This window comes from Phoenix dactylifera, chromosome 1 (assembly GCF_009389715.1).
Source record: "Phoenix dactylifera cultivar Barhee BC4 chromosome 1, palm_55x_up_171113_PBpolish2nd_filt_p, whole genome shotgun sequence".
Taxonomy (NCBI): domain Eukaryota; kingdom Viridiplantae; phylum Streptophyta; class Magnoliopsida; order Arecales; family Arecaceae; genus Phoenix; species Phoenix dactylifera.
Window position 1 is genome coordinate 28544877 of NC_052392.1, and position 70746 is coordinate 28615622.

The 70746-nt window shown below is 40.7% G+C and overlaps 6 protein-coding genes across 12 annotated transcripts in view; 4 read left to right on the plus strand and 2 right to left on the minus strand.

Moving 5' to 3' along the window:
* The first annotated feature begins 2096 nt into the window (after positions 1-2096).
* On the plus strand, positions 2097-13259 carry LOC103722126. Its single transcript, XM_008812572.4, has 3 exons — positions 2097-2391; positions 2486-2889; positions 12194-13259. The coding sequence occupies exons 1-3, from the start codon at positions 2271-2273 to the stop codon at positions 12812-12814; spliced, it is 1146 nt and encodes a 381-aa protein (XP_008810794.2). The 5' UTR covers positions 2097-2270; the 3' UTR covers positions 12815-13259.
* A 6331-nt stretch (positions 13260-19590) lies between these two features.
* LOC103722135 (chaperone protein dnaJ 8, chloroplastic) lies at positions 19591-21084 on the plus strand. The gene is made up of 3 exons (XM_008812583.3): positions 19591-19957; positions 20298-20366; positions 20680-21084. Exons 1-3 carry the CDS (start codon positions 19721-19723, stop codon positions 20872-20874), a joined length of 501 nt encoding a protein of 166 aa, XP_008810805.3. The 5' UTR covers positions 19591-19720; the 3' UTR covers positions 20875-21084.
* A 2410-nt stretch (positions 21085-23494) lies between these two features.
* LOC103722143 lies at positions 23495-26088 on the minus strand. Of its 6 annotated transcripts, XR_005513784.1 has the most exons (6): positions 25481-26052; positions 24991-25081; positions 24777-24826; positions 24606-24676; positions 24169-24397; positions 23501-24090 (listed from the first exon to the last, which is right to left on the minus strand). XR_005513784.1 is itself a non-coding variant. In XM_026810621.2 (4 exons), exons 1-4 carry the CDS (start codon positions 25610-25612, stop codon positions 23896-23898), a joined length of 615 nt encoding a protein of 204 aa, XP_026666422.2. In that variant the 5' UTR covers positions 25613-26047; the 3' UTR covers positions 23495-23895. The 6 variants fall into 6 exon arrangements, 3 of the variants coding, with proteins under 3 accessions (XP_026666422.2, XP_008810820.3, XP_038987120.1); XR_005513783.1 differs by lacking the exon at positions 24991-25081 and having other exon boundaries at positions 25481-26070; XR_005513785.1 differs by lacking the exon at positions 24777-24826 and having other exon boundaries at positions 25481-26048.
* Positions 26089-28880: 2792 nt separating this feature from the next.
* Positions 28881-37841, minus strand: LOC103722158 (nuclear nucleic acid-binding protein C1D). Of its 2 annotated transcripts, XR_606427.4 has the most exons (7): positions 37510-37841; positions 37360-37415; positions 37180-37234; positions 36937-37017; positions 36592-36848; positions 29445-29493; positions 28881-29206 (listed from the first exon to the last, which is right to left on the minus strand). XR_606427.4 is itself a non-coding variant. In XM_008812610.3 (6 exons), the coding sequence occupies exons 1-5, from the start codon at positions 37724-37726 to the stop codon at positions 36622-36624; spliced, it is 636 nt and encodes a 211-aa protein (XP_008810832.1). In that variant the 5' UTR covers positions 37727-37841; the 3' UTR covers positions 28881-29206; positions 36592-36621. The 2 variants fall into 2 exon arrangements, 1 of the variants encoding a protein (XP_008810832.1); XM_008812610.3 differs by lacking the exon at positions 29445-29493.
* Positions 37842-44537: 6696 nt separating this feature from the next.
* Positions 44538-68072, plus strand: LOC103722168 (nucleoid-associated protein At2g24020, chloroplastic-like). Its single transcript, XM_008812623.2, has 7 exons — positions 44538-44711; positions 46089-46231; positions 64470-64570; positions 64667-64706; positions 66360-66431; positions 67612-67668; positions 67757-68072. The coding sequence occupies exons 1-7, from the start codon at positions 44630-44632 to the stop codon at positions 67829-67831; spliced, it is 570 nt and encodes a 189-aa protein (XP_008810845.1). The 5' UTR covers positions 44538-44629; the 3' UTR covers positions 67832-68072.
* A 2259-nt stretch (positions 68073-70331) lies between these two features.
* LOC103722176 (magnesium transporter MRS2-1) overlaps positions 70332-70746 on the plus strand; it is an 8527-nt gene continuing 8112 nt past the window's right edge. The window contains exon 1 of the mRNA XM_008812635.4: positions 70332-70746. This exon is cut by the window's right edge and continues 206 nt beyond it. Within this exon, the coding sequence (XP_008810857.1) occupies positions 70365-70746 (382 nt within the window). The 5' untranslated portion in view covers positions 70332-70364.

The window sequence follows — 70746 nt, forward strand, 5'->3', positions numbered from 1 at the left end:
TATATATATATAATACTTGAAACTTCTTTCCTTTTTGCACTTTTCTTAAAAATCAGCACTCTTTATAAACAAATAAAGATATACAATTTTCAGATTCATCTCACATAAGCTAAGTTTTCATCAAATAGCTTCAATTAAAAAGAAAATAGGCAGTGGCAATTTTAGTGAATAGAAACATGGCCTCACAATATCATGAATTCAGAATCAAGTTTATTAGATCAATCATGTTCTTCAAAGATATAGAAACCCATGTAATTCTTTTTCATATTGATATCCTTGATGAATTAATGAAGTTTAGCAAGAGTTTCCTAAATATGTTTGTGAGAATTTATTAAAATATCTAATATTCTAAAAGTAATATAGAAATTCAGAAAGAACTATATCAAAATGGATTGATTAAAACACCTAAAAAATTATCACAAATGAAAACCTTAGGGGCTCGTTTGGTTCGTGGGAAGTATTTTTCTTCCTAAAAATATGATTCTTGCGAATAAAATTCATAGAAAGAGAATGCCTGGAAATATACTTTTGGCATGTTTGGTTAAACATGGAAAAGTGACATATTTCCGGAGTGCTTATGTTTGGTTGACCATCCACTTTTCTAGAAAAGTTATATGTAATTTCTATTATACCCTTAATAAAAAATAAGTTTTTAATGCCTCTTTAATGTTGAAGGACCTCATGGGAAAGTAACTTTCCTATGTTTCTCATGAAAAAGGCTTTCCCATAAAATGTGGGAATCATATTCCCATGGAAATACAACATTCTTATCTCTCTCCTTTGAAAACTCCAACCAAACAAGAGGCATCTCATTATTTTCCCGTTAACCACACTTTCTCTTCTTTTCCTGCGAACCAAACGAGCCCTAAAAGAAAACATAAGAGGCAGGCAACTTTTCCTATCATACTTTTTTTTTTTTTTTTCAATTTAAGGATCTCATTCTCAGCAACAAGGTAATGCTAGCCAATATATAGAAAATGAAGTAGATGTTACCCTCGCATCTATCGAGATCAATACCTTGATTGTTTTTTCAATCTCTAGGTTTCACATAAAGGTGCATCTGATTGCTGCAACAAAAATTTGAAAATATATCTATATATATTCTTTAGTGGATGCATCATTAACTACCTTATTCATTTAATGATGGAGATATTGTAATTTGCATGGTGCAACTCACACAATGCCATGCCATTGGATAGCAATAATGACAGGAAATGTGCATTTGCTCAAACATAGTAATACTGCTATAATTGGGACCTTGAATTAAACACAATATCAAAGGGAGAAAGAAATGAATTGAACAAGCATGGGGCATTTCATCCTTCGCTATTTGTGGTGAATCACTCCCAACTGCACTATCTTCAAAATTTTTCCTTTTTGAACTCCTTCACTAGCCACCAAGGTGGTAGCCTAGTGGTACTGGACAGCAATTCTAACCACAAGGTCCTAAGTTCGAATCGCTGCGGCGACGATTAAATTGTGGACCGGCGACTGCTTGGACTTGTGATGTAGGACCGCTAGTAGCTGGGGTGGTGCCGGGTGTGACGTACTCACACGTGGGACTCGAACCAGAGCTCAGAGGATTAGCTGAGTCGGGCCCACGGGTGGGGAGGGTATGAGTAAAACCGGTCGGGGTGCCTAACACACGGCCATTTCTGCCCGCATCGAACATTCTTCTGGTGGGGCGGGGCCCAGTGGGGGCTGCTACGTGGGGATGGGCTTGTCCCTTCCTCCCTCTACCCCTTTTCATTAGGAAAAAAAAAAAAAACTCCTTCACTGAACAATTCAAAAATTCTTTTTTTTTTAAAAAAAAAAAGGAAGTACACTAAGCTCGGTCCCTTCGGTCCAACAGTTGGCTCAAAACGAAGAAAATTTTAAAAAAGAAAAAGACATGGGAACGGCTAGGTGCAATCAAATTACTGTTTTGGTTGCCCACAAACCGTACCAACAATGGACACGGTTCACGTCCAATCCAGACCGGCCGCAGCCGGTGTTCCAAAGTTTAAAAACTTCCAACTTCCACTGTGAAATGACTAAGATACCCTCAGGCTCATTAATCTTCCGCGCTTTTCTGTGTCTCCAGTCTCGGCACCAACACTTGCTCTTTTAAGCGCTGGACGCTTTTTCCTTAAATTTACGCCCATCTATTTCTATTCTCCGATTCCCAATTCCTCCTTCAAAATCGCAAACCCCAATCTCCTCCCTCTCTTTAAAACCCTAATCCCAGCCCTAAATCTTACCATCCATCGCTCTTTTAGCTCTTGGCTTCCATGGAGTTCCGGTTCCGAGCCGGGGAGGAGAGGCATCCCTCGTTCCTCCCCCCGACCCCCTGTTCCTTCTCCTCCTCCTCCTCCGCTGCCGCCGGTTACTTCGCGGAACAAGCATGGCGAGGTAAGAAAATATCGCTTTTTTCCAGCTTTTGTTGAACTTGTTTCTCTATTGCGAGTCATTGGCACGATTCGTGATCTTTGTGTTGGGTTCGCAGCGGATTTTGGTGGAATCAGAAGAGACGTGGTGCAGCCGATGACGGCCGTGGAGTCGCTGCAGCGGTTGATCCAGAAGGAGCGGATCCGGGAGGAGATCATGAGGGAGATGGCCCAAAGGAGGGTTCTTGAGGAGGAGGTGAGAAGGGAGATGGAGATCGAGCGGCTGATGGTGATGAGACGGGTGCATCCAGAGAGGTTTTGTGACCCAATGGTCGGGAGGTTCGTGCCGGAAGTGAGGCTTGGGGATGAGATTGAGCGGGGTCTCGGGGCGCGGGTTCCGGTAGTTGAGTTTGATAAGAGGTTTCTGCTTGATGTTCGCCCCAAGATCAGGGGGGAAAAGAAGCTTCCTTTGTCACCTCAGCAGCTTGAACTTAGAAGCATTGAGTCGTCAACCCATGTGGAGGTGCTCGCCTTAATTTTACTCTCTCTTGTTTCTTCTTTTATAGTGTTCTATTTGCTAGGTCTTTCTTTGATATGAGTTATGAGAATAGATGCTTGTATGCGATTATCGTTTGTGCACCTCTTGCAGATTGCACTTTAGATGTAAATATGGTAATAACTTGTCAAACTAGGTTTTTTGTGTTTGATATTTGCCTCAATTGCAATTTATCTGGTAGATATGTTTGTGGCATTGAATTGATGTCCTTCTGGCAATATTGCTAGGCTTATACCATTGATTTGGTTACTGTATTTTGTTCGTAGGTTAGTTCCCTCGCCCCCTGCCACCCTTTACAGATTAAGTATGATGTAATGCTATGTTGTCTTCTTAATGCACAAGATGTACGGCATTTAAATTTAACATTGCACATTTGCTTATAATTGCTTTGTTGCCTGCCATTTTACATATTGAACCCCATTTTATGGTTGTCTTTAGGCTTTATATTAAACAACTTGCATGTTTAAACATAATAACAGATTTGTCGTCTGAATTCATAATGATTGTGTATGTTTTTGCTGACTAACGTGGATCATTATGTGGAGAAATCTAATCCTTATAAAATCTATCTACTATTATTATTGGAAATCTACTTCCACTGATATAGATGGAAAAGGTTTGAAGCCAGCATCATGCTGCCAGCCTCACCTCAATAGAAAACTTTGAAAGTCTCCCACCTCTTTTTAGTTCCACCATGTTAATTTTTCCAGGCCCCACCATGTGATACAGGAGAGAGAAAAGGAGTAACCCTTGCCCCCTTCCTCTCCTTGCACTGCCCCACCAGCTTAAAAAAGGGAAAAATGCATGTACAGGACTCTACTGAGTTGTAGTTGGACTCCCTAACAAGGAAAAAAGGTCATGAGTGTGTGTTGTAGTTTGTAATCTGGGATTTGCTTTCCTCTATGTTTTCTAAGAAATCTTAATGCTTTTCTTGTCTCAATCTATCTACTATTATAATGCGAAATAAATTAGAGCTTGATGCCCTTTCTTGATGTAGGTTGTGTGGCTACGGATTATAATTCGTTATTTGTGGATTGTCTTTCTATTTTAATCTTTCAAGGAATCCTGATGCCTTTCATAAAGAGACCTCATAGTTAAAGGAGAGAAGAATGCGGAATCTTTCAATCTCCTTCCTGTCTTGCAAGAACATCCCCCAAAAAATAGGAAACTCATGCAAACATGATATTTTTTTCTTTTGTTTGCAGTGGCATCTGGCAGCCAAGTGGTAGCATAGTATTTTTTTTCCTTTTCCCTTCTTTTAAAATCTCATCCTAATCTAGTTCCATTCTTGTATTGGATAATAGTTGCTCATCAAATTACTAGAAAATCAATAATATTGCTAGTATGTAAAATTTTCATTCCAAAGTGGATTTTAGTTATGCATAATTCTAGTGTACGATGAATGTTGGAAATAAGGATTTATGTTTTTTATTAGACCCATATGATAAAACACAAAAGACGTAGTTTCTTATATTGTGGCATTACTAGTTTTTATAAGTAGCTATTCAATCAATTTAAGGGTTAATCAGTGATGTTAATGGATTTAAGTTAAAATATTTATTGTTTGGTTATTATAATGTTGATACTACAAACAACATGTCGAGCATGTTTAGATTCTTATTGCATATGATTACTTGTACTCTCTTATTTACTCATTCATTTATAATCCATAATGTGAAATAAGACCATGAGGTTTGATATCTTGAATCTTTCTGATGTGTAATCCTTTGAAAAAATCTAAGGTCAAAATTGGGCTATTTTTATTTATTAATTTGATGGAATTTGCATTTTCTTTGACTTCCTTTTTCCTTTACCACTTATATGCTGGAATTAAGGTCCGTAATTAGTACTAGGTATCATATTGGTATGTTATTGGTTCTGGTACGTTCAGTATGGTAAGGTATGCTATACATACACTCATACTGAGATAACTCCTAATCTCTTTTTCACACTTTTTATCATGGTACCAGCAGAAACCAGGCGCTATAGGTCGGTAGAGTACGATACACATGATGATACCGGGCAGTACAAGGCGGTTCCACTCAGTTCGAATTGGTTTAGATCAGTTCGACATATACATAACCGAACCTTGGTACTCTACCTATACGGTATGGTAACTAGTCGGTATGAGTCGGTACTGCAAACCATGGATGGAATATTTGTAGATATAAGCTGTGCTTTTAATTTAACTTATTCCATCATGGGAGTGCCTTTAGGTTGTTTTGTTCTAACAATAATTTTTCATGTCACACTTACGACATTTTTCTAAATGATCTTTCATCATAATCTTGAAGCCCCCTTGCCTTGCTTCTATAATTATGGGTCTCAGTTTGTTTGCTTCAGCTTAGGCTAAGGTTATCCTGACTAAATCTTGAGGTTGAAACCACCAAGACCAGGCCTAGCCCAAGCCTAAACTGAAACTAGGCTCATCATATCATGTTTAGACATGGCTTTTTTTTTCTTCCTCTAGTTGATCCGAGTTTATGACAAGGACACTTGCAATCTTGATGAATACCAAGCTTTTAGGTAATTTGTTCTTTAATAGGGTCTATTTTAACTTTTAGTTTTGTTGTGGCCTTAAGCACAACTCACTTAGGGCACACCAACTACATAGCATATTAATCTTAATCTCTAACACTCAAATCAAACATTGTTTAGGTATCTTATCGAATATGTTTATATGCATTTATATGTAATATGATTTATCTTGATATTGTACATGACAGGTGTCAAACTTGATAAGATTTGAAAGGGGTAATTTAAGCTTTAGCTTTTGATCCTGGATTAGAAATTTTTAATTTATTTAGTTTGAATTATCCAGGTCCAATGACTTCTTTGTAGGAGTAATGGACTTAAAATTGTTTTATCGGTATCTTAGGTATTTTGGATTGATAGAAAAATAAGGCATGCAGTAGAGTTTTTGGAAGTAGTGCTTTTAATAAAAAAATTGTTTACTATTTGCCAATTATATTTTTAAAGTGTTGTGGGACTTTAACATATGTTTGGTAACCCAACTAAGGAAGTGTTTTTAGTATGAGTAAATGACAATAAAGGATATTGCATAGTGCTTTAAATTTTTTAACTCTTTGTACTATCAAGAACTATTATTATAAAAAAGTATTCTTAATTTATAAATTATTTATTTGGAATACTATAATATTGTGATATAATAGTATAATATTGTAATATAATATTATAATATTATAATTTTATAGGAATATAATAATGTTATGAGTTTTTTTGCGTACATGCCCTCCTAAATATTGGAATTTGCGTGAATACTTTTCTAAAATTGATATTTGCATATATATACTCATCAAACACTTGTTTTGTATATATACCCTTTTTTTTGCGTATCTATCCATGCCATCTAACGCCATTAAGAAGTTAGCGGTTTAAAATTGAAATGACAAAAATATCCTTAGCAGGTAAATATGAAAAAAAAGTTTATAAGGGTATACATGCAAATAGCAATTTTGGAGGGTATTTATGCCCTCCAAATTGATATTTATGTGTATGTCCTCACAAAATACTATTTTTGTATGAATATCTTTGACATAGCGATTTAGTTAACGTGATTAGCCAAAATCATATTTATTTGAATTAAAATTAATTAAAATTATAAAAAATATCTTTTTATTTCTGAATTGGGTAATAGGTTAATAGGTCTCACTAGAAACTAATATCTTTATCTTCTTTGAGAAAATTTTCAATCTCTCTCAATCATCTCTTTCACTTCTCCATCCAGAATCAAAACCATTCTTTTGACTCGCTTCTCCACCCTATACAACCATTCATTATATCCTTTTTTATATGAAGATGGTCAGGTCCTGCTTTTAGCTTTATGAATTATTTAAAGAAAAGTATTGTGAGAGATTTGCAATATTTATCTTTTAGTGTATAAGATTTGCAATGTTTATCTTTTAGAATTAGAAAATTTCTCATGTATAGGCTGATGGCTGATTTAAAATTACCGTGACAAGATGGGCCCCATACACTATATTTTTTCTTCTTTTAGAAAATTGAAGCTCCAAAAAAAGTGGCTTAAGGTACACAATATAAAGGATGGTCTTCTACCACATGGCTATGGAGGTTGTTGATAAGTCTAAAGGGTTCGAAGTCCTTCAATAATTTTGCTTGGGGATGATTGACGTTATTCTTTCACTCATGAACATAGCAGAGCAAGAAAGCTTGACCATTGCAATTTAGCGTTAAGAGATTCTAATTCTTGTCTATATTCTAATACATGCCTTCAGATAAGCATCTATAACAATAAATATTATAAGCTATGTTTCGATGAAATACGATATAGAGGTTGTTATAAATGAAGAAAAAATTAGTAGAATAATCTCATAATTAGTGAAAGAACTTTCATAACTCTTTTTGTTATCTAATTATCGAATCAATTTTTTTCTTAAGCAATATTTTATGAAAAATATTGAGGAGCATGCACTAGACAAATACAGATTTTTTTGCATGTAAACCCTCCTAAATATGTAAAATTGCTTGAATACCCTCGCAAAGTATTATTTGCATATATATTCTTATAAATATTTCTTTTTGCGTATCTACCCATTAAGGATATTTCAGCCATTTTTAATTTTAAATCGCTAATTTTTTTATGGTGCTAAATGGTATGGGCACATATGCAAGAAAAAAAATAAAGAAACAAATATTTTATAAGAATATACATGCAAATATCAATTTTAAGAGGGCTTTCATACAAATTTACCCAAATGCAGTGCTTTCCAAATAATAAAGGTAGAAAGAATAAAGCAAAACAATTAGAAAACTATTGATTTCTTGTTGAGAGAAACTCTTAAATTTCTTTTGTTATAACCAAGATTCCATCCAAAAAGGCTAGCCGGAAGGTATTATTTGGGTTTCTTGGCCTTGTATAATTATCCAAAATCTTTTTAGTGCATAGTCGATGTGGGACTAAACACATGCCTACATGAGTTCGCACATATACTTTTCTTTTTAAGTTATTGCGTCTTCATCTGACTAAGGGTCCAAATGCATTCAAATCCAATCACAAGTATCACAAATTCAATCACAAACATCACGATCAACTCATGATCAATCTAACTGGACTTATATTGTTGTATCTCTTAGTCCATATGGTTATGAGTTGGGTCTGCTCTGATACTATTTGCAACAACCCATGACCTTACTTTAAAAGGCTAACCGAAAGGAGGTGAGAGAAGGCTTCTTCACTAGATCAATTCCTTTGTCTCAACTAACCCTTAATGGCCAATGAAGGATGTTTTCTCTTTGATGAGGAAGAAGTAGGAGGGAGGGGAAGTGGTGGAGTTGGAGGATCGGGACAGAGGAAAAATTGGGAGAGGAGAGTGCAAAGGATGAGAGCGAATGGATAGCGGGGTGGTGCATGAGAACCTTGTTTAGGGCTTCTGAAGCCCCTTTTATAGATCAGTAAATCTAGATATTGGATCATTAACCAATGACTAAAGGCTATTCATCCATTAGATTAAGATACAAAAACTGGTTATTGAATTAGTAATATACAATTAATAATTTATAAAACATTATTCATTTTAAAAATATGTTATATATGTCAATAAATATCATATAAAATAAATTTTGAGCTTTTTGAGTTGAATTTAAATGAGTAGGATTTAGCTTAAACTTAGGTCATCTAGTAATTGAACTAGCTGGGCTTGAGCTAAATTTCGACCCAAACACTAATTAGCATATGGACAGCTTGTTTTTTTTTGATACCCCTAGTTAGAGATGATATTTTGAAATTTTGGATTATATGTTGTGCCAAAAAAACTTTAGATTTAGATTGGGTTGGATTAAAACATGCAAAATTGAAAAACTTGGTTGACTCAGTGCTACAAATGCTTCAACTATCTGAACCAATTGGTTTGACCCCTTTGAATCAATTGTCAAGCAACAAAAAAATTGTCGCTAGTTGAACCAATTGGTTCAACTATCTTGTTGATACCTGTCCAAAGTAGTGAAATTGTTGACATTCTATTCATTATTCTGGGTGGAAACTCCTTTTTTGAGAGTAGGCCTATAAATTTGTTTCCTTCAAGAAGAGTCAACTTAATGAAGGTAAGTGCCCTGTTCATATCCTTTAGGTTTTTAATACCCAAACCGACTGCCTTCTTTTCCTTGCGCACCATTATTCAACTAACTAAGAAAGAAAAATTTTCTGCTTCCCATCCTTTCCACATAAAGGATCTATGAACTTTGTCGATCTTATCGACAACCCAGGTTGGTGGTTGAAAGATAGACATACAGTAGGGTTGATTGGTCGTAAGGAATGAATTCATAAGAGTGGTTTTTCCACCTAAAGACAGGAGTATTTTTTTTTTTGATCCCATGAGTTACATATCTACCTTTTGCATATGGATTTTCTGCATATCAAAAATATATATATATATGGGTTTTCTGATCCAATCTTTAGAGAGATCTGTCACTTAATGGGAGATCAAGATAGGTCAATAGCAATGACTCCAACTTGCAATTCCTGATCTTTGCAGGTAGGATTCCTCTCCAAGATTTCACCCAAGTAAATGATCAAACTATTAGAAAAATTGATGCAAATATCAGAGGAAATTTGAAATCCAGTGTATGAACTTCAGAAAAATTAAGTGATCCACCTATGCTTTGTAAGTAAGGAGTGTGTCAGCAAAATGTAGGTTCCTAATCCCTCTAACAACCATCCTATCATCTAAGCCGGAAGTAGGTTCTCTTGCCTAGCTAAATTCAGCTTTCTACTAAGTGAATCAGCTGCAGTCAAAAGCAGTAAAGGCGAGATAGGTTCCTTTGAGTTATCTTTCTTTTAAACTTAGTCCACCATCCCTGAAAACCATTAATTAGTGCTATAGATTTTTCTAGGATATAGTCTGACTAGTCAACCCATGATTGTCCTAGGCACTTGATTGAGTTCCCTGCAATATTCTCTATGAAGCAAGGTTAGCCAAACTGGTACCAAGACCCATATTGGCTGACTACTGGTTCGGCATGGGGGGAACCAGGTAGTTTACCCCAGTTTGGCAGACCATAAATTCAAGCCTTTTAGAAAAAAGAAGGGCGAAGTGGTTCTGCTCCGGTTCACTCCGGTTTAGCAGACCATAAATTCAAGTCTTTTGTATAGAGGAGGGGTGAACCGGTTCTGAGCGGGCGGTTCATGAAATTTTTTGAAAATACCAACCGAACCGTGCCAATTCCGCATTGGCTCGGGTGGGTATGGGTTGAACCGGGCAGTTTGACCTAGTTTGGCTAATCATGCTATGAAGCCTATTGTTCTTATAGCACATCAGGTATCTCATGCTACAGTGATAGGAGATATCATAACCAATTGCCTTATGTAATATTTCTAATGAATTGATAGCTTATTTAGGGCACTACCATGAGTAAGTTTGTGCATCTCATATAATTTTTAACAGTTTGACACATGTTGATGGATGGTATTAGTTATGTTACTATATGCTTGTGTTTATTGAGTGTGTTATGAAAAAAAAAGCCACTAAGGTGGTAGCACGGTTGGAGCGGGGCTTAGATTCCACCGGAGTGACCCAGGTTCAAAATGCACGGGCGTCGATTAAATGTGGGGACCGGATGCCCCCCGTCTGGTTTGCCTGGTGGAGTCGCCATCTGATTTTCCGGTATCGAGGTGGCGCTAGGGTGATGTACTCATATATGGGTAATGAACCAGTGGGAGAACCCACGGGTCGGGAAGGGTATGCGGAAACTTGCGGCCTGCATCGAACATTTCCTGGTGGAAGGGGGGCTGCTACGCGGTTGAGGTTTCCTCTCCCCCCCCCCACTCCTATTGGTACACCGAAAAAAAAAATGTTGGGGAGTCTCTTTAGTCACAACTCATTACCAGAGAAACCACGTTCTTACACATAATGTTCTTGCGAGTCCTTTCTGCAAGCATTAGTCCTTGTGATGTGCATGATTTTGTTTCTTTTGAAATACTTGTATGTAGTGTTTCAAGCTGATGGGCCATATGAACAGAACTTCATAACCATTTTCCATGAAACTTAGGTCATTCCTCAAATTTTATCCCTTTTAATTGAGGCCTCAAATCTTTGTTGCACTTTGCCAACCATCTTTCTAGCTTTCTATGCTACTTAGATTATTAAGAGCTGCATCATTTTGCAAATGCCTGTTTATTCAAGTTTTTCATGATTTTCATCATTATGCTCTTGTATCTTTCTCTTTGCCTAATTCTGATGACAAATATAACCCCCCATAAATTTACTACCACAGGAATCTTCATTATGCATTTTAATATCAACTCACTTGGTTCTTCACCACTTCTCCTCAAATGCTATTTTTCCAGTATATTCTCATTTTAAAGCTTTCCTTCATGGATTTTCCAGTATATTCTTTTTTTATTATTTTCAATTCGAATTAATAAAATTTATTCTCACTAAAATGCACATGACATATGTTCAACAAAAGCACCATTAAATAGTTCTATATAACCTTGTTTATAAAAATATATTTTTTTCAACAAGAATATTGTAGAAGCTATAACAACAAAAATCAAGATTGGAGCTTTCATTGATTAGGTATAATTGCACAATATTTCACACCTGAACACATTTATCTCCAACTAGTCAAGTAGGTGTAGGCAGTCATTATTTGTTGGATGACAATATACAAGGTGTAAATGTTGATATTGTTGTAGGTTTGGTTTAATTAACAAAACCCACAAAAAAAACTAGGAGAGCAGTCAGCAAGTTGGAAGAAGAGTCGAATTGATAAAAATTCTAGTTCTCACATATTTGTTGTCACATAAACTGCTAAATGGTTCCTTTGCAACTTTGGTTTACAAACTTCTCTCCAGTGCTTCTCTTATTTTAAAACAAAAAAAGGTTTGAGCAAGAAGAGAAGTATGTATAGTATTAGCATATTGTTGATCAGAACAATCATTAGATATAATTAGTTAAAATATCTAAATAAAAATACATTCTAAATTAGTGAATAAAGACAAGTCTATCATTGCTATGTTCAACCTTGTAATTCTGTTTTGTTAGAATCCCATTCGAAGGCAATTTATTGCCAGCTGAATGTATATCAGTCAAGCTAGTGCTGAAATCCAAACAAGTCATGGCCGTCCAAGTTTGAAACAATAAAAGAGTAGTTGTTATTTAGTTTTATATGTGAAGACCACAAGATTTAACTAACATAAATTTGTTTCTTTTGATTTACTTTTTTTTTTAAAGAAATCTGCATTTGATATTTCATCTGCGAAGTAGAAATTTGTCTTGTATTCCTGTTGCAGGTTAAGCCATCAGAGCAGAAGCTTTCTGGAACCAAGAGGAAAGCAGTGGCAAATGCAGGAGCAGGCAAACTCCCAAAGCCCCAGAAGGACTGGAGCTGTGCTCTGTGTCAAGTGACTGCGACCAGCGAGGAGCGTTTGAACGACCACCTCGAAGGCAAGAAGCACAAGGCCAATTTACTAAAGCTCGAGGTCAGCAAAACAGGGCTCAAGAACAATGGCGCAACTGCTTTTAAGCCAAAGACAGCAGTTGCTACCAAAGAAGATGCATCTACTGATGGTCCGAAGACTTTGAAAATGCAAGTAGATGGTAAAATGCATGAGGTACTGCAGAATAAGAAATTTCTGTTGTGCAAATGCTGCAAAGTGAGGTGCAACAGCACCCTCGCAATGGCTTCTCACCTCAGCGGTAAGAGACATAATTCTTGGATGGGGGTGTCAAAGAACAATCACAAAGAGAAAGATTTGACAACCGAGGCTGCTAAGAAAGATGATGTGGAGAAGGAAGGGAAAGATGCTGTGGAGGGAGCTGTGGAGAACGATGTTGAGAAGGAAGAGAAAGTTGCTGCAATGGAAGGAGCCATGGAAACGGTGATGTGGAGAACAAAGAGATGCTGTGAATGAGGGAGAAAAACAGTCAATCTAGCTGCTGGAGAAGTAACAGGACTGGGTTAATATTTGAGTACTTGAAGAGATGGGGTAGAGTAAGAAAAAGTGGGTGCACGGTTTGAAGTGCTGCGCCAACTGCTGGGTAGGGGGGTAATCATAGAGTTCTTATATTTCTACTATGTCCAAGTTATGTATCATAAACTCTGGTGAATGACTTGTTTGCCATTTGCTGATGTTCTCGATTAATGGGACTTCTTCCTAGCTCCGGAACTTGTTATTAGTTGATGTTAGGTTGATGGTCATGAAAATTATGCTAAATAATTTCTTGGGTCCCTTTTCTGTCGAAGTTATGTATCATAGAGTTTTTATATTTTACCATGTCCAAGTTATGTATCATAAACTCTGGTGAATGACTTGTTTGCCAGTTGCTGATGTTCTCGATTAATGGGACTTCTTCCTAGCTCCGGAACTTGTTATTAGTTGATGTTAGGTTGATGGTCATGAAAATTATGCTTAATTATTCCTTGAGTCCCTTTTCTGTCTAGAGTTCGTGCGCTTTTGTTTTTAATGATAAAAGCAGTACAAGTCATCTTACAATTTATTGATAAATAAATGGGACAAAAGCGACATGAAAGAAAAGAAATACAATTTTTTTTTAAAAAAAAGAAAAGCCATGACCAAAGAGTGCCGGCATCTTTCCACAATTTGGATTTACTTTTAACCCAACCCATGAATATTTACACGTACATACATGTTTGTATGCATGCATGCATGCATGTAAACATGGTCAACCTCCATCTAAAATTCAGAACTCAAAGTTGATAGAGAAAAATGCTTCGATATATCAATGTTGTTGATGGGATTTGATAATAGTCCTTCCACCTCTAGCTATCTGCAGTCTCTTCATGGAGCCGGACAGGCATGGCGGCAGAAGCTTAAACAAGCATGGTTTAATTGGTGTATTGGCCTGCGCAATCTCTGAAGAGCTGATTTTTTTTTCGCTACAAAAGGAGGCAAAGCCTGGAAGCTAATATTTTACAAAACTGGATTTGCCTCTAGGATCAAAACGTATAAGATGTAAATGGGTATTTGGAAGAAAATATGATACAGATGGATCTATACAAATCTTCAATGCTAGATTAATAGCTAAGAAATATACATAAAAGGAAGGCATAGATTATTTTGATACATATGCACTAGTGGCAGAATAAAATCTATTATAGTTCTCATAGCATTAGTTTCAATTTATAATTTGCATATTCATCAAATGGATGGTAACACAACTTTCTTAAATAGTGACCTCAATGAAGAGGTCCATATGGAACAACAAGAAGGTTTTATTCTTCCTGAAAATTAAAAAAAAATAAATAAGTCAAATCATTATATGGTTTAAAGCAAGCTCCAAGGCAATGGAATAAAAATTTTGATTAAATAATTTTGTCAAATGGATTCACATATAACAGTGTTGATAAATGCATTAATTCTAAGTTCACTGATAGTTACAGTGTTATCATTTGTCTTTATGTGGATGGTGTACTGATTTTTAGGACCAATTTGGAAGGTGTATCTCAGATTAAGAACTATCTAACTTCTAAATTTAAGATGAAAGATCTTAATGTAGTAGATACTATCTTAGGCATAAAAGTTAAGAAATAAGGTGAGGGTTATGTTTTGAACCAAGAAATTATTGTTAAAGTTTAAACATCTTGGAATAAAGAAAGCAAGTGTCCCATATGATCCCAATGTTAAGTTAACTGAAAATCATGATGGAGCAATGGGACAGCTTGAATATGCTAGTGCTATTAGAAGCTTAATGTATGTAATGTATTGTACTAAGCCAAATATTGCATTCGCAGTATGCAAGCTCTCAAGATATACCGATAAACTTAGTACAGATCATCGGAAAGTAATAAACAGAGTCCTTGGACATCTCAAGAAAACTATTGATTTAGAACTATTCTATTTTGGTTATCCAGTTGTACTAGAAGGATTCACTGATGCAAATTAGATTACAAGTGTAGGAGATAATAAATCAACATCTTGATGGACCTTTACACTTAGAGGTGGAGCGATAAGTTGGGCCTCTAAGAAACAAACATGCATATCATACTCAACCATAGAATCTAAATTTATAGCATTAGCCGTTGCTAGTAAGGAAGATGAATAGTTGAGAAATCTGTTGCTAGGTATTAAGTTATAGCTACAACCTATGCCTGTCTCCTTACACTATGATAGTGAAGCAACTATGTCTAGAGCATATAGAAAGATCAATAACAGAAAATCTAGACATATAAGCTTAAGACATGAATATGTCAAATAATTAATAATGGATGGAGTTGTTGCCATTATTTGTGTGTGACCTAGCAATAATCTAGCAGATGCTTTAACCAAAGGATTATCAAGAGAATTTGTAAAAACTACTACTGCTAGAATGGGACTGAAACACTTTCTAATTAGTCATCAGTAATGGGAACCCAACCTTGTTCAAGCAAAAACTAGTTCTAAGATTTAAAGGGTAACAACAAGTTGTTGTTATGTGTTTAGATGGCACTGAAACTTCCCAAGTAGGATAATCAGTGCTGATTGTTACGATAAATAGATGATGAGTTTTTACTCTTAATGAAATTTTAATTATTTTCAAGTGTCTATAATAACAGGGACACAAATAGGGTAGAGATTCCACCTATATAGATATAGAAGTGGTGCCGCTTTTAGAAAAAGTTTAAGGGTTTACTCTTGTAAATATTCATGAAGCCGAAATTAGCACATAGCCATAATAGTCTCAAAGTGTGTTTATGAACTTCTCACTAAACTGTATATAATCATGTGTGTAATGTTTTTGGTTCTTATGCAAAGAAGTGTTGGTTTAAGCTTTGACCACCAATAACTTCATTAGAGCTTTAAAATATTTACACTAATTAAAGGTTTGAATCAAAAGATACCTTCATGTATGCATCATTGTATTATTAGAAGCTAAAGGAAATTTAATATTACAATCTAGTGGACGAATGTTAGGTAGACTATAATATTTAAATAAAAAATAAGAAGGAAGAAAAGGAGAGGAAGGGCCAACGGATGCGTACAGTCTCTTCTCAAAAATAAATAAATAAGGGGAAGAGAGAGAAAGGGGCCAACATATATTTACAATTATTTTTTCGAAAGAGACTTCCTTTTACAATATCTCTACAGGATAGACTGCAATTTAAAATTGAAGTCCCATGATGGTGCTTTTGCATTGGTTCACCATTGTGGGACAATCGTTGGTATTAGGCTTCAATTTAAACTGAAGAGTCAGTGTCACATATGGATGAAAGAAGAGCCATGTATCTATGCATTGAAAAGTCTCGTATCTACGGGATAGATGCCTTTGCATAGATTCAGACTCTCTAAATATAGAGCTTTGTGATGAAAAATAGCAACATTCTCCCTTCCTTTCCATCTTAAAATCTTTATTCTTCCTTCTAGCTTCAAAACAGTTTCTTAGAGAGCTTTTAAAAATTTCTTCAAAATTGCTATTCTATAAAGCTTTCTTGTATCCTAAGAGTGATTTGCCATGAACTCGTTAACAAACTTATTATAGTTGAAGCAAATATCACCTTAAAGATAGCGGTTATCCAGATCGAAATCTTGAATTGTTTTATTATTTTCTCATGTCAAATCACTCTTCCCAACACTCTGGCTCTCGTGGTGGGGTTCTTGGAGGGGTCTGCTTGGGTAGGCGAGTCACGTACCCATCAAACACAACGGGACGCGGCGTTCATTGTTCAGGCGTCCATGCATCAAACTAGCGAGACACCCCTGCAAGAAAGATAAGGGTCAGTAGAAGAGAGAAACTTGGAAGTTTCCGTCACCTTACAAGATGTTTGTTGGCTCCTCGTCACAATTATTAGTTTGGTGGCCCTTCACATATTATCCTCCTGTGGATTGATCTAATTATATATTCTAATATATAACTAGATATGCGGCCGGAATGTCTTTTCCTATTTAACTATTTGTTTGCCTTGGCTGCCACACCATTTGAACAATCAAATAATTGCATGTCTGAAACTTATGATCCCTCTGCCTTCGGATTACGCTGCATCTCCTTCTGTCCTCACCTTTCTCTTTCCTTAATCAAACAGACTTCCTATCAACTTTTCTATTTAAAAAACAATAGTGAGGCACGATTCATCATTTCGAAGCAATGCCATGTCTTTAAAAAAAAAAAAAACTTGAAGTTTGGATCTCAAACCATCCCAAAATGAATGAGGAATGAAAGGACCAAGCTATTGCTACCTAAGTCACGTTCAAGATGCTAGCTTTATGAGTGCACTTTTTAACCTTTGATGCTAGCTACCATCATGTGTGTTCTTTTGGATGGGAGAGGTGGAAAAGTTAAAAAGGTCATGGGAACATGGATAATTAATATATTTCGTTTTCTCTTTGTAATCAGTAGTTTATTTTTTTATATTTTGTGATTTAATACAGAGTGGCAACTCAATGCCAACGCTCGGCAATGACAGCCTCCGTGGGGGAGAAAGTATGGTAAATGAAGTGGAGGAGGTGGCAATGCAAGGATGGGGAGAAATTTTTAGCGAGAGATGTTCGAAGGAGGGAAGGGAATAGAAAAGTTAGAGAGATCTCTTCTCCAAAGTAGTAGAGATGTTATGCCCAGTTATTGATGGCAGTTAGTTATACATTGGGAGGAGAAGGATAATATCGGATCATTTCATTAATCTAAAGAATTTGATTAAAAGAATATTGGACTCAAATGAGATTTGCATGAAACGCTAGTTGGCGAGCTGAAGGAGGAGAAAGGATAAAATCTCTGCAGAATATCTTTGTTTATTATTTTGAGTCTAATATCTCTTGCAAAATATTTTGTCTTTTATGTATATATATATATAGAATACTACATCAATTTTAGACATTGCGGACATTTTTTAATGTATATATCGATGCTTATAAGCGACGGCAATTTTATTTCTCATGATTTCTAAAACGTTGCAAAAGCATTGGTTACGTAGACATTGACAATCAAATTGCTAACGCTTACAAGTGTCGCTAATTCTTTAAAGTATCGTAAAAGTTAATTTTTTATCAAATTGCTAACGCTTATAAGTGTCGCTAATTCTTTAAAGTATCGTAAAAGTTAATTTTTTAAAAAAATTATTTACAATAAATTTAAAATTCTATTTATATTTTTTAAATACAAAAACGGCAAAAGCCATAATTGTCACAATCAAACAAAGTTTCAAACTATTCATGCTATCAAATATAATCGAATGATGCGTCTCTTGCGTGGAAGAAAAGCAGATGGATTCAAGTATGCATGATTTGTTCCCTAACAGCTACGTCTCAACGAATAATATTTTCAAATATTTAATTTTAATAAGGGTCAGATTCTTGGTTGCTATCAGATCTCAGAGGAAGATGACAACAACAGGGGAAAAAGTTCGAATGGTAACGGATGAGAACTTGGAGACACCTAATGCTTAATGCGAGGACGATATTATCCAAGATTTTTCCATACATAATTATGAAACTATTAAAAGTAGTCTAAAAACGTGAGGCGAGGCGAGAAACACGTGCTGGTAAAAGTATCCAGAGTTTAAGGCCGGAACGCTATCCAAAGAGAAATAGAAACAGAATAAATGAGAAAAAATAAAATAGAGGACAAATGGAGACCATACACGTGCGAAGACTCAATTTTCAGATGGCCTCCACGTGGCCATCGTTTCTATATAATGGATCGAGAAAAGTGGAAAAAAAGTTGAGGATTACGGTCTCCGAAAATGTACGTGGAATAACTCTCAAGGACAGAGAATCTAAAACAGCAAAAACAAAATCACGCGTCTTTTTTTTTTTGATAGGACTCCTTCGCAAGGAAAAAAAAAATTATATATATCTATATCTATATATATATATATAGTCAACAAAAAAATAAAAAATATATTAGTAATTTAATTAATTTTAGAAAATTAAAATAGTATTTTAATAAGAATAATATTTTTATTTTTTATAAAAAGATTATGAGAGATATGACAAATATATTTTTCTATCGAGTCAAAACTATATTTTTTTATAAATATATTCTTATTTTTTATATTATAAATATAATAAGTACTTGATACAATTTTCTCGTGGATGCACAATTAAATATAAGTTATTTTTTATTATTAACTCAATTTTATTATTAAACCTAAAAAATCATAAGTCTTGCTTTAAAGGACTCAAGAAAATATATATATATATATAGTCAATAAAAAAATAAAAAATATTATTAATTTAATTAATTTTTTAAATAAATGGAGAAGTAGTATTTCAATGAGAATAAAATTTTTATTTTTTATTAAAAAAATATGAGAGATATGAAAAAATTATTTTTCCACCAATTGAAAACTATATTTTTTTAAAAAATACTCTTATTTTTTATTATAAATACAAAAACTACGTCATACAATTAGATGCTTAATTAAACATAAAATATTTTTTTATTATCAATTAAATATATCAAAATTATTTTTTTATGCATTATATTTTTAAAAAATAATATTTTGATAAAAAATCGTGAATAAAAGGAGGCTTTGGTATTTGTACCCAAAACCAGACCCATCAGTAAAACGTGGGACCCTGCCCAATGTTTTGCGGAGACTGTGGGAGTTTGATGGATTCTTAAAAATGCGTGAATTAAGTTAATCTCGTTAATTATTAAAAGGCCGCGGAGAGGAGAAGGGGATAAGGACGAGGGTTTCGTCCGCACACGTGCCACGTAAGCGGGGTCTGGGTCCAGTCTTTTTATATAAGCGAGGCCGGAGGCTCGGATAGGGGGCCTCATCTTTCCGGCGAGCGCTTTTCGGCTGCAACTCCACTTGCGGTGTATCTCGGCTTCCTTCTTCAGTTTTTTTTTTCTCTCTTTCTCTGTATCGGTCTTTGGATATTATGGCGATCTCGATGGGGACGACGGGATCGATCGGGGCTTCGTCGTCGGCGAGTTGGGTGGGGAGGAGGACTTGGGGGGCTTTGAAGGGGAGGAGGAAGGGGGCGGGGAGGGGGGTGCGGTGCTCCGCCACCTCCGCCGCCTCCGGGAGCTTGAGTGAGCAGTACCGGATGCTGCGGATTGAGCCGGGTGCCTCCGAGGAGGAGGTCAGGAAGGCTTACCGCCAGCTCGCTCTTCGGGTTTGTGTTCTTTTTTCTTTGGGTTTTATCTGAATCTTTGGTGATTTTTTAAGATGACGAAAATATTAAGATAATAAAGGCTATGGATCGTGGGTGATTCTTAAAAATTTAATTTTTAGGAGGGAGAAAAAAAAAATCGAATGATTTCTTCATCTAATTGGTCTTTGTTTTGATCTTTGGTATCTTTTTAAGGTGAGCTCATGGAAATGATGGATTTTTTGTTTATTTTTTAGGTTTATTTCTAAACTATACGATCTATTTGAGTATTCTGTGTTTAAAAAAAGAAAAGATTTTTGTCGGATTTTTCCTAAAACAAATTGAATGGGTTTCTTGTTTCCAGTACCATCCGGACGTGTGCAAAGGAATCAATTGCGGCGTTCAGTTTCATCGGATCAACGAAGCCTATGATGTAAGTATTCTCCAAGCTTCCCCTTTTTTCTCTCTCGAAAATCCCCTGAGAAAATTCTTTATAATCTTTCGGATTGGTACTTTATTAGGAAAAAATGGCTAATATGGAAACATTTCGTCAAGATCGGATGCTCCTTTTCTTCTCTCTTTGGTTAAATTTTAACTTTTGGCAATTGAGTTTTTCTCTTATTAACCAATACGAAATCATTTCTTAGCTTTTGTATTAGCTTGCTATCTATAAATTAATCTTTTCTCGAAATGAGAGTTTTATTGGCAACTAAGACCATCATATTTGATTGAATTCTCCTCTTCAGACTGTGATGAGCTCCTTGAGGCAAGCCGAGGAGGAACGGGAGCGATGGGAATCTCAGGAATGGAGCGACGACGGCTACGCCTACGAACCGATGAGGGGGATGTGTGACCCAAGCTGGGATTTGTGGGAGGAATGGATGGGGTGGGAGGGGGCTGGCATCAGGGACTACTCTTCCCACATCAACCCCTACATCTGAGCAATTTCTCTCCAGCTTTTCCTTTGGAGGTTGAATTGGCTGAGGACAATGTACATAGGTTCTCTGTTAAAATTCTCAGCAATTGTGGGTGTTATGTGTATATAATTTGGACTCTTCTTGCCTTTCCTAATTTAAGGGTGGAAGGGTGTATATGGTTTCAACCTTTGTCTCTTTAAGTGCAGTTATGCTGATTTGTCATTGCTCTTTTCATTTGTTTTGTTTTCTTAGTCTCATGTGCTTTGGAGTGAAAATAGATCGAATAATATTTGTTTGGATTTATTTTAGATTCGAATCTATTCAAATATGGATAAAAATTTTGCACATCCGACTAATATCTATATCTATATCCATATTTGCTAAAGAAACATGAATATCCATATTTGTTAAAAAAAATGGATAAGAATATAACCATATTTATTTGTAACTAGATTTAGTAATATTTTTGATTTTCTATTTATAAAATTTAATTATTTGATTTATATACATATTTATATCTATATTTTTTTATCAGATTTGTATTCGTATTTATTTAAAACAAATATAGATATAAATATATAGTTAATATCTATAAATATATAGTTTATATATATATATATGTATTTACCAAATAAAATAAATGTGGATATGGATATACTAATATTTGATGTGTATCTGATCTGATTTCAGTCTTATATTACCATTTAGATAGTGTCTAGCTTATTCAATAAGTCCGAACCTAGGATGTCCTGTTCCTTTGCCTTAAAAATTGGCTCAGAGCTTTGCCCTATAGTTGAGTCAAATGTCTAGGTCCAACACAGTCCACTAATAAACTAAATTTGGTTGGGTTGGCAACTTCATTTGGAAGGTGGGAAGCCAAGTTGAAGTTTAGATTGCGGAGAAGATAAGAAAATGAAGTTAGAGTAATAATACACATTGTTTGTAAACTCAAAATCCCGAACTCTTTGCATCATATCTTGTTTCCCACAAAATGAATTACCCCAAATTATTGGATCAGATCATGATGAAAAATGATGCTCGATTAATATTATATTTTTTACAAATAAAAGGTATAGACCGTGACTTGAATTGTGGAGGTTAATGTCTATAGAATGCAAGTGGTTCCCTCGATAAGCTATTGAACCCTAAAGAGAAAAACTATTACATTCTTTCGGAGATATATCCCTCTATCAGCTTGAATTCCATTTTCCATTTAGAAATGAGCCCACGTTTGCGAGCCAATCTGCTGCCTAATTCTACTCTCCCATTGTACCAAATGTCGGCATTTCACCAACTCAATTATGTTTTAATTGAATATACATTTTATTTGAATTGAAGAAAAGAAGGATCAAATGGATAGGCATTACCTTTATACATTTCGTATATATGCAGTATATCAGTTAATTTTTCAAAAAAAAACTATTTATAAGATTTGTGTAAAAAATTTTGATGTTTTGATTTATTTTATCAAACGAATGTGAATGAGCCTGCGATGATTAAACAAACATGCACAATAAGATGCCAAGATCAAGGTGGCCATGTTACAGGCAGGCCAAAATAAATTGATTACTGATTTATCTTTTTTTTTATTATCCACTATGGTATATTCTTGATGGCAACGACGACGTGGCATCAGTCTCACCAAATTTGGTACAAAAACTTAAATAGATTTGTGGCTAGAGAGGGTGTTAAATCACGCTTAATATAAATAAATGGCATAGAACTTCGTCCTGAGGTAGAAGCATTTCATGCATGCCTCAATCTACAACAGTTGATGAGACCAAAATTATGCAAAAAAACTTCTCGCACACTTTTTTTTCTTGATGAAAGCGCATCAACTTCTTGTTTATCTCAAGAAGTTGCTTGTTCAAGTTTGCCCAAGCTGTTAAAACATGTTCATGCCTCATGAAGGAAACTTCGACCAGAACTGTTCAATAACAATATCTATATTAAGATCCTATTTAAAAACCCAGATATTTAGATAGATGGGCCGAACAAAATATAAGCACCACAAAAATTCTTAAGCTCATCCGATGTAAAATTATTACTCCTCAATGCTCCCTCTCACATATAGAACCTGAAAGATATTCGTGGGCTCCAATATCATGTCGAAATTATATCTAAAAATCCGGACATTTAGATGGATAAATCTAAAATTATGCAAGCACCACGAGTTTTTAACCTAACCAACCCGATGTGAGACTATTATTCCTTGCCACCTCAAAGATTAAATGAACAGAAAAACAGCAAGGCATTCAATGACAAATTATGCACCTAATATGAAAAATACCCTTCCTGATTTGACTGCGCTCACAATTAAACATTCACTATGTAGATTGAGCAAGGAAGCAAGTACCCCCAGCTGACTTCCTGAATAATGTAGGGCCGTAGCTCCAAATTCCAGTTTGAAAAATACAATCTTTTACAGTAATGCCACACATTCCAATCACTACCACAAAATCCATTATATTGATAGCTATACAAGCTAGTCTTCTGGGAGACAATCAACATAAATCTTTTGAACACAGCTAACAACATCCAAACATCCAGCAGATATTCTCATCATAAACAAGAGCACTAAATAAATAAAGCAACATATAGTTGGAGTTCGGATGATAAATCCAAAGTAGTTCAGTATTCCGAGGATATGTAAATGGTTTCAGATAGTTCATAAGCAAATGAATAGTTGAGCAAGTAGTTCTACACTTCCTGGCGAAGGACTTAACCATTTTTCAATGGCTTTATAGATGTCAAATGAGGTAGAAGGTCTACAAGTGCTCCACCAATTTACCAAACTCATATTTTCCCTCATGAATCTGTGAGCATAGTAGAGTTTCACGTTTCAATAACACAAGAAAGAATTGATTCTTCATAGCCCAGGCATCATCTCTACAGCTATAAAAAGTTCGCTGTATAAAACATCTATACCTAATGTCTGAGAGTTATATTTACAATCCAAAGATTGGTAGCAAAAGTAAAATTCACAGATAAACGAATGGAGAGGCATAACAGTCTGTGTCTTTCACCCAATATGCACCAAAGATTCTACACCTTCAAAGCTACATGGTCCTGCCATGTAAGTTTCCTCTTTCCGGCACGGTTCACTCCTTTCCCAACATCTCGACATATCGATAACCTTAGATCATTCGCCGCAAGGTCACCCTCTGTCGAACACTTGTTCAACTTACCAACCTTCAGGGGCTCCCATTGCACTTGAAACTCCTTCATTTCCTCACCATTCTGTAATTAAACAAAAACACATTACGACAATATAATGTATAAAGTATAATACATATGCATATCAATTCAAGTGGTTACCGGTGATGAAACCTGGTTCAAGTCTAATACTGCAGAAGTGCTTGGGACAGCAGCTTCTCTTCCTATGTAACTTCTATCTTTTTGATGGACTTGCTCTTGAGTCACCGGATTTGATGCTCGACCATGGCAAACCACTTGGGCTGGGATTTTGGGAGATTGCTTTTTGAGTCTATATGTGGTTTTTTGCGATGGATTCTTCATTAAGCACCTATATCTTTTCCGCAAGAATCTACATCATCCCAGACAACCAACATGAGTCACTTGTTGTGAATTCAGACCTTACAACGCAATTCATTCCAGTAAAAAGAATTAAGACATTCGCAACCATGGGTCTTACTAACTTTGCGAACTTTAATCTTTTAAAAACTTCCAAAAATTGGCAATAGGAAACAAGGAAAATGGCAACTAGAAAAAGGAATATAAGAAATAGGCGGTACCTGACTTCAGCAAGGAGCTTAAGTTTCTTCTGATGGGCCTTTTGCAATTGCTTCCTCTTTGCTTCAGTTTCCTGTGAAAAGAGGGTACAGCTTATAAAAGTTATGAAGGAAGGAGAGATCCCATGGTAACAATGACCAAAAAGATATCTGGTAACACATTTAAAATAAGACCTTTCAATTGGAAGCCAAAACCCCAATAGGAATGTCTGACACTTTTTAAACTGAAAAATAGAGAAAAATCTTTAGAAATGGGAAAACATAAAGGGCCTTCAGAAAACAACAGAAAATTTGAAAAACCTAACCATAAATGCAAATCAGGAAAGATGTCACGAGAAAAGAAGCAAAACTAAGACAAACCCTGGAACAGAAGGAAGCATCAACAAACCTTAGATCCATCAACGAAGGCCCTACGCTTGTGGAAATCAACAGAGGAAAAGGGGTTAAGGAAAACAATTCAGAAGACAAACTCTAGGTACCTGAAATCCAAGAGAATAAGTAAAACCCATCACAAATCAACCCCAAATTGTTCATTCCCTTAGACCAAGATGAAACCTTAACTACTTAATGTCAAAACAATCATATAATATACACCTCAAAACATTCTAGCTAATCACAATAGCAGAAAGCCTACATCCCCTGAATAATGAAAATAATATCAATATATAACCAAGACAACCTAATAATAATGTCATAAACAGGAAAAGAAACACTAAAGATCCCTGGAATAAGTGATTATCAGAAAAACCCCATATCACAAGATACCCAAAACATTTGTTTCCAACACCAAAACAAAACCCCAAATCAATTCAATCGGATACAGCATCTATCCAGCAAAACTGAACACAGGAAGACGATGAAAAGCCCAAAGCTCTCACCTTTAGCAACTCCTCGTAGTCCTGCAACAGGCTCTGGTGCCTGAACCACGCCCTGGCATCTTCCCCAACCAAATAAGAGGCCGAGGACGGAGAGGACTCCATGGCTACCCTCCTCCCCTTCTTCATCACCATCACCAACTCTCCCAGAGACAAAAAAACAGGGGGGGAGGAGGAGAGGGGGGGAGGGGGGAGGAGGAAAGATAAGATAACCACAGAAGGAAGGGAGAAGGCAAAAAGGCACCGACTTGCGATGAAATAAAGAGAGGAGAGGAGAGAAAGAGATTGAGAGAGAAAGAAGGGCAGGGGAGGGAGGTTCCTTGCCCTGTTCTCCGTGTCTGACCGCGACCAAAAGGGAGCAAAGGCCCCATATAAAACGGGAACAGGAGCTGGCTACTGAGTCTTCCCCTTGATGGAAGGGAGGTGGAGAGTTTCCTGGCCTGAAGAGGGGCAATTTGGGAAGTTTGGGACAGTAGTTTTGTTTTGGGTGGAGAGAAAGAGAGAGAGGGGGGAATTGGTTGGCTTGACACACATGTCTGAAGCCACCCTTATCTTTCATCCCTTCTCCTTTTTGGTTTTGGTCTCGGTTTTTCTTTCCTCACATTACTCCTGTTCCAGCTGGGCCATCAGGAAGAAAGATAGGGGGATTGGAGATGGGCTTCTTGGAGGGTGGAGATTCTTTTAATTTTCTCCTCTCTGTTTCTTCTCCCCTCTTGGGTGGTAGAGAGAGAAAAGGAGGGAGTGGGGGGGTTGAATGGCTGCTGTGCTGTGATGTTGCAGTTGCTGCTTGGGTACTCACTTGAAGGGGAGATGGTGGGATGGGACTTTTATTAATTAGATGGAGTGAGTTTTCCATAATGCCCTTACTTTCTCTTATAGAGAGGTCACTTTCTGGACAAATTCTTTCCCTTAACTTGACCATGAAATGCCATGGGATAACCCTTTCCTATTCTGCTCTTGCTTGACATGGTAAAGTTCTACCTTCCTCCCACCTTCCCATATTACATCTTTGTGTGCTCTAATGCTTTAAACTCATGGATTTGAGTAAATTATGATGTTATATTTGCTGCCAGAATAGATGTTAGCAATTGGAATTGAAGGAAGGATTTTAAATGGCAAAATAAAATAAATTGTTTCTGTGACTGCTAACCATCTCAAAACTTGGTAAGTCAGGTTGTGCCATTTTTATCTCACCAATTTCTTCTTAGATGCATCAACTCATAAACTGACAGGATCATTTTGGGAGGGACCATTTCAAAGACAGAGACAAGAGGGAGGTGGTGGTTGTGGCAGCCACACCAAAACAAGGAGAGGACATGGTGAGAACAATCCCCATGACAAGTTGTTCCCTTCCTATTCCAAGGATGACCAGGGGTGTATTGGGAACAACGCTCCAAGGGAGGAGTTGTTGGAGGAGGGAGGGGGAATAAGTCCACCTCAGACCTCAGTGCTAGGGGAAAGGAAAGGCCTTGGAGGCAGGCCAGGCCAGAGAGGCCTCTGGGGACCTCATCTTTAAAGGTGATGGATGAGCTGCCATGGGTCTCCTGTTTTTCTTTCCATATAGATGAATATTTACATATCAAATCACTTCCACAAAGCCAAATTATATTCTACACCATATATACCGATATACCGTGCATCACGCCAATCATATCATCTCATCCCTATAAGCCAATTGCTAAGATGCGTGCATAAAAACTTGGGACCTGCAATAATGAGATAACCTAATTGGTATAGTGCAAAGCCACGTGGTGCACACAATGCAAGATATAATTTCTCATTTGATAGAGAAAAGTAATTAACTTAGCCACTTTAGTAGTAAAATATCTAGAACATGAGAAGTCCTGCTAAGCTATTGTAGATTGAATTCAGCCTTATGAAGTATTGTGCTTTCTCGAGAGGTTAATAGAAATCAAGATGGCACAATTATGCAATTTGCTGCCTATATATTTTTTAGAGGCATCCAAGAGATCCGCAGAGTAATCATTAGATTAAGTCAAACTTTGATGGATAAATTAAAAAGAGATTTTATTGGTGGGGGCCAAGTTCGCAATCAAATATCACTATGGACATATTTTAGGTACAACACTATATTATGTTAGCAAAATCAACATTACCTATGGCGAAGCATAGGTTGGTTGGTAAGATGTGCAGTGGCTCTACTCTAATGATTGTGAATGATTAGAGATAGCAATACTTAATTATTTAACTGGTTTAACTTATTTCAACTTCTCGTAGATCGAGCTAAATTACTAATTTAATAAAATGGTCGGATTTGGATCTAGATTTTGACCAATTTTTAATCCATCATATATCCAACCTGATCCATTTCTTGTCCAACCTAACCCGCTTGCCACTCCTATATATGATAAACTATAGTATATTGAATATCCAATTGTGATGTTGAAGCAATTTTTTTGTATAGTTGTTTTGGAAGCCTTTAATAAAAAGAAGAAAAAAAGAGAGAGGAAAGCATGCATTATATAAGAGATAAGAGATCAAGGATATGATGATGGAGAACTTTAACTTTCTAATGTTTAAGAATTAAAGAAAAGAGGGAATGAAACAAGGCTTTTGGTTGTCCGTACCATGACGCTGTCCCATTTTATTTCTCCTGCATACATGACTTTGTACCTTTCACGCAGACAGACACCATGTATTTATAACAATGGTCCCATGCCATAAAGGAATTGAACCATGAGCTTTTGACATCACTGTGATATCGTGTGACCAACTCTTTAAACACTGCATGGTTGATTTCATACTCTAAAACTATTTAACAAATTCAGGGGATCTCCAAACCAAGAAGCTTGCCACCATTAGAAATGGAGCTTATGGACATCACCTGACTTTTAGGACCAACTTAATGCACCATGGTGTCACACCATCATGTTGTTGCATGGTGTCACATCCAATATGCAAGAAGAAATTGGATGCCATGTTACATTCTATACCATGAGAAACAGGGAGAGCTCCACCTAGTGGGTCTACCATAACAACGGGGGTTGCGTAGTGCAAAACAAGCGGTAAGTATCATTTCAGACTTGGTGCTTTTTTTTGTTTGGCCCCAGAATTAATTCTACTAAAAAAGACAGGTCATAAAGCAGGGGGCGGAGGGATAACCAACAATTACAAATAATAATCGAGCCGAGTCAAATCGGTTTAAATACAAAATAGATCAAAAATTTAAATCCGTCCTGATTATTAAATAAATTAAAAATTTAGATACGATGCATTTAGAATGTAGTTAATAGACAGGACCGTAGTATTCGAAAAATTCTAAGTTCACTCAAATTAATGGCCTTCCAAATTAACCTTTGTTCGCCTTGCCTCAACCACCTCTCCCGTCAACTGAATTAATCTCCCTTGATGCTGTCTAGGGAATGAACTCAAGAAACTAGGATTGACAATGATAATAATCCAGCATTTAAAACTTCCAAATGAAAGAAAACATATCCTTCAAGTTCCTGACAACCAAATAGAACCAGAGGAGTTCTTTTATCTGTAGTTGAACACAGATTCATGAGTTATCTGTACAACAAAAGTCTAGCAAATTCTGTGTGCTGAAATCTTTAGCCAGAATATAACATTAGAATTGATGGCTTCGTCTGGCATATGGACAAAATAAAATTCGACAAAGAAGTTGAGACCTGTAAACAGAAAATGCTATCATGAGGTGCCCTTTGTTGCCTGATTGTGGATGAAATCTTTCAGGTAGCTGACCAGTTCCTGATGCACAATAAAATAGTGTTACAAAAGAATATGTTAAAACATGTAAGAGGATGAATACGCAGGTAATGGCAATACTATTATACATACATGAAACTTAAAATGTAAGGCAATTGCCCCGGGAGGGGAGTGGTATGGCATACAAACAAGGAATTCAGACTTATATCTATGTCACACCAAGCAGTTGCATTGGCTCCATATGCAAGATAAGAATCATATAGGGGCCATATGCAAATACCTATTGTCAGTGGGTTAAGCAGCAACAACCTTTAAAGAACACGCAACCGCTGAAGGGACCATCCAAGAAGAGAATCAGTATAACAACATAATTGAATTTCTAAAGAAACATAAGCTGAGGGCCCACATTAAATAACCAAATGGAAATGATCTTCCGGACTACTCGAACTTAAATTAAAGAATATTGCATTTCACAAGGCCCATGCCCATTATAGGTTGCACAATTGCTACTTTGACATTTTAATAATAATAGAAAACATGATGACACAGCGAGGTTCAAGAGGCTGTACTTTAGGTGAAGATCATAGACCATGCCCTTCACTGCATAAAACATTTCCCTTGTAATATGCACGACCACAAACTGTGGTAATGTAATAATCAGTAAAATAATTTCGACGAATAACAGCTGAAAGTTGACATGTATACCAAATTATATCAACAATGTCAATACAGTGCCAAGGCAATGGAAGTTGATGTTAGGTTGACTAACAATCGCAAAAAGCACATCAAATTATGAACTGGTTCAAAGTCAACATTCAATGAGGATCTGTAAAGGTGGACCCTACATAGTTGGGACAAGGCTCCATTGATATGGTTATGGATTGAATTTTGTTTTTCATGTTTTTGAACTAATCCTAAAATGCAAATTAGGATGGCTTTATGAGTCCGTTAGTAAGCATTTAGTTTTAGGCTTGGATATAAGATGGCCAAGAATTTGTTTTGAGTATAAAAGCAGAATTCTCAAGTTATGCAAGTCCTGTTTTAAATTGAATTAGTTTTTAAAATGTCAGCATTTGGCTATAGGTTGGGTTTGGAATAAGGGCCTCTAGAATAAGGCTTTAGAGTATAGCTTAGAGCAATTATGAAGGCCTCATATGGGTTTCTAACTTTTGTATGTTGAATATCTCATTTATCATAGGAGATATTGATTATCCCCCTTGCATTTTCTTTGCCTTGATTCTTATCTCTTCCCCTTTAAATGACTTGCTGTTTGTATCTTCTCTTCTTCACATTTAATACCAAGCAAAAAAAACTAAAATTTCTACTTCTTTAACATATTTGTGAATACATATGTACAACCTAAAAAGATCTTTGAGGTGCCACATAAGATCTAAGCATACCTCTTTCTTTAGTTTATTGCACTGACTCCAACACCACCTTCCTTTACCCATTGATGCAAATTAAGAAGAGAAGCTGGAATATTGAAACTTAATATGAAAGAATTTGTTTCATGGCTAAATTTTTCCTAATTAATCACCAGCCTTTGATGTGAACAATTCAAAAAAAATAAAAAAAAAAATCGGCATTGCCGTATGTCTTTGAAGTCTACTTCTACAAAAGCATATGCATTGCAAACTTCTTTTGTAAGGAAATTGTTTGCTTATTTAAAAAGCCCATAATTAATCTATCATTGGAAAACCAAAAGACAAGGATAATTATTAACATAAGCAAATGACCTTATCCTATCATAACATGTTATTAGATTTATCCATGTTACTAAACTGGCTGTCATCCAAGGCAAAGTTTTGTGACATAAAAAGAAAAAAACTCCAGCTAATTTCCGACTAACCCCACCCAGCACTTCTTTGGTCCCTTTCTCTGCTTCGAAGTCGTTTCTTAGGGGTCTGTCCTTTTAAATTTTGGACAGAACCCTACCAATCTAAATTCCAAACAGTTTTTCCTTCCCTTATTCTTCAGTGATTCCACTTTAAACCTTCTCTAAAGCAAATAAATCTAACTCTTCTACTCTCGAATCTACCTATCAAAATAGGCAAGAAGAGAGCACATCTTGCTGCATGAGCAGAAAACTAATAGAGAGGCAGAATGTATGCAGGAAATAAACTCTTAAAAAGCAGCACTAACAGCCACTATGTTGGTGTCTGTTGACAAGATCGTTATTATTGAATATACTAAAATGGAAGAATAGTAATAAGGGATATGATATAGAATAATAGAAGTTTTGATCGAATCATAATAAACATATCGCTAGGAGCATAAAAAAATCAAAAGCATAGGGAAGCAGGAGTTGATGTAGGATCAAGTTTCTGGGTGGGTGGAAACACTTAGGTTATGGTATGTGCAAATTAAACCCTACTAAGCTGTTGCAGTGATATTGCAGGGGAAGTACTTTAAAGGCATTCATGACTCGATGCACATAGCACAGAGGCTCATGAAAGCCGTATGCAGAGGGGACTAGTGCTCAAGGAGAAAGGCCTTGCACCAAAAGAAGATGAGGGGCCTTTGTATCCATCCTTTTTAATTTTATTTAGTTTAAGTTTAATTACAGATGCATCTTACTTCCCACTGTCCTTTTTGTCTATTTGACATTAAAATCCATATAATAGAAAGTTCTTAAGATTGTCTATATAATTTTCTTTTAAATTCTAAGGGTAACTGATATTCATGCGTCTACTACATCTGCCTTGAGTTAGCCATACTTGAAACATCACCGATCTCTCCTCCTCCTGTATAAAGAAAAAATCATGGCAACAAAAATGACTTGTTCAGCACTCTCTTGCCTCTAAATTTTACTACATTCTCATACCACCTATATTCTTACGTAACTCCTAAGTAGATGTCAGCTTACCAATCTAAGATCTCTTCCCTCCTCATCTCACTTTTTTGGAAGGAAAAAAGCCCTTCCAGTTTTCTATCAGAACATTTCCGAATTGATGAAGAAACATGCATAAGTCATTCCATGTAGTTTCCAAACTTCCAACGAATAATCGAAGGATGATCCATCTTTGCTTATTCTTCAGGCACAAAGCCCTTTCTTCCTGAAACCCTACTTACATGATTTTTTTTTGACCACCCTATTCTGTAGATTAAAAGTGTCATGTTTGGTTTCAACATTACTTTGTTCAATTATATGCTTTCTCTCCATTCTTATGAGTTCTGAATACAAGATTTTTATCCACTCATTAATCATTTTCATATTTTCTATTTATTAGATATAGTCGAACTTTTTATTGCTTATAATAGAATAAGTGACGCATATGAACATTGCTTGGTCGTAATGCCATCCCTCAGTGGATAGCTTATAGAGGTATGCAAATCAACCGAACTTGAAGAATGAACAAGAAAGCCCGATGCAATCTACTTCTTTAAGTAGGGGTAGTGCCAGAACTTCAAATACAAATCAAAATTGTGCTCAATGTGATTTAGGTTGTGCGCTTAAACATATATTGAAATGAGATGATGCCTATGATTTTTATATATGATGTAACAGTTATTGTAACTTAGTAATTTTCTGGGTTTCCAATAATAGAAGGTTGAAAATTGGGCAACTGAGCAAATTGTCATTTTTCCCTTTTTGTTACTTGAAAACAAAATTCTATTTACTACGAAGAAGCATATAACAGGTCTAAGAACATTCCAACACGCCCAAATAACAATAAAAACAAAAACTTCTCTCTTCGAGAAAAGAAGAAACACCATTGCAATAGTTATGATGTCAATTGCATGAAGAGAGAAACCAACACTCATATGAAAAATCAAATGGACTCTCTTTATGCTAAAGCTTAAATCTCCTTGCAGCCAAAAATGCCAATATGCGTATAGAGTTTGAACCCTTCAATGTAATTTTCTTTTTTTTTGAGAAAAAGAAAAGGACCTTTCCATTTTTGTTCATTGTGCATGTTACTCCAAATTTGTTAACTGCCATCCCTATAGACTTTTTTCTTAATATAAACATCCCTTTTGGTTTAGCTTTTGCTTTCATTCCTCATCAAAAGATGAAATAAAAAGAACATATCAAGGAAAAAGTAACAATGCATTTATGACATGGTTATAGCTATAAAAACAACTGGAATGCATTGGACGTGTAAATTACTTGATCCTATTAAAGATTACCTCATTTGGCATATTTATTAATGCTTTGTGTCTCTTCTCAGATATTTAACCATTATATGAAATTTTGATTATTTATTCTTCTCTTTCATTTTCCACAGATGAAAGATAATTTTTCACCAGCTGGGGTGGACTGGGAGTACACTTACTGATCGAGCGCAGGGAGATACTTTCGACCAAATTGGCAGCCAGGTTTCTCCTAGAGCTGGTGAGTTTATGGGGCGCTCTGATGAGAGCGAAATATAGTGACTCAGCATCCCAGGACGCCATGCGCGCTAGACCAGGAGCACCTTTCATATGGCGGGAGATTTGTGTGCGTGCCCCGAGAGTGCTACCGGCGATCGGATGGAAGATCAGGGATGGCCGGACAGTCAGAATTCTGGAAGATAGTTGGAGGGCTGGCCGGCCACAGGTAGTTGGAGGGCTGAAGTGTATGCGAGCTCTTCGTCAGAGGAGAGCAGAGCTGGGACGAGTATCTCATCGGGCGCGTGCTTGAGGAGCAGCTGGCCGAGCGAGTTTTAGCTGTACCCATCCCAGAGGGAGTGACAGCTGACAGGAGAGTGTGGAGCATGACTGGGTCGCCGGTGGTGAGGGCTCGAGACTGGTCCCAGGGCCCTCGACTCGACAGATGGAGAGCATATGGATCTGGAGATTGCGCATTCATCCTCGAGTTGCCCTATTTCTCTAGAAGATGGCCTGGAGATGCTTGTCCTACCAGAGCTGTGCTGGGGAGGCAGGGTGTGAGGGTCCCTGCAACCTGTGTGACTTGTCCGAATATGGAGGAGACCATCTTCCACGCCCTCATTGACTACCCACGGGCTAGTCAGATTTGGCGCTATGCTTCAGGCTAGCCGGATCAGTGGCAAAGGTGGTCGTCTATCGAGAAGTTCCTACGATCCCTGGAGGCCTCGGCATGGGGATCTGTGTTGGAGAAGAGAGAAACTCGTGCTACCTATCTGGCCTACCAGTGTTGGCTAGATAGAAATGCCCGAGTCTTCGAGGGCGTCAGCCCTTACCCAAGGGTGAGGGCGGTTAGAGCCTTTATGCATGCGACAGAGATCACCGGCGTTGTAGAGGCATTATCTGAGTTGGCTAGGGACATTTGGGGCCCCCATTCTGTTCATACAATGTCCAGGACAATACTCATCTCCTAAGTGCCCCCGCCTCTGGCTTCCTCAAGGTGAACTTCGACAGCAGCATGGCTGATGAGGAAAGATGCAATGGTGTGGGGTTCGCCATCCGAGACCACGATGCTAGATTAGTTGCGACGGAGGGCTGGCGGACCTTTGACTCGTCAGTAGTGTATGCCGAGCTTAGAGCAGCCTGGGAGGGTATCTACTATACAAGGCAGACGCTGGCTGGGGACCGTATTATTCTTGATGGCAATTCAGCCACGGTAGTTGAGTAGATCCGGAGATGGGGACGCACAACTGAGGACCGGCCATTGATCCATGAGATTCGCAGATTGATGGAGGAGTGCGAGTCCCACCAGGCCTCACACGTGTATAGGGAGGCAAATGGGACTGCCGACTAGGTGGCTTCCTATGCGGCCTATCCAGTGGTTTCGTCTGGGTGGATAGTGGGTCTGTGCCAGGGTCTTTACGTAGTTTTCTATTTTCTGATTTTGTTGGTCGTATTCACACCCGTAGTATGTGAGCCGCCATTGTACAAAAAAGAAATAATAATTTTTTTATCTGAAATGGAAAGATTCCAGTGCTATGTACAACTGGCACCATTATTTTGGACAGAAAAGTACTCCAGCTGAGCATACCTGTAAGCCTATTATTACCTGGACAGGAAGGGGAGGCTGCCAGTACCCCAAAAAAAGAAAGAAATTTATGAGGGGTTAGGGGGCCACCAATAAAGCCCTATAAGGTGTTTCATGGATTTTTGGGGGAATTGTGGCTCCGTTGCATCGTCGCACTCGCTACCTGTTCCACCCCACCCCACCCCTTTTTTCTTTTCCTACGATTCCATACCCAGGGATCTGCCTCTATTCTCAGGAGCACATTAGAAAGTCGATAGACTTCTATTACTTTATTGCAAGTAGGCAGATAACAAGAAACATATCATATAAAATATCAGGGTTTCTAGTAATAGTTATCTAGAGTACTATTTCCAGTACTCTCTCACATTTGATACCTTTTGTGAGAGAAAGATATGAAGTGGTTCACTCTTTTGCATCTAAAACTTCTGTGTTTATTATGGGAATCAGTTGGTGAAGCCATGGTTCTGTCTGTCAGTGTGGGTAATGGAATCCAAAATATGGACTCAAGTACAATCCAGTGATTGCTGAATCTAATTCCAATCATAAATATAGTTGTTCTTTAATGCTTGCCGCTTGTCCTCTTATCGCTACCTTTTTTGATCAATTACTTCATTCGTGCACTCAAGCACCACATCTTCAACTATTTAGTTTTTGCTAACACTTAATATGGCTGGCGATGTCTTAATACAAAGTCATAACATGAAGAAAACAATATTTACGTTTATGACCAGATATACATAATTTTTGGCAAACTTTTAGTTCAACGGGCTTCCACTTTTTCATAGAATCCCGGATTAAATAAACCAAAGCAAAAGGTCACAACTAAGTATTAATGATTTATTTGAAAGATAATTGAGTCCACGTCCGAAGCTGATTTTTTCATGCTTTCCTTCAGAATAAAACAAAATTCTGAAAATTTCCTCATCCTAAGCTTGTGTCAGATATGTTCTATGGGCACTCGTCTTATCTAGACAGACAAATATCAATTTCAACATGAATTTTCATGCATTTCGGTTGTACAGAGAAGTCGACAGAGTTGATTGTCTCTGATATCTTGTAAACTGTAATTATGTAAGAAAAAACTTAAATTCAAAATATATCAAAGTGCAGAAATGTCAAATAATGGTAAAGTTATAAACTACTCAGATGGGAACAGAGTGAAAGATTCCCTCCCCACATTTTTTAGAAGCCTCTAAATAAACGGAACAGCAAAACAGCAAAATCGCACTATGGTGGTCATATAACGCTCATTAAATGACAAGTATAAATAGAACAAAAGATGATTTGGCAATAAACCTATTAGCAAAAAATATATATTACATCTTGCCCATTTAACAAAAAATATCCATGCAAGAATGCAACTTATGCAAGAACTATCACACTAGATTTTGTCTCTCAGCATAGAGTAATTACCTTCACGATTTTTTTTATGAGCACAGAAAAATAAGGATGATAAGCTAATTGTGACAGCCCTGACCAACTACGACAAATGACGTAGCACGCACATATCAATTCCCAAATCCAAATATACCTGAAAAGGCAAGTCATGTCGGAGCAATATCTATTCATCATCTTCATCTGAGATGTTCTGCAGAGGTCCCTTCACCCCACAATCACTAGAGCTGAGAAGCTCACGTGCTGCTTTCTCGAGAAATTCTTGAGCAGCAGCACGTGCAGATGGTTTTTCAGGTGACTGATATTTCCTCTTCTTCTTTGCCCTATGCTTCTCGGAAGCCCTACTCCCGACACCATCCCCTCGACTAATGTCCTGCAGACTTTTTCTCTGTTCTGAAACATGCAAATGCCTCCTAAATTAGCAGAAAATCTAAAAACGTGTTTCCAATTAGGAAGATGAAAAATCAATTCATTCACCTACCTGGAGTCAAATCCGGTAATGAATGCCCAATGAAACGGGTTGCCGCCTGATAATTCAACTTAGTCGAAGGCCGCAATGGTGCTATCGTTTTATTTATACAAAAAATGATTTAATAAATATGAGAAGGAATTATGTCAATACATGTAAAGCTACATGAAGATAACAATGCGAAGCAAGGATTCAAAACACAGAGCAACATGCCAACCGAAAACATCAGATATAACTAAAGGGTATCCTAAATACCTTTGCTCCAGTCATCAAACCGCTCTAATTTCTCTTCGTACAAGCTCAATCTGTCCTGCAATCAAAACTCAGATTGAAAAACCGTCACAACCAACCAACCAACATTGCTTTTGTCCATCGACTCACTCACAAGATCAAAACTTTGCTAAAAACTAACAAGAAAAAAGAAAGAAATCTTACAAATTCTTTACTGACGGGGTGATCATCGGGGTGAATTCCGCTGCATCTCAACCGCACTGCTCAAATAAATTGCAAGCAAAGATAATCACATAGAAGGAAATAGAAAGAGAAAACGATAGTATTCAGGAATCGGAAGCGAGAGGAGATCACCCGCGAAGAGGGTGGAGGCGGCCTTGGCGAGAAGGAGGAAGGCACGGGCGCGGTGAAGAGGGGGCAGCTCAGCGAGGACGTCGGGTTCGGCCATGGAGAGGAACTGGAGGAGATTGGCGCTCAGCTCCTCCGTGGAGGCTAGGGTTTCTCTCAGGGAATCCATGGCGGCTCTCGGGACCACGCTCGCCGCTGTCTCCCCTCCTTCCCCGCCCGCCATTCTTTCTTTCTCCAGCCGAGAAGGGAGACAAAGACCCCGCGGAAGAAACCGAGAGAGGAGGAGAGAGAGGTTGCAAAAATGATCGAGCTTTCAGACCCATTCGTCGACGTGGGTGGGCTAGGGTTATGGTTTGTGAGTTCAGCTTGGATTGGATGATCAGAGCCGTCCACTTGATATCAGACGATCTATATGTTATTTTTGGTTGCCATATCAGGAAAAGATATCATCGCGGCACCGTTCTGGTACAAAATGGGCCCAAACTTGGCTTACAAAGTCCTCCTGCGAGGTTTTTCCCAAGCAACATTATCTACGTCAATTTTTTTTTTTTTTTTTTTTTTCTGAGAAAGCAAATACTTTATAAAGGTAAAGAAACTGGAACAAAAATCTTGATATACAGATATCCACTGTTCCACAATGGTATAAACAACCAAGGTAGGAGCATTGATAAAAGTAAAAATAACCATAACCTAACACTGATCAAACCCTATGGGCAATAGAATGAAACCAACAGCATATGCCCTATTATAGCTTAGAATCATACTCAATCTCACTTATTATAGTACATACAATATTGGATATCACAGTTGTCACATATTACATGCACAATCTTATGATATCTCAGATCAATCTCTAAAAATTATGAGATCTGGTTGTCATATTCAAAATCAGTATTTATATTAAATTGTAGCATTTTGCTATTGTATTATATTATATCTGATTCTAGTATCTTTTCCATAATTATAAAATTTTATGGTTGTATTACTATACTTGGGGGATCAACTTGTATATAAAGCATATCGGTGCTATGAATAGAATAAGGCAATTAAATCATATATCCAATATAAATTTTTTATGCCCTTATGGCAGCCACCATGTATCCAAGTAATATGCATCAAGAAAGAGAAATTCTAGCAAAATCACATACTTTTATGAAGTAAAAAAGAGAGCTGAATGGAATTATAGACATAGATGATTATATGTATAGGGAAGCTGTTGGCAGTAGATCTTTTCAAAGTAAAGTTTTTATAAAAAACTATTTGTTGTTTGGTAACTAAATTTTTAAAATAATGTGGCACTTTAACATTTATTTGGTAACAAACTGAGAAAGTACTTTTGGTATGTTGACCATAAAAAAACATTGCATAGTATTATGCAACAGAACATAATTAAATTTAATATGTATTAATACATAAATATATAATATAGTATAATATTACTATAATATAATATAATATTATTATAATATAGTAATATAATATTGTATACTATGGCATAATAATTTAATATAATTTTAAATTATTTAACATAACATATCAAGGTATTATGATATAATGTAATATAATATTATATTTATAGTATAATACAATAATAAAGGTATAAAATATTATAATTATTAGTGTAAATTAATTTTTTATAATATAACATAATATTAAATTATATAATATGACATATTAATGTATTATGATATAATATTATATTATATTATATTTATAGTATAATACAATAATAAAGGAATAAAATATTATAATTATTAGTGTAAATTAATTTTTCACCTTTCTAATGACCATTTATCCCTGTAATAAATTTTCTAGCAAATTTTCAAGATTATAAAGGGACATTTTGTGTAATTATTATAATTTATCATGGATATTTTGGTAAAAAAAAATAGCTTTCCGATTGGGCCTAAAAGTACTTTTTCAGAAAGCTCCAAAATAGAGCTTCTTCCAAAAAAGTTTTTCGAAATTTTTACCAAACATCTATATTTCATCTAAAAGTACTTTTGGAGGGCCAGAAAGTGCTTTCTGGCCCTCCAAAAGCTCTCCCAAATAGGACCTAAGTATTGGCTAATAATAACAATAACAACAGTTGATGACCAATATTGGGCTGACAAAAATCTAGAGATGTAAATCCTCCTAACACCGATCGACACAACCTGAAAAATATAGGAACAAAAGGATCCCATCGCATCAGAACTTTGAGCAACAACTTATCATTACTTGAACACCACCTATTGTAACAAAACCTCATACTAATCCAAGAGGCTGGTATCAATATGAGCATCTGTTTCCACTTGTGTTCAATGTAGTCACAGCCTACCTTACCATGTCCAAGATAGTTAACTGTAACAAATTCTGCATATAAGACTCAACTAAATAAGAGCAATGGAAAAGAAAAACTACACTGTCCTGGGTCGTTCATTACAATGTCCAAGATAAAGAAGTGCATAAAAAACTTGCATATAAGACCCAGAAAACCAGCACAACAACCAACTAGTTTGAAAAGAAAGAGTTAGCATAAGGAACTCCAATGGTATAAGGAATATATAATTCTGATTGCGCACCTGAGAGAACTCCACTCTGAACAAATATAGATTTTCTGATACCCTCCCTGCCCAATATGACTTGAAACAAGTTGAACTCTAAAAATTGATGAAAACATTGCTATAAAGTCATAGATGGCTTTCTTGGACTTATTTAAGCAACCAAGATCATAACTGTTAGCATGAAAAAACCCAAAATGATACTTATAAGTAATAACTTGAAAACTTTGGCCCCCGATATCTTAGAGAATGACAGCATAAATGATGCAAATTAGATGAGCTGACATAAAAGAAGTGAACTTAAAAAGGATGTGGTAAAGCATAAGCTCAACAAAATAAATGAAACCTAACATCCGGATGCAAAGTAACACAGACATCCTTTCTTTCTTTCTTCTTCTTTTTCATATTCCAGCTGCAACCTTTTGCCCTCGTACCATGCCATCAAAATTAACTATTAGCGCTCCAAAAGGAGGGGGTATCCAAGAAACAAAAGTAGATTTCGAGATCAAACAACTGATAAATACCCTAGATCTTAGATAGAGAGCTAATAGTTACATCAAAATTTACTTTGGCTATAAGTTGCAGTGATGGCTTGCAAACAACATGTAATGGGACCCTTGTTTTTTGTTTAATTAAAGCAAAGATTACACTATTTATAGATATTAGCAGCAATACCTTGATTAAAAGAACATTTTGGGTGTAGCCGAGCATCATTGATCATCTCATATTGTAGTTTTGGATTGTGTTAGCGGTGTTGTAAGATGTGTTAGCTGTATATAAGCTGGATATAAGTTGTTGTTACGGAATTTTCACCCCGGCAACAGCCTTAGTCCCAACCGAGCCGAGCAGAAAGAGACCGCGTCCCCCACGAGGTATTGTCCGCTTTGGGCGCTCCGGTCCGCGCGTCCAGCGCTGACGGAGGGAGACGTTTCCGGCCCGCGCGTCCAGCGCTGACGGGGGGATTGCCCTCACGGTTTTGTCCCACAAAAGGGCCCTCGTTAATGAGAGAGTGCTGGAGCAGCTCAACTCAGTTGTATATGAGCTATATTGATTAGTTATATATGAGTTGTATATATAAGTTGTATATGAGCTGTACATAACCACTTTTAACTATAAAAAGTGGGCTATGGCACTGTTTGTGTGTGGAATAAAAAGATTATCTCCTCTCCCTCCACGTCCTTCTCTCCTCTCCTTTTATTCCTTCTGCCTCTATTCTAGTGGTTGCAGCTACGCTTTTGAAATCAGACAAGGAAAAGCCCAGTAAATTTCAAGGACAGTGTTTCCATTGTGACAAAATATGCCATAAGATCTCAGAGTATAAGAAGAAATAGATTGAGGAGAAAGCAGAGAGCACAGGGAGCCCCCTCACACCAGATTGTAGCTGTTAAGTGATGGAAGATACATCAGATGTATATTAAGAACGCTCTCCTCAAAGGTGATTTAGCTGAGGAAGTGTATCTACAATCTCCTACAGGTTTTGCTCATCCGCCTGGGAAGGTTTGTCATCTTCGAAAGGCGCTCTATAGCCTTAAACAATCTCCTTGATCTTGGTTTTTCAAGTTCAGCTTAGTTCTGACTCAGAAAAGTTTCACTCTTAGTGCATATGATTCTGTACTATTCCTTTACCGATCTGAGGCTGGTATTGATTTTCTCTTGCTATATGTGGATGGTATGGTTATTACTGGAGATGACGTCTTAGAAATTCATGTACTTCAGCAGTTTCTTGGACAATAGTTTGAGATGAAGGATTTAGGATTCCTCAGCTACTTTTTTGATCTTGAGGTGACATCCAGCTCAAATGGCTACTATTTTTTCCAAACTAAGTATGCTTCCGAGTTGCTAGCAAGATTGTGGATAGTCCTCTGGAATTGAATATTAACCTTCTTTTCACTGATGGTGAACCTTTGACAGATGCAACTTTGTGTCGGCAATTGATTGATAGTCTCATCTATTTAACCGTTACACATCCTGATATTTCTTATGCTGTCATTCTAGTTAGTCAGTTTATGCATATACTATGCTTTATACACTATACAGCAGTCCAACGTATCCTCTAGTATGTTAAGGATATATTCTTCCACGGCCTTTATTTCTCAGCCCACTCCACTTTGGATATTTAGGCCTATTTCGATGCTGATTAGGCTGACGACTCTACAGATCGTCGCTCTACCACTGGGTATTATTTCTTGCTTGGTTCTTCTTTTATCTCTTGAAAAAGCAAGAAGCAGACAATTGTCTCTCGCTCCAATACAGAGGCTAAGTATCGTGCACTAGTAGATACTAACTCTAAGTTCTTATAGCTTCGGTGGCTACTACATTACATGGATATTTCTTTGAATAGCAGCTATTTTCTTTATTATGACAATATGAGTGCCATGCAGATTGCTTGTAATGAAATATTTCATGAGCGAACGAAGCATATTGAGACAAATTGTCACTTAATTCGACATCATATCAAGTAAGACACTTTTCAGTTGATACATGTTGCTCCTGCGGATCAGCTTGCTGATATTTTTATGAAGGCTCATCCACCAAGGCGTCATGACGATTTGGTTAGCAAACTCAAGCTGGCATCTTCGCTACCATCTTGAGTTTGAGGAAGGATGTTAGCTATATATAAGCTGGATATAAGCTATATATGAGCTGTATTGATTAGCTGTATACGAGCTATATACATGAGCTGTACATAGCCACCTTCAACTATAAAAGGTGGGCTATGATACTGTTTGTGTGTAGAATAAAAAGATTATCTCGTCTCCCTCTATATTTGTCTCTCTTCTCCCTCTACGTCTCTCTCTCTCTCTCTCTCCTCTCCTCCTACATTTCTCATAAGATGAAAACAAGATATCATGTTCTAGATTTTTTTAAAAAAAGAAAGGAAGGAAAATTCTTGTTGTATTTTGATAATTTGATTTTTCTATTCTCTATCATGAAATTATTGATAATAAAGTAATGTAGATTGTCGATCATGAATGTGAAAGACAAGTGGGAAAAGATGATAAACACCGTAAATTCAAGACATAATCAAGAGCCTCTAAAACCATTCATGTCTCGTAGCCACATTACTTTATCTCTAAGTTAGACTAAAGGATCAAATTGATGGCAATAGTATCTTAATGAAATATATAATAAGCATGCATACTAGAGCAACCTTGGTCAACCATATAGCTTGAGTTTACTAGTTGAATTATTGAAGCATGCTTTTAGATGAATTCTTTGTTGCTCCTAGCTCATATCTTGGTGGTATCACTGTAAATTCCATTATGAGACACGAGCCTATGCATCATATCTCATAACTATATTACTTTATATCTAGGTTCAACCAAAGGATCCAAAAGAAAATGACAATGGTATTTCAACAAAATATATAATAAGTATGCATGCTAGAGCAAACTTAGTCAACCATGTAACATGACTTTACCAATTGAACTATTGAAGCATGCTTTTAGCTGGATTCTTGTTGCTCTCGACTCATATGATGGTCGTGTCACAGTTTACATAATAATGTAATAAGCCAAATATTTATACAATGCATCTAAAGTCAGTAGATCCTTGATATATCAACACATCCACTAGCTATGAGAATCCAATAAGTCAAAATGGATCTATAAGGTCAAATGAACTTGCCTGACTAAAACTAGCTACACTTAATACAACTTTATTCTCTCTCTTTGTTTGTAACTATATAACCTCCTCTTGCAATGAAAAAGTGAAAGGCGAAAACACCAAACTTTCTTTTTATTTAACTGTAGCCTAGCCAGGGTTTAAATTACATGCAATTTGAACTTTTTTATAGGCATGTGATCTATGTTGTTTTCATGGATAAAGTTCTTCATTGATTTGCATGAGTGATTTGATTCTCCTTTGGAAAGGACATCAAGACAATATTAAATTTTTTAATAATATTAGTGTCCCCCCAAAAAATGAATCCCCTCCATTGTTGTTATAACTATTATAACCAAAATAACAATTATCATTTATATAGTATGTCTAGATAAAGCACCATCTTTTATAGTTATTATAAAAATAATAGGCAATAACAAAAAAAATAATGGTACTATTTTTTAAAATTACCATTTGTAGAATAAAAAATTCTTACTAGCCAGCATGGAATTTGAATTCAAAATGCGACATTGTATTTTATCGAAGAATGAAAGTACCAGTAATCTTCGTTATCTTTCATTGCATTATAGCTATTCTAATGAAATAGCAGCCGGACAGTGAGTATTATTTCTATTCTCCTAATTGCTATATATAATGTAAGGAGAGGCCTTCAAGATTGCTATAAAAATTTATATCAGCCATTATATCTAATGCAGATAATACCTTTTATAGGCAATTATTTTATTTTTAACAAAAACCAGGGAGGAGGAGGTTTAAACAAAAAAAAAAATCTAGGCCGGTTCGATAATTTGAACCGGACCGGACCCGCTCCGGTTTGCAAAATAACCCTGGTCAATAAACGTCGCCTGGATAGGTTACAGAGGCCGGAGCTATATCTATCCTCAAAGGATCACTTCTTCCATGCTTCCCCTCCCTCTCCCTCTCTCGTTGTCTTCTCTCTAAGCTTTCAGCTTTCTCTAATGGCGTCTACGAGCGCTTTGACCGGCAACTTACTCATACGTACGGACCGGATTGCCTCGGCCTTCCCCTCCACTCCCTTGTGTGAGTACCCCATGCTCGGCCCCACCACCACCATTTAGGGTTTTCCTTCTCGGGATTCGATTTCTTCGATTGGTTCTTACGTCGAAAGTTAATTGATCTCTTGATTTGGATTTGAGGCTTGTTTCTTCATGCACTTGGTTTTCTAACTTTTCTCTTTATATTTTTCGCAAATAATTGAAGAACGTAAGCTTATCTAGGACAATATTCCTTGATGCTTTTAGAGAAAATAAGCTACGGAGGCACTCCTGAACAAGAAGGTGTTGTTTTCCGGCAGTTATGCATGTTCCGGATTCCTGATATGATTAAAAGATTTGATATTTGATTGCAGACTGTTTTTTTCCCCCTCTTTCTCCTGTTAAAGGGTTGATTTTGTTTGTGTCTCTTCTTTCTGAGTGATCATTATGTTAGGAAGTGCGGAATCCACCTGAGCTCATTGCGATGTCCATGAACTGATATTTGGTTAGCTCAAATTACCAGTTTGAGGTAGACGTTCGAGCTATGTATCTGTCCTTAAATTGAGAGTGAAACAGTTTCGAGTTTGAAATTTGAATACTCATTATTCATTAGAAGAAAACATGGATTAAGGTGAATCATTTAGCATTTATAGCTGGAAAGACCCGTATGACTTAAGAGTTTTCTTGTTTCATTATTTACTTATGACATATGAAAGAATTATTCAATTTGGTTAGTAAAGTAGGCTCAGCCTTTAATGATAGCTATTTATCCATGCTTCTAGTTGTTCCTGAATCATGAGTAGGTTAGGCCAAGCCCGGTTATCACTTGTCAACTTTGCCTAGTTATTGGCTATAAAATTGTTTCCTTATGCTTCCAACTCATCTTGGGATCCTAATGGAAAATTTTTAGGCTTATGTAGTTATCCTGTAAAATTGTTTCCTTATGCTTCCAACTCATCTTGGGATCGTAATGGATAATTTTTAGGCTTGTCCAGTAGATGTTCAGCGCTGTCTCGATGGTCTAAGGTAAGATAACACTTGCAATCCAGTAACAATATGCATCTTGTTGATGTTTCTTGCATCTTCATGAATCTTTTCAAATAGTACAGATGTATGCATATCTTGTAAATTGCTTATACATGCGTGTCTTGCAAGGGAGCATGCTCTTTATACACCTATATACCAAATCCTGGAATTTTTCATAGATATTTGGATTAACTACTAGATATAGATATTTGGATTGATGTGACATCCCATTCTTTGATGGCATGCACGGTTTACTACGTTATCTTCATGGCACCTTATGCTTCTGAAAATTAATAATTACTGTTGTATTGTTTTTAGCGGCAACGCATAATCACACCAGATTTATGTTCTTGTTTTGAAAGTTCTAAATTTCAGCTATGACCATGCTCCATTTTAGGTCATAAACTTAGCGCAAATGGTGTTCCAACTTTATCATGGCCCCTTAACAAAAGAACACACACATTAAAGACTCTTCGCGTGTATGGTTTATTTGGAGGAAAGAAGGAGAAAAGTGAGAATAGTGATGATGCTCCATCAAAGGTAAGCAAGTCAACCATTTGTTGCCCCATTCTTATTCAATTGAATTTTATTATGCTCTTCATAGTGTGCTAGCTTTACTAATAGGAGTGATTTGAACATAGACAATGAAACTTCCGATCCCTTATTGATTCAATAAATAACAAGTGAATGTTGAAATCTTCATATCCCCTCTTTTAGATGCGTATAGCTTAAATATTTGTTATAGTACTCATATGTTCTTCCCTGTTATCTATTGATTCATTGCAGTATATAGGGATAAGCAGGATGATGGTTTTGAGAGGAATGTAACGCTATCTTGTGAGATGGAATGTAGTAAAAGTACAAGAAAACCCATGGAAGGATGTAAAGACCATCAAATCACTATAGAAAACAACTTAAAATCAAAAAATCCTCTGACTCTATCAAAAATGCACTTTGGTCTATTTTTTTAACAACCTGACCATTCCTTACCTACAGACGATCCACCATACACAAGAAAGAAACAAAGTCCCCTTCTATTTGGCCACTGTGAACCTGATCCTTTGTTTGAGCAACTCTTGGTGCCTTCTTTTGGTTTATCTATTGAGTGTTCACAGGTAGTACAACCTTTCCCACAAGAAAGTTGGAAAAAATTACAGGAAATTTGGTTGTGATGGGAGTATTACCTTCAAACACTGCTCTAGGAGATCAGGGTCATCGAGACGACAATTGTTTAAAGACCTGCACCTTTTACAGGATATTCTTTTTCTTATAAACTATTCACTAAATTTCTTATGTTTGATAATTACTTTATAGGGGTTACCAAAGTGTCTTTATTTCAACATATTGGTAGTAGAAGCTCAAGATTATGGATAAGAATCAGGTATAAAGGCTATTGAGTGGATCTATATTCTGGTTCTGTTAATTTGGTACTTAAGAAGTTTCATGCTTATTGCATAAATGTAATAGGGTGAATGTCGAGGCAAACAGATCGTAACAATACAAATAAAAGAGATTGTGAGCAGAAATTAAATGTCTGTATTCATTACTTGTAAAGTCTTACTTTTATAGGGGATTTTGATTTTTTGAAATTTGAAATTCTTGTTTTATGTATTGTACCTGTTACGGGGGAACTAAGCCGCCATGCTCCACGTGACCGGCACGCGCGCCCATGAAGACTACGGCTGTCCTTTGATCCAGCGATCCGACCCCGAGTCGGACATCTTCGGCTCCACAGCCCGACCTCGAGTCGGCTGCCCTTCGATCCAGCAGTCCGGCCCCGAGTCGGACATCTTCGGCTTCGCAGCCCGACCCCGAGTCGGCTGCCCCTTAATCTAGCAATCCGACCCCAAGTCGGATATCCTCAGCACCGCAGCCCGACCCCGGGTCGGCTGCCCCCTGATCCAGCACTCCGACCCCGAGTCGGAGATCTCTTGATAACGACAGGCTGCTTCCCAGAGGCACGCCGAGGCCTCCTGCTCCACTACTCCCTGCAACGGCTGTATCCGATGCTGTTCCACGATCTCCTGCATCAGCCGTACAAAGCGGAACTCCACTACGCCCTGTCATGGCCGTACCCAGCGCTGCTCCACGACGCCCTGTAACGGCCATGTCAGTGGCCACTCCATCGCGCCCCACGATGACAAACCCCCCTGAGAGACCTCCCAGCCAGGTATATATGCGGCTGGGGGGAGAAGGGGGGTAAGCAATATCTTCCAGAGCACTCTCTTGCTTGCTATTATTATCTCTCCTTCTCCTCCAATCTCCTCTGACTTGATCGTCGGAGGGCCCCCACTACCCCAGTGGTGGTGCGAGGCTTGCTCGCAGGTTTCCCGGTGGAAGGTGGAGCGTAACCAACACCAACCAAAACAACTCAGACGGAACCCCGTTCACACCGCTGTGTCAATCGTTCTCGGTTTGGACCACCAGCAACAGTTGGCGCTAGAGGAAGGGCCTGATCTCAGAGCGATCGTAATGGCACGGCGAGGTGGTCGTGGAGCTTCCAATGCCTCCGGTCGCGGGGCCTCTCGCGCCTCCGGCCGGGAGGCCGCTGCGTCTCCAACACATTCTCAGCAACACTCCACCGTTCCACCCCCGATTCAGATGGTCGAAGCCGCTCAGTTCGACCAGTTAGCCCAGCAGGTCCGCACCCTCGCGGAGGCGGTGCAGAACCTGCAGGGTGTGATGTCTCGGGCGCCACAGCGGGCCCAGGAGCCGCTGCTCCCTGAGCGCTCACCTGTCCTCCTTAACCCGCGCTCCTTCCTCTCCCATGGGGAGGAGCGCCGGCGCGAGGAAGATTCTCGAGCACGGTCCATTCTGCCGGGACCGTCCCATCGAAGCTGCGCGGGGTACAAGAGGCGGGCCCGGGCGCGTTCCCAGACCCCCCAGTCCTCAAGGAACCCGCGCTCCAGTCGGTCCCCCTCTCGGTGCTCCTTGTCTCCCACCCATCGGTCGCGCTCCCTGGACCGGCGGGTGGACGATCTCCACCGACAACTCCAGGTCCTGAAGGGCCACTCTAAAGATCCCTTCGCCGACTTGGAGATCTCCTCCCAACCGGCGCTTGCCTCGAGGATCCTGCGGACCCCAAATCCGCCGGGATTCAAAATGCCGGCGATCGAGCCCTATGACGGGGCGGCGGACCCGCGGGATCACGTGGAGAGTTTCAGGACTCTTATGCTCCTCCATGGAGCATCAGATCCTCTCCTCTGCAAGGCCTTCCCGGCGACCCTCCGTGGCCCAGCCAGGGCGTGGTTCGCCGGCCTGGAGGCTGACTCTATCCAGTCCTTTGACCAGTTCACTCGCCTCTTCATCAGCCATTTCGCCGTCAGTAGCCGGCGGCGATTGGTTTCCGACTCCCTCTTTGATGTCCGGCAAAACGAGGGAGAAAGCCTGCGGGATTACCTTACCCGCTTCAACAAGGCTACATTGGAGGTCCGGAACCTGAGCCAGGAGATGGCTCTCTCAGCCCTGAAGCGTGGCTTCCGGAAGGGCAGACTCACCTTCTCCCTGGACAAACGCCTGCCGCGGAGCTTCCCGGAGCTGTTGTCTCGGGCGAACCAGTATGCAGACGCCGAGGAGGCAGCCGCCCACCAGAACAAGGAGGCCGCCGAGGCCCCTCTAAAGCTCGGGAAGAAAAGGCGAAAAGAGGCACCCCAGAGGAGGAGCCCGACGCCTCAACATCGGCGCAGAAGCCCGTCACCGGCGAGGAACCACGGCGCCCCACGCCCTCGTTCTCCGCACCGATGCTTCAACCGGTACACCCCACTCCTGGCCCCCCGGGCCCAGATCCTTATGGAGGTCAAGGGGCGGGAGAACCTCCCGGTCCCGAGGCAGATGAAGAAAATCCCTGGGAGGAGGCCCTCTCGGGCGTACTGTGAGTACCACCGAGACCACGGCCACGACACCGAAGACTGCTTGCAGCTTCGGGACGAGATCGAGGCTCTCATCCGCCGAGGGCGTCTCGGTCGATATGTAAACGACCGACGTCCCCCCGCAGACCCGCGTCCGGCCGACCCGGCCCCTCAGGAGCCTCGGGAGCAGAATCGACCCGTCGCGGGCGTGATCCACACCATCACTGGGGGCTGCTCTCGGCCCGTGAGGAACGCAGGGGGCTCGGTGGAAGCATCAAGGGTGGCCGTCGCGAAGAGGCAGCGGGTCGGAAATGTAATCACTTTTTGTGATGAGGATGTAAAGGGGGTTCAGACCCCCCATGATGATGCCATGGTGATCTCCCTCACTATGGCGAACTATGATGTAAGGCGTGTTCTTGTGGATAGTGGAAGCTCAGCTGATATTTTGTTTTACGAGGCCTTCCAAAAGATGAGCTTGTCCCGACAAGTGTTGCACAAAACATCCACCCCCCTCATAGGATTCACTGGAGACGCTATCTCGGCCGAAGGTGTCGTTGAGCTGCCTGTGACTGCGGGCGTTGCACCCGCAGAAGCCACGGTGCGGCTCGGGTTCTTGGTCGTCCGTGTTCCCTCGGCCTACAACGCTATCCTCGGACGACCCGGACTGAACGCCCTTCGCGCGGTAGTCTCTACATACCATTTGCTAATGCGGTTCCCCACGGCGGCCGGGATTGGAGAGGTCCGAGGTGACCAACCGACCGCACGGCAATGTTTCCTAGCAACTCTCAAAGGGAAGAAGCCCGTGGAGGCCCTAAGCGTCGAGTCCCTTGACGCCAGAGACGAGGTGGCTTTGCGGCACGGGGAGCCGGCCGAGGGTGTGATCGAAGTTCCCCTTGAAGAGGGTCGCCCGGACCGTACGGTCCGGGTCGGTGCCAACCTCGACTCGGAAGCTCGGCTCAGGTTAGTGGAATTCCTCCGAGCCAATGCTGATGTATTTGCCTGGTCGGCGGCCGATGTACCCGGGATCGACCCGGAGGTCATTTCTCACGCCCTCAACGTCGACCCAACCCACCGACCAGTAAAGCAGAAGAAGAGACACTGTGCCCCGGATCGGATCCGAGTGGTCGACCAGGAGGTAGACAAGCTCTTGGAGGCAGGATTCATAAGGGAGGTCAGCTACCCCGAATGGCTGGCAAATGTCGTACTTGTCCGGAAGGCGAGCGGAAAGTGGAGGATGTGCGTCGACTACACCGACCTGAACAAGGCATGCCCCAAGGATAGCTTTCCGCTTCCGCGGATGGACCAACTGGTCGACGCGACTTCCGGATATCAGCTGCTGTCTTTCATGGACGCCTTCTCCGGCTACAACCAGATAATGATGGCTCCACAGGACGAGGAGAAAACTGCCTTTATAACAGACCGGGGGCTGTACTGTTACAAGGTAATGCCCTTCGGTCTGAAGAATGCTGGCGCCACTTACCAGCGCCTCGTCAACAAAATCTTCAAAGGGCAAATCGGCCGGAACATGGAGGTGTACGTGGACGATATGCTGGTGAAGAGCCGCCATGCAGACCAGCACATCGCGGATCTGGAGGAGACTTTTGCCACCCTGCGGAAGTTTCGCATGAAGCTGAACCCAGCGAAGTGCGCCTTTGGCGCTTCGGCCGGGAGGTTCCTCGGTTTCATTGTCAACCAGCGGGGGATCGAAGCCAACCCTGACAAAATCAAGGCTATCCAAGATATGTCCCCTCCGACCAAAGTGAAGGAGGTTCAGGAGCTCGCTGGAAGGGTCGCCGCGCTCGGACGATTTGTGGCAAAATCGGCCGAACGCTGCCAACCGTTCTTCAAGGTGTTGAAGCGCCCGAAAGACTTCCTTTGGACGGCCGAAGGTCAAGTGGCATTCGACCAACTCAAGGAGTACTTGGCGTCTCCTCCCCTGCTGTCCAAGCCGCAAGAGGGGGAGATGCTCTACCTCTATCTGGCGGTCTCCCCAACCGCAGTCAGCGCAGTACTGGTTCGGGAAGAGGCAAAGCTCCAGAAGCCTGTGTACTACATCAGTCGGGTCCTACGGGATGCCGAGACGCGGTATACGAAGGCGGAAAAGATCGCCTTCGCGCTGCTGACCGCGACCAGGAGGCTTCGCCCCTATTTCCAGGCCCATTCTGTCACTCTCTTGACCGACCAACCGCTGCGGCAGATCCTCAGCAATCCTGAGAATGCAGGACGGCTGGTGAAGTGGGCAGTAGAACTTGGTGAGTTCGACATCCGCTACCAGCCCCGACCCGCTATCAAGGCCCAGGTACTCGCGGACTTCCTCGCTGAGTGCACTGTGCAGGAGGCGGAACCTAGGCCGCCGGAAACATCCAGCCTCAACCTCCCAATCTGGACGCTTCACATTGATGGGTCGTCGAACCCCGAAGGTGGAGGGGCCGGGCTGGTCCTTACCAGTCCCGATGGAGTGATAGCCGAGTATGCCTTGAGGTTCGGATTTCCAGTGACCAACAACGAGGCGGAATACGAGGCCCTAGTCACAGGACTCAAACTCACCAAGGAGCTCGGCATCCGGCGTTTGAAGGTCTTCACCGACTCCCAGCTGGTGGTCGGGCAGGTCCGAGGGGAGTTCGAGGCTCGGAGCCCGACCATGCAGAGTTATGTCTGGAAGGTGCAAGCACTCATTCCCGACCTCGGCAGTGTTGACATTCAGCAGGTCCCAAGAAGCGAAAATGCCAGGGCCGACAGGCTGTCCCGCTTGGTGGGCGCAGACGCGCACAACTTGTCGAGGGCGATCTACCTGGAGACCCTGGATGCCCCGAGCATCGGCGAGGCCGGAGCGGTGATGGCGATTGATCCGGAGCCATCTTGGATGGACCCGCTCGTCGCCTACCTCGCCGAAGGGATCCTCCCAGAGGACGAAGATCAAGCTCGGCGACTCGTCATGAAGTCCGCCCACTACGTACTCTATGAAGGGAGGCTGTATCGGACCTCGTTCACCGCCCCCCTCTTAAGGTGCCTCCGCCCCTCGGAAGCGGCCTACGCCCTCAGCGAAGTCCACGAAGGCATCTGCGGATCGCACCTGGGGGCTAGGTCCTTGGCGCATAAGATCATGAGGCAAGGCTATTATTGGCCTACCTTGTTGGAGGACTCAAAGGATCATGTGCGGAAATGCGACGCCTGCCAGCGCCACGCCAACGTCCAGAGAGTCCCTTCTGTCCCCTTGGCACCAATCACTGCACCCTGGCCCTTCGCCCAGTGGGGAATGGATATCCTCGGACCATTCCCCGTCGCTTCAGCTCAGCGGAAATTTTTGATTGTTGCAATCGACTACTTCACCAAGTGGGTGGAGGCAGAGCCGCTGGCCACTATCACGGAGGTGCAAGTCCGGAAGTTCGTGAAGAAGAACATCATTGTCCGATTTGGGGTACCTCGGGTCCTCATCTCGGATAATGGGCGACAGTTCGACAACAAGCATTTCCGTGACTTCTGCGAGGAGTTCGGGATCGAGCATCGGTTCACATCTGTGTCGCATCCCCAAACCAACGGCGAGGCCGAGGTCACAAATCGGACAATCCTCCAAGGAATCAAAGCGCGAATCGGTCGGACGGGGCAAGCTTGGGTCGAAGAACTCGAGAATGTCCTTTGGGCGTATCGGACCACGCATCGGACCCCTACCGGGGAGACGCCTTTCAGCCTAACCTATGGCACGGAAGCCGTTGTCCCCGTGGAGCTCGGACTCCCCTCACCTCGGGTGGCCGCGCACCGACCCGAGGCCAATTCGGAACAACTCCGAGGGAACCTGGATCTCTTGGAAGAAGCGAGGGAAATGGCGCAGGTTCGGATGGCGATGTATCAGCGGAGGGTGGCCCGATATTACAACTCCAAGGTCCGACCGAAGCTTTTCAGAATCGGAGATCTGGTGCTAAGGCGAGCTAAAGCATCTCGACCTGCGGAAGGTGGGAAGCTAGCGCCAAATTGGGAAGGCCCATATAAGGTTCGCTGGGTAAACCGACCTGGCTCCTACCAGCTGGAGGCCCTAGATGGTCGAGAAATTCTAAGGAGCTGGAATTCCGCTAACCTGCGGATGTATTATCAGTAGAACGACGATGCCAGAAAGACAGTTCAAAAATGTATAACACTTTGCATTTCAATAATTTCTGGTTACGACGGCGTGCTCGTGTGATTACAAGGAATTCCCAGGGGGGAATTAGGGTGTAAAGAAAGTAAAGAAGAGGTGGAGACTCCGAGGAGCTGAAGATCTGGGATCCCGAAACCTCCATCTGAAGCGGTTGCAATCCCGTCGGAAGTGGGTGCTTCCAACCGGAGGCGCCATCGGCGTCTCACGAAGGAGACGAAGAGCCGGCGCGGATGAAGAAGTGGACGAAGGAGAAGTCCACACTGCCTCCAACCGGAGGCGCCATCCACGCCCCACGAAGAGGATGAGGAGCCGCCGCCGACGAAGCTCCCGCTGCCTCCAGAGGAACGCCACCTCCAAGGGATATTCCGGTCCTCCCCAGTGTTAGGGGAGAGAAGGAATACAAGGGGGAAGAGCATATGGAGGCGCGGTCCCGGATCAGGCGTCTGGTGCAGAGCTCAATCGGGAGGCTGAACTTCAAGGAGGGGAGATGTGATCCCGGATGAAACGCCTAGAGCGGAGTTCCGCCGGGGAGACCCTCCTTGCTGATCCCAGATGAAACGGCTAGTTGGCTGAAGTCGCGAGGGGCGCGCCTCCCGTTCCTTCGGCAGGAGTCTCTCAGCCATGCGCCAGAGAGAAGGTCCACGATCCATGGCAACTTGAACAGCTCCGGCTTGGCAAACTCCATCGCACCTGCACCTGTATTTATAGCCAAACTGCAGCCCCCCGGTCGTTCCGATGCGGGTGGCTCCCATAAATGCGGACGCATTGAATCCGGAGCCGTTCTGGCTCTCGAGGCGTATCTTCCCGCGATTTCCTAAGCGTCATTCTCCTTAATCGCATTCTTTGTGCAGGACACTCCGGGTGGCACGTACCCCTAGGTCCACATATCTCCGCTCGCGCCCAGGCCGCATCCGCCTCGAAGAACGCGCGCATCGCGGCCGCTTAACTGACACTCCTCGCAAGCAGCAACTGGCGATCCGATTTCCCAGGTAACGCATCAATTAGCGTTTAATGCCCTTCTGGTGTTCCCCAGGCAACGCTTGGAGAAGAGGAGAAACACGATCGCAGCTGGCCACGGAGAAACCCCGTCGGGCTGCAAGCGACAGGCGCATGGCCAACGAGCGGAATTTCCCGAGGCACGGCCCTCGGATGCCAGGCTAACCCGATGATCATCCCGGGAGCAGACTAGCCTGAAGCCCCGACCGGTCGCCTTGGCTTGCGCCAGCCTTGGCCGACCAACGAGCGGAATCTTCCGAGGCTCGGCCCTCGGATGCTAGGCTAACCCGATGATCATCCCGGGAGCAGACTAGCCTGAAGCCCCGACCGGTCGCCTTGGCTTGCGCCAGCCTTGGCCGACCAACGAGCGGAATCTCCCGAGGCTCGGCCCTCGGATGCCAGGCTAACCCGATGATCATCCCGGGAGCAGACTAGCCTGAAGCCCCGACCGGTCGCCTTGGCTTGCGCCAGCCTTGGCCGACCAACGAGCGGAATCTCCCGAGGCCCGGCCCTCGGATGCCAGGCTAACCCGATGATCATCCGGGGAGCAGACTAGCCTGAAGCCCCGACCGGTCGCCTTGGCTTGCGCCAGCCTTGGCCGACCAACGAGCGGAATCTCCCGAGGCTCGGCCCTCGGATGCCAGGCTAACCCGATGACCATCCCGGGACCAGACTAGCCTGAAGCCCCGACCGGTCGCCTCGGCTTGCGCCAGCCTTGGCCGACCAACGAGCGGAATCTCCCGAGGCTCGGCCCTCGGATGCCAGGCTAACCCGATGACCATCCCGGGACCAGACTAGCCTGAAGCCCCGACCGGTCGCCTCGGCTTGCGCCAGCCTTGGCCGACCAACGAGCGGAATTTCCTGAGGCCTAACCCTCGGATGCCTGGCTTAGTGCCGGAAGAATTTCCTGAGGCCTAACCCTCGGATGCCTGGCTTAGTGCCGGAAGAATTTCCTGAGGCCTAACCCTCGGATGCCTGGCTTAGCGCCGGAAGAATTTCCTGAGGCCTAACCCTCGGATGCCTGGCTTAGCGCCGGAAGAATTTCCTGAGGCCTAACCCTCGGATGCCTGGCTTAGCGCCGGAAGAATTTCCTGAGGCCTAACCCTCGGACGCCTGGCTTAGCGCCGGAAGAATTTCCTGAGGCCTAACCCTCGGATGCCTGGCTTAGGGCCGGAAGAACTTCGAGAGTCAGGAGTCGGCAAGACGCTGCCAAGAGTTAAAAAGAAAAAAAAGAGGAGGACGAAAGCGAGATGAAGAAACATTCGACTTGTATTAATTTTCATTGTTTCAGGGCCAAGGCCCATACAATTTGGCAAAACGCCGACATACAAAAAAAAGAGGACAACGAAAGGTACAAGAGGTCAGCTTGGAGGAACCCCCGGGTCGGGAGCGTCGGGCTCGTCCGCAGGGGGTAGGGAGGCGGTAGGAGAATCAGCAGGCGATGGCGCCGGAGAGGAGTCGAGAAGGAAAATCCCACTCAGGTCAACTTCGGGGTACTTAGCCGACACCCTTGCCAGGCCCTCCTCGAAGCCTAAGATGAAGGATTCGGACCCCGCGTCCGACGCGTCACGGACGAACTCGTCAGACTGACGATAGGCCCGTACCGCCTCCGACATATCACGGGTGAACTCGGCGGACTGACGATAAGCCTGTACCGCCTGGCGCCCGATCTCCGCACTCTTCTCGGCCAGCGCCGCCTCTGCTCGCTCCGTAATCTGAGCCTTAGCCTCCAAGACCTTCGCCACAATCCGGTCTTCAGCCTCGGAGGAGACCCTCAGCAGATTAGCCTGAGCCTCCTTATGCTCCGCCTCGGCAGCAGTGCGAGCGGCCTCAGCTTCCTCCAGGCGCGAATGGAGCTCTTGGTCGTTCGCGCGGGACCTCTCCAAGGCTGACTCCAATTCGCCCAGTTTGGCTTCAAGAGACCGGGTTCGGTTGCGGGCGCTGTCGGCAGACCGCTGAGCCTTCTCCCACCTCTCTCGATAGTCCGCGACCTTCCGGGACTGCTTTTCAGCTCGTTCCTCCGCCTTCTTAACCCTGCTTTCGAGGCCCGAGGCGACTTTGAGTTGCTCCCGAGCTTCCAACAGTTGCTTCTCGAGGGCGGCGAAGCCGAGTGCCCGCTCTTCGGCCTCCCGGAGCCTCGCCTCGAGGTCTCCGGTCGTCCTGCCCGCCACAGCCTGGCCTCCCTCTTCCACTGCTTTCAGTCGGTCCTCGGCCTTCGCCAGAAGCCCCGCCTGTTCCTTGTAGCACTCCTCTAGACGGATCATGTACTGGGCGAGCTAAGAGATAGGAAAAGTGAGGGCGTCAGGCGGAGAACAACAGAGCTAATAAATGGTGAAAAGCGGCCAGAAGAACACTCACCGACATGAGACAGACACAGCTGGTAGCCCCGACGTCAGAGACCCCCAACTCCCGGACCCGCCGACGGTCCTTCTCCAGCAGCACTGTTTCGATGAGGTTTCGGGCGCCATCGGTAGTGAAGGCCGACCCCGATTTCTCCCCGGAGCCGGATGGTGGTTCTGCAGCCTTACCCTTATCCATCGCCTGGGGAAGAGTCCTGCTGATTGTGCTCGGGGCGGGGGTCACTCCAGGAATTGATAGGGCCCCGCTCGGCCGGGGCCTCGGCGCGTCCCTCCTCGAATCATCAGGAGCCGGCTGAGTCGAAGGCCGGGCCGGGGACCGATCACGTCCGACCCGTCCGTCTCGAGCGGGCTCGGATGATACCTCCGGAATAGCGGCAGTCTCACCACCGGAGGGCTGATACAGCGTCAGCTGCCGGTCCGTGCCCACGGCGTCTCCCTGATCGGTGGGCCCGGACTCGTCGGTCGGCGTCGGAGGCACCTCCTTGCGGGACTTCTTCGCCAGCGGGGCCCCGCTCGGAGGAGCTCGTTTCCTCCTCCGGACCGCTTCCAGTAGGGACGACCTACCAACAGCCGGTCCCTTGTCCGACCGCATGACGTCGTCAATCTCTGCAACAAGAACGAGATGGTCGAGGGCTGAGAAACCGAAGGAAAGAACGAGACGAAAGAGGAGAAAAGAGTCAAAAAAGAAATGGTGGCGGGCTCACGGTCGGTGGGGACCGAGCTCAGACCGACATTCACCAAGGTATCCTCGGAAATAAGGCGGGCCACCGGGGGGAGCTGGCCCTCGGCAACCAACCCCTTCAAGGCGGCCAAGCCATCGGATTCCTCCCTCGACAGTCTCAATAGGCCGATCGGGGACTTCATCGGCGTCTCCCAGGTCGCCCTGATTTCCCAAGAGGGATCTACATCGATGAAGAAGAAACGCTCCTTCCAGCCGTGAATGGAGGAAGGAGCCTCTTTGACGAGGCCGCACCCTCGCCGCGCCGCAAAGCACCACCACCCTTTGTCCTGGGGGTGGCCACTCAGGCTGTAGAACTCCCAAAAAACATTCAGAGTGGCGGGAATCTCGTGCATGCGGCAGAGAACCTGGAAGACCGTCAGGGCACGCCACGAGTTCGGCACCAGTTGCGTCGGCGCAACTCTTAAACCCCGGAGTACCTGCACGACTAAGTCCGAAGGGGGAAAGCGGAACCCGGCCTGGAGAATGCCCTCATTGATGGCGATCTTCCCTGGAGGAGGATGGGACATCCTCTCCTCAGGCCCCGGGAGCGTAACGTTGCAGGCCTCGGGAAGGTGATACCGAGCCACGAGTTTGTCTAAGTCCTCGGCGACCAGCTCCGACTTAATGTGGTCTGCTCTCACTTCGCCCATTCCTAATGGCCAATAAACCTACGGTCAGGACGGGGACAAGAAGGGGGGAAAGACCGGGACGACTGGGGTACACTAGTACAAAAGGAGAAAGTATGGAGAGCCCTAAGTAGAAGAATGGGGTAACTCACCGGAAGAGAAGGAAGAACGGCTCCGAGAGCGTCAAAGGAGAAGCAAGCGAACAGTCCGACGGCAACAACGGCAGCGCAAAGGGGAAACTCGAAAATGTCTGTAAAGAGGAAGACGGACGGGGGAGGGCCCCCGGTTAAATAGGCGGAAAGGCGAGTGATGCCTCGATGACGCCAGAGGACGCCTGGCCGCCGAAGGGTCGCTCGCGCCCCAAAGGCGAATCGACACCATTAAGGAAGGATGTCCGCCGAAATCCTCAGACTGCCAGGTCAGCAACAACCGCCATACGCCATAAAGAAGGCGGGGAGCTCGAAGCGCGCGCGCCTCTCCGAGGGATGGCGGCAATCTCGAAGCATCACTCCCTTCACCCGTTCCCCTTCTGGTTCCAGGCTCGGAAGTGGGGGGCTACTGTTACGGGGGAACTAAGCCGCCATGCTCCACGTGACCGGCACGCGCGCCCATGAAGACTACGGCTGTCCTTTGATCCAGCGATCCGACCCCGAGTCGGACATCTTCGGCTCCACAGCCCGACCTCGAGTCGGCTGCCCTTCGATCCAGCAGTCCGGCCCCGAGTCGGACATCTTCGGCTTCGCAGCCCGACCCCGAGTCGGCTGCCCCTTAATCTAGCAATCCGACCCCAAGTCGGATATCCTCAGCACCGCAGCCCGACCCCGGGTCGGCTGCCCCCTGATCCAGCACTCCGACCCCGAGTCGGAGATCTCTTGATAACGACAGGCTGCTTCCCAGAGGCACGCCGAGGCCTCCTGCTCCACTACTCCCTGCAACGGCTGTATCCGATGCTGTTCCACGATCTCCTGTATCAGCCGTACAAAGCGGAACTCCACTACGCCCTGTCATGGCCGTACCCAGCGCTGCTCCACGACGCCCTGTAACGGCCATGTCAGTGGCCACTCCATCGCGCCCCACGATGACAAACCCCCCTGAGAGACCCCCCAGCCAGGTATATATGCGGCTGGGGGGAGAAGGGGGGGTAAGCAATATCTTCCAGAGCACTCTCTTGCTTGCTATTATTATCTCTCCTTCTCCTCCAATCTCCTCTGACTTGATCGTCGGAGGGCCCCCACTACCCCAGTGGTGGTGCGAGGCTTGCTCGCAGGTTTCCCGGTGGAAGGTGGAGCGTAACCAACACCAACCAAAACAACTCAGACGGAACCCCGTTCACACCGCTGTGTCAATCGTTCTCGGTTTGGACCACCAGCAACAGTACCCATCCACAAGAATCATACTTAAGGTGTCTATGCTTGAAGTTATCTATTTAATTTGAGGTTAACTTTTGATTGACTTCCTATGCATTTACGTAAGGGGACTTTTGAGGCTACAAATTTTGTAGTTGGGTTGTTGACTCGTGCTTAGAGGATCCACATGTCTCTTCTTGATGTAAGCAGCCCTTTTTCTCCTCTTAATTTTATTACTGTGCCTGTATTGCCCATAGCAATCCAAAAGAACAGGTAGTGCTAGAGGAACTATCCATTTCATTTCTTTCTTTTACGCAAGGATTCTCATGGAGTATTCAAGTAGCTTTAGTGAAATACAAATACTATTTGCTGAACGATTAATTTTGTAGAGAGAGTGAGGGAGTGAGAAGCAACTCAAAAAGATGAGTCTTACTTGCTATGATGGAGAAATTTGAAAGCAACATCATTTCCATGATGAGATAGGTCACTGTAGCATTTGCATAACAGTTGTCCAGGTGTCCGACATCTTTTTTTTTTTTTAATCAAGCATGCTTTGATCATAAAGCAATGCCTGATCGTAGTTCTTAAATAAATCATATGTATTTCCCCCAAAATATATTAAAGGTTGCCCATCAAAGTGTCTATCCAACTTGGCATGATACACTTCAAAAAACCCTGAAACCATGGCATCTTCACAATTTTACAAGTGTAGATTGATATAATCAGGTGAATGTAGTGTATCATGACACTGGCCTGACCCTAGAATGTAATATAAACTTATTATATCTTATTTAGAAGTGAGTAGTTGACATGGAAAGATGGCACCATGGCTAATGTTATGAAGTGTCCAGATGCCCAGCATGTTTGGGATGCCAACTAATCCATCATTTGATATGTTTAGTTAACACTTGATGTATCAAGCTAACAAAAATTATATCCTTTGAAACTTCACTCCATGCCCTATGATGGATTTGGCTAAATGCTTCGTTCTGTAAATTCTTATGAACACCTTCCATCTATTCAAGTCCCCAGTGAAGTCAACACACTTTTGCCATATCAAAATGCATGGTCTTCTTTTTTTAAGGAAGTTTCAACATTTAACTATTGAAGTGTATTATGGAAACATGTGTTCTACTGATAACTTAGAATCTCTACCACCTAATACCTGTCAAATACAGTTTAGAGGGTCTTATATTTAATGGCTGATGATTATTGGAAGATAAATTTGAGGTTATCCTTGAAGAATTTGCTTATACCAATTAAAGGGGCAAGGCCAATATTTATCATTTTTCTTAACAGGAGAAGCTTGATTGTGGTGAAACTGTTGACAAAGTTTTAGGGATTGACAGATGGAGCTATAACCATGTTAGTCAATTTGAGAAAATGCTTAACATGGAGGCTTAATGCTTAAAATGGAGGCTAATGCTTTTAGCAACTGAAAAAACTGGTATAACTTGATTGATTTCAATATGTAGAAGTTGAACTAGTTGTATGGATAAAGACCACATAACCGGAGGTATACTCGGAATTTGCTTTCAAGTTTTAGTCCTCAGATTTAAGATTATGTAATGGTTTGCTGGCTTCATATAGTTAAAGAGGTCTACCTTGTTCATGTCAAATTGAAGAAATGTATGACATCTTCCACAATTAACTACACCATGATGACATCAGTGGGGCACCAAAAGAACCTTTCGTTGCTTTCTTGGTAAGAGACTGTACATGTTTCTACTGTGTTAGTTGATGTCAGTACAATATCATTTAGGAAGCACTTGATCCTAAGAAAGAAGGCAAATGACACTTCAAGCAAAAGAGTGGAAGAAGTTACTTATGTTGATGATGAAGGGATTTCTACATAAAAGGAGTATTTCTAACATTTGAAGAGTGGGACCTATGGAGAAAAGAAGAGAGGCATCACAATAGCTGTAGGAGTATCCTCCGATTTTAGTGCTAGTTGATGGCGGCATCTCAAGGAACATCACTCAAGCTTGACCAAAAGCTCAGTTGGACAACAAGAAAAAACCTTAGTCAGCTTGTTTGTGTAATCATGAAAATGTCATGATGATCGAGTTCAATGTTTCATCACATTCTTTATTAGATGTGCCACATTAACCAAGTCTCATTGTATTTGGAGCCTTTGTTAGTCATGTATATCTTATAGGTTGACCACTACTGTATGACCAAGTTGGAACTTATGATACAAGGGTCTAGACAAAGTCATACATGAGGGACAAAAGGTTATCTGGACCAAAGTGCTACGCACCAATACAGGAGATCAGTATTTAATATAGCTTTTTTGTGAATATAATTCCTTCTAGATTGTAATGTGCCCACAATATGATATAATGATATCACATGGAGGATCACCAACCAAGAATATAATAACAGGTTAACTTGTGACTCGAGGACGAACTTCATGCATGATATTGTCCTTTGAGTGGTCCACATTCTACAAGATCCATATATTGAATGATTATCAAATCAATTAAATTTTATGACATTATAATCACATGCTTAAGGATTTTGTTGTCTTACTATACAGATATTTATGGTAAGATTGCAAAACTTGGTTTGGATATCTGTGGAACCAAACAAGTTTTAATTTTAGTAGTCATTGATCCAGCTGTGTTAATAATAACCAAAAAATAAAATTTAGAATAAAATAAAGGGAAAATATAAAAAAAGCCTAAAAAAAGAGATTACACTTCGCTTTAGGAAATATTGTCTTTATAGACTTTTGGGTTTAACATCTTTGTGCAAAACCAACCAAAGTTTTTTATTTGAAAAATAAAAAGTTCATAACAAAAATACAGCTCTTTGTTTGATCTCTAACACATGACAATCTACATGCTGACAAGATCTGAGCTCTGAGATGGTCATATTATCTTTCATTTCCACAGAATTTCTTTCTAACCCATTATCAGAATAATTCTAAAATGTCTCAAATCTCAGAAAATCTGAGTTTAATCGTGAGAAAATGCTCTCCAGAACTCAAGAAAATGGAGATATGATGAAATTCACTAATTTGTCGATACAGATAATACATTTAGGCACATAAACTAGTTTTAATCATAAATCCAAATGCACATTGATTTTGAATCAGTTTTTGGCTGCGATTAAAATGCTTTGAGAATTCAGTTGAAATCTAAAACGGTGTTTTAAAGAGTGATGTAATTTGTGATTATGTTAGTTACTTTAATTATTTGTTTTGTTCAGTGGTTTGCAGAAGCTTCTTCATGCATTTCTTCTTTGCTCTCTGATTATTTTGTTTCTGCTTGTTGTTTTCAGTAGGAAACTGTTCTGGAATTTTTAGAATTTAAGACTGGAAGATAGGGAAAAAACAACCTAAAAGCACATGTGGCATACAATTACTGGAAATAGTCACTGGCAGGCATATCTATAAATGCTAGCTTTACCCCTTGTCAAAAAGACTGACACTTGGATAAGTTGGCACAAGGAACATATCACTTTTTTTTGAACAAAAATTTTAGAAAAAGAGGAGAGAAAATCTTGAATTTTCTTTGTCTTCAAGCCTATACATCTCTATGTTCACATTAGAATATTGTGTATATATTACTTTTTTCATAAATAAATATAGTTCTTATCCATAACTCGCTCTTCAAATTCTTGTAGTTTTACTCTTTAGCTTAGTTCAATTACATTTTATGTGTTACTGTGTGCCTTCTGATTACATATTTCAAGTCAAGGTGCATTACAAATTGACAAGACATGGGACTACTCTACTTGCTCTTCCATTCAGTGAGACAGATGGATATCTACATGACCTTGAGTAGGGGCTAGCTTTTTAAAAAATGATATGCGCAGATCTCGATGTTTGAATATATTCACTTCACTGAACTTGGATCCCATTCCAGATGGAATACCCGTCATTGCTTGCGCTCATGAATTTTAAAACATCATCATGTCGTGTGAGAAGTGAGTACCCAGGAGTACAAAAGAGTAAATGGGGAGTTGCTCCAATTAATGATAGTGTTCAGGAGTTGAACTGAGATGGAACTAGCTGGTGCGACCAAGGTCTAAGGGTTACTAGGTAAATGAGAGTTTTGGATTTGTCTTGAAAGGTTTAGAAATATGTGGGGAATCCCAAATATAACACAGCAGTGAATAAGAAAAAGACTCTGTTAGTGAATTCAGCCCTTGGTAGGAATTAGTTGCAAAAAAAGTTCATAAAATTGACACTAAGTAGTTGGGATAATTGGACCTGAATTTATGCCAACCAGCATTTGTTGACCCTTACTTTTACAATTGAAAAACTTATCCCTTGAGATACTAGTCAAATCACATTGGTAACTATTAGTGAGCTATTGATTCTATGATGAGATATTGGATCAAGAGATTAAGAACTATCTTGAACCATTTTCCTTAATGCATACTAGATATCCCAAAAATTTCTATTCCCCATAATCTTTTTGGCCTTTTTCTGTTGATATGATTGATTGCTGTCTCAGTTGCTAATTTTTGGATATGACTGACACTTGTACTTTAGAAGATGATCTGAAGATATAGTTTGTCGGGTTCTAAGAGAAGACAATCCTAACTCACAGTACTACTTAGGTAGCACCATATTCTTTACTGTTGTCTTTATGTTTATCAAATGTATTTATAACTTAAGCACCCATACTCTAAATTTGGACCTATCCATTAATAATATGTATACCATCATTTTCTATGTCCAAAATCTTTCTTTTGTAAAGTTAAACTGACTCTATTTATCTCCTTTATGTGCTTTAGCCTGGGATGTTTGGCAACATGCAAAATCTGTACGAGAATATTAAGAAGGCTCAGATGGTGGTCCAAGTTGAGGCTGTACGTATACAACAGGAGCTTGCAGCGTATGCATTAGTCATCAGATTCTGAATAACATTTTTTCATTATTTTCATGAGAATCTTAAAACGTGGCTTCCTTTTCATCCCTGTTTGTCTCACAGAGCAGAGTTTGATGGTTATTGTGAAGGTGAGTTGATCAAGGTATGTTTGTCAACACCTGCTGTTTATTTTGATCATGACTGAAAACTGGACCATGTTAACCCAATAAAATGGGTAAATTGCAGTAGGTGTTGGTCTCAATATATTGTTTGATGCACATCACCAAGTTATCTTTTAAATTGCATACAACATTACATGCTCAGGAATTCTTTATCTATGACTATTCATTAAATGTAATTAGTCTGCAAAAGATATATGATAAGCTTTTTTATTACAAGATTTTGGTGGCTAGGTGTCTTGAGTGTCCAACATGCCGAATTCCTGACAAGCCTGAATGAAGACACTCGGTAAAAATGAATTATTAGTTAAAATTGTAGAAAAGTATGCACTTGTATGTATGTGTATCATTGTATGTAAAATGTCTTTAACTAAATTGGCTGGTCAATAATAATCTTTTTTGGAAAAAAGAGAATGTATTTCACTTGATGTTAAAAAAAGGTGTGGGCTGTATGCTGCGTCAATACTTGACAGCTCAAATACTAGCACTGGTAAAGGTGTCATTTTCAAAATTCTATGCCAATTTTGGACACTACATTTACATAATCAACCCTTTTGCCATGCCAAGAGGTACTTTACCATGCTATCAAGCCGTAGAGAGTCTACAGTTTATAGATCTGAAAAAAATGAAGTGTGAGTCACTTTCAGAATTTAAGAAGGAAAAATATTTTATTCTATGTTGCAAGATGTTTATGCTGTGCTTTCAATTGATCTCTCACGTCAATATGACTTGTAATTTTTAGTTAAATTAATTTATAGGTCATGCTTGGTACCTCAATGGAACATTGTACTTGTGGCCTATTATTTTATAAACCTTTCTTAACTTTAACCTTCTATTTTTTTTTTGGTCCACAATTTTTTATCATCTTTATTCTTTCACTATGCTGTCTCTGTTAATCAGTTTTGATGGCTTTCTGGGCCTCCTATGTACATTCAAAGTTCCCTTTTCTCTGCAGATATGTGTAGTAAATGATAAAACAACAATGTGTTTATGAATAACACATAATTAAGTGTACACCATCAAATATTAATGCCACTCAGGAAACAGCTGATTCACTTTATTTTTGCTATCATAATATCTTCTGGCATTTACATGCATATAAGGTCCTTGTGTTGGTGGCATTTACATGCATATAAGGTACTCATCTTCAGTGTAAATGTGCATGTGCACGTATTTGTAGCTAGCCCAGCCTCAATCCCAGGTCTCTTTGAGAATCTACATCATATCTCTGTCAAAATTACTGCCATTGCCTGTGTTTATGAACACACTAATAGTTACGTATAGTTTATATATAGCACCTTATGGTTACTTGTAGATTATATATAACACTTTATAGTTACTTACAATTTATATTATAGCACCTGTACCTAAATCAGGGATATAACCTATGGACAACCTAGCACCAGTACCTCTGAAATTGTCAACAGTGACTTTTATAGCATATTTATAAAGCCAAACAACTGCAATAGAATGTAATCATGTTAGCATTTGTAGCATGGAGTTTGGGTCCTTTTTTTTGAGTGTTCATTATCTTTTCATGCTGTGCAGCTGAAATTAGCAATAGTGCATCCTCATATCAGTGTGAAAAAAAGTTATCTATAGGTTCGCCATTTAATTTTAATTGATCATTTTATCAGGTAACACTTTCTGGAAACCAGCAACCTGTACGCACTGAAATAACAGAGGCTGCCATGGAGTTGGGGCCTGAAGTAAGTGCTGAATTTGCACCATTTTCCTGTGGCTGGCTATGTAAATTTTGATAATATCAGACATACCTGCATGTATTGAAATAGATGAACTCACAATCAATTTTTACATTGCATCGTGATGGTATTTTAGAGAAATCTTAATTGTGTTGTACCATGATATCAGCAACTTGGTAATGGAATGATCTGGTTGTAAATTTTTGGTATGTTACTGCTTATTAATATGCTTATTTAGTGTATAAGTTTTAAAACACTTTCAAATGCTGACCCATTCGGCAATTGTTTGCAAGCTTGTGAATTTTAATTTAGTCTAGTATTGGGAACTTTCATTTTGACTCAAGATATGACGAAGACATTGTAGAGTACAATATATATCAAACTCAGTACATGTTGAACTTATTAGGGACATTCTGAATCAGCTAGTGTAATTGTTATCACATTGCCTACACTACTCTCAGGAAATTAGCATCTTATCAGAGCCAAATTTCTATTATATCATGTTTATCCAGTAGCATGTGAAATTGTGAACTACTGTGAGAAAAATTATGGAAATGGTTGACAGCCAGCAGGGAGAATGTACCCAACATGGCCTTGCTGATTTTATACTTCATGTTCCATAACTCCATTGTGATGGGAGAAGATTTAGAACACGATAATGTGTCGTTTCTCTGGTACAAAACACCTTTTCTGCGATAGGTGAAAGTGGTTTAGAGCCATTTCACCCAGCCACTTTTTCCTTATATTTCTTTGCCACCGCCTGCTCGTCGGTGAGCTGGTGACAGCAGCAGTGGCTTGACGAAAAAGAGGATGGTGGATTGTGCATTTTTAAAGGTGCCACCATTTGTAAAATAGGACCATCCATGTATATGGTCATCTATCTTTTTGCAACATGTATGCCTTGAAATCCATATCTTTATTTTTCAGGCCTTTTATTTTTCAAATTAGTTTAAAATTATATTATTGATGAAATGGACATACCATTTATTTCAGTACGTATTTAATCTAATTTCAAGATGGGATTGTTTCATCCGGGAATGAAATCGACACCAATTTGAAAGACATGATTCTTCAAAATTTTATTTGTTGTTATGAATATTCAGTTGAAAAATCTTCTTAGATATTTCTTCTATCTGCGTAATTTAATAAGAACCCAAAATTTTCATCCTTGATGTTATCTTGGCAGAAGCTCTCTTTGTTGGTAACTGAAGCATACAAGGATGCACACCAAAAAAGTGTCCAGGTAAGACTTGTATCCTTGTATTCCAAGATCCAATGTTTGAGTTTGTTAAGTGTATTAGGCTAAACAATTGCATACAAATTCCTTCCAGGCCATGAAAGAGAGAATGAGCAATCTCGCCCAAAGCCTAGGAATGCCACCAGGCGTCGGTGAAGGGCTCAACTGATGAGAGGCAATGCTATTTTCACCAAGAACTCTAATGCTCGTCAATTTTGTATGCTAGCTAAGATTAAGTGTTCTGATGAATCACGGCCATGCATCTAAATACGTCTTTTAATCTCACGCTGGCGACATCAATATTTGTGCTCATCATCATGATTATTGTATCAAAGAGAATAACTCACAGAACCCTGTATTTTTTTCAAATGATTTATCATAATTACTTGTGTTTTTTCTTTCTTTTTGCATATAGCTTCGTATTTTTCCCAATATTGCTTATAACTTCTTCCTTATGGCTATTTGCAAATTGATCCATATAACATTATAATTGTTTGCAATATATTATTGGGCTACCTCGGTTGTTTTCTTCGTATCTGATGACAAAAGTATAATGTCGGAGGAGTGGAAGAAAGCCGGTGGGATGCCTCTTGAGGCTACGTCTTCGCCGGCTCCGATACCATTAGCAAGTCCTGCTTTGCGGATCCTACCCTCGCCTCCTTTCTCGGCCTCGAACTTGTGGCCAAGACGAAGTCGATGGAGAAGCTCTTTTGGATCCTCGATTTCTATGACACCATCTACAATCTCTTTCCAGAGATTGAGGTCTTTTTTCTCATTTGAGTCCATTCCGGTATCCTGCTGCCTAAATTCAGTTCCTCTACTCATTTCAAGTCCTTTTCATCTGGCTGTTGTATCTCGAGTCTTTGTTTCCTGTGGCCGCTCGATTGCACGGGTGATTACATACCTCTCTTTGGAAGTGTCGTATCACGTGTTCCATGGTCATAGTCGTTACCATGGATTGGGTCATGGAGGGTGGTGCTTTTTTACCTCTTTTTATCTTAAAAAAAAATCCATCCTATGGAGAGAGAAAAAGTATCAAAAAATTTAAGATATATTTTTTTTTTGGTACATCAGTTGCTCACACACAACAAATATAAGTACAGCCCAAAAAGTCAGGTAGTAAAAAACAATGCAAAGGAGATAAAACAGAAGTGTAATTTTTCAAATAATCTTCGGAGTGATGAGTCGCATAAGATGCCACTCAATTCGCTATATTATTGGTCTTTCTGAATACATGGGTAGCCTGAAAGGTGTCGCATTCACTTAAGAGTCAATGAATATCAGGAAGCAGTTGCACCCCCCCATGGCATCAGAATTGCAATAAGAAAATAAGTTATGTTGGCTATCTGCCCTCGGTGATTCCAATAATACCAGTTGTGAGCAAATAATTAGCCGGTGCCTGAGACCCCAAACCATTATGATCGTAATGATGGATTACAATGATTTTATAATAATGCCCCAACAGTACACTCTATCAGCCATTATGACAGCATATATTTACCAAATAATGTTATTAGATGTCCACAGAAAGGACTCAAAATAAATATATTATGAACAGGTAACAATGTGGATGTTGCATTGTGCTATTATAAATCATAATGCAGCTATAAACATATATGCCATTAACATCTATAAACATATGATACCTAGAGTCATCTTATTATTGCACTAGAAACACTTTTTTTTCTTTTTTCCAAAAGGGTGTTCCCATAAAATTGATTAATACTGACCTCGGTGTTTATAAAATTGATTAATCCAAAAGTCAAAGACTTTTTTATCTGAATAATGTTGATAATTAGGTTAAGTTTCTTCAAAAAGTAAACTTTCATCCAGTAATCATCTTAAATAATTCACTGTACAAAACTGTGAATAGTTATCTCACTTATTATTGTTTATTCATTTACTTTTGATGTTCTACTATGATTATATAGGGATATTGGTATTTTCAGTCTTGTAGGCCTCATTATTTGCCAGTATAATCTCAATTCTATTGAACTTGAAAAATCCTTATGGCCATGCTCTTTTTGTGTTTTAGAGTAGTAGTAATAAAGATTTGTAACTATTTAGCGAGCGCAAAATATTGCATCCATCCAACAAATATTATTCTTCTAATGTCTAATGCTATTCAACGATCAATGTAAAATTCATTCACTCTTTTACCATCGCTCGTTTTGTTTTTTCATTTTCATATAATCTGGCCATAAAATTTCAAAACACCATATGGAGTTGGATCCACTAGTTATCATATTGGAAGGCTTTGAAAAGCAACATTAGGACATATAAACCACATAAAAACAACCCTCCATCCATGTAGCCCAACATCAAACTCTCCAATGATTATATTGGGACTTTATGAGCAACAATATGAGGAGAACAAACAATATATAACCCAACCCTAATAACTCTAAGCCGTCAGCTCATTGGCTACCGTGTCTATTATCTTTTTTTAATAAAAACCGTAACTATTATTCATAACAAATATTCGTTCTAATATCCTGATCAGCTCGTGTACCAAAATCCGTAATCAACCACACATCCTTTGACACGTACAACTCCAGTCAATACGAGGAGGAAATCAAGCAAATTTTTTTTTTAAAAAAAAATCCCCCACCACTCCCTTGTCTTCTCATCTCCGATTACCCACTAAAAACGAAGGTGTCGTACTTTAATTTATATAACCCCATTGTCTTTCGCCTTCTCCCATGGCGGAGCTCAAAGAGCGGCTCCTCCCGCCAAGGCCCTCCGCCTCGTCGGCGTCGACCTCCGCCCTCCTCTCCCCGGCCTCCAAACACCGCGACTCCTCGGCCTCCGCCGCAGGCGGCGGCCCCGGCGGCGCCGGCCGCCGCCCCCTCTTCCAGGGCATGGACTTCCTGGGGCTCAAGAAGCGCGGCCAGGGCCTCCGCTCCTGGATCCGCGTCGACGCTGCCACGGGCAACTCCCAGATGATCGAGGTGGACAAGTTCACCATGATGCGGCGCTGCGACCTCCCGGCCCGCGACCTCCGGCTCCTCGACCCGCTCTTCGTCTACCCCTCCACCATCCTCGGCCGCGAGAAGGCCATCGTCGTCAACCTCGAGCAGATCA

What these genes read in the sequence shown, in the direction of transcription:
- LOC103722126 (XM_008812572.4), top strand. Translation starts at nt 2,271, where the DNA reads ATGGAGTTCCGGTTCCGAGCCGGGGAGGAGAGGCATCCCTCGTTCCTC. An exon ending in CGCGGAACAAGCATGGCGAG is followed by an intron (nt 2,392 to 2,485) that starts GTAAGAAAATAT and finishes TTGGGTTCGCAG; the next exon opens with CGGATTTTGGTGGAATCAGA. An exon ending in AGTCGTCAACCCATGTGGAG is followed by an intron (nt 2,890 to 12,193) that starts GTGCTCGCCTTA and finishes TTCCTGTTGCAG; the next exon opens with GTTAAGCCATCAGAGCAGAA.
- LOC103722168 (XM_008812623.2), top strand. Translation starts at nt 44,630, where the DNA reads ATGGCGTCTACGAGCGCTTTGACCGGCAACTTACTCATACGTACGGAC. An exon ending in GTGATGATGCTCCATCAAAG is followed by an intron (nt 46,232 to 64,469) that starts GTAAGCAAGTCA and finishes TATGTGCTTTAG; the next exon opens with CCTGGGATGTTTGGCAACAT. An exon ending in GTGAAGGTGAGTTGATCAAG is followed by an intron (nt 64,707 to 66,359) that starts GTATGTTTGTCA and finishes TCATTTTATCAG; the next exon opens with GTAACACTTTCTGGAAACCA.
- LOC103722143 (XM_008812598.4), bottom strand. Translation starts at nt 25,612, where the DNA reads ATGGTGATGAAGAAGGGGAGGAGGGTAGCCATGGAGTCCTCTCCGTCC. An exon ending in ACTACGAGGAGTTGCTAAAG is followed by an intron (nt 24,677 to 25,480) that starts GTGAGAGCTTTG and finishes CTCTTTTCACAG; the next exon opens with GAAACTGAAGCAAAGAGGAA. An exon ending in TGAACCAGGTTTCATCACCG is followed by an intron (nt 24,091 to 24,168) that starts GTAACCACTTGA and finishes GTTTAATTACAG; the next exon opens with AATGGTGAGGAAATGAAGGA.
- LOC103722158 (XM_008812610.3), bottom strand. Translation starts at nt 37,726, where the DNA reads ATGGCGGGCGGGGAAGGAGGGGAGACAGCGGCGAGCGTGGTCCCGAGA. An exon ending in ACCCCGTCAGTAAAGAATTT is followed by an intron (nt 37,235 to 37,359) that starts GTAAGATTTCTT and finishes TTTTGATTGCAG; the next exon opens with GACAGATTGAGCTTGTACGA. An exon ending in GTTTGATGACTGGAGCAAAG is followed by an intron (nt 37,018 to 37,179) that starts GTATTTAGGATA and finishes ATAAAACGATAG; the next exon opens with CACCATTGCGGCCTTCGACT.
- LOC103722135 (XM_008812583.3), top strand. Translation starts at nt 19,721, where the DNA reads ATGGCGATCTCGATGGGGACGACGGGATCGATCGGGGCTTCGTCGTCG. An exon ending in ACCGCCAGCTCGCTCTTCGG is followed by an intron (nt 19,958 to 20,297) that starts GTTTGTGTTCTT and finishes TCTTGTTTCCAG; the next exon opens with TACCATCCGGACGTGTGCAA. An exon ending in GGATCAACGAAGCCTATGAT is followed by an intron (nt 20,367 to 20,679) that starts GTAAGTATTCTC and finishes TCTCCTCTTCAG; the next exon opens with ACTGTGATGAGCTCCTTGAG.